This window comes from Triticum aestivum, chromosome 2D (genome assembly GCF_018294505.1).
Source record: "Triticum aestivum cultivar Chinese Spring chromosome 2D, IWGSC CS RefSeq v2.1, whole genome shotgun sequence".
In the NCBI taxonomy this organism is placed as follows: Eukaryota; Viridiplantae; Streptophyta; class Magnoliopsida; order Poales; family Poaceae; genus Triticum; species Triticum aestivum.
This window is the reverse complement of record NC_057799.1, coordinates 541,228,894-541,300,982: the sequence shown is the minus strand read 5'-3', so window position 1 is coordinate 541,300,982 and position 72,089 is coordinate 541,228,894. Positions and strand designations below refer to the sequence as shown.

At 43.3% G+C, this 72,089-nt stretch overlaps 1 protein-coding gene across 3 annotated transcripts; it reads right to left on the bottom strand.

Annotated features, from left to right (window-relative positions):
- Positions 1–37,210: 37,210 nt before the first annotated feature.
- On the bottom strand, positions 37,211–55,185 carry LOC123054352 (protein FORGETTER 1). 3 transcript variants are annotated; one of them, XR_006426135.1, is made up of 32 exons: positions 54,473–55,148; positions 54,149–54,214; positions 53,852–54,025; positions 53,639–53,769; positions 53,446–53,522; positions 51,633–51,814; positions 51,363–51,440; positions 50,536–50,668; positions 49,922–49,982; positions 49,637–49,718; positions 49,219–49,347; positions 48,853–48,996; positions 48,625–48,727; positions 48,105–48,233; positions 46,181–46,254; positions 45,432–45,601; positions 45,250–45,343; positions 44,431–44,528; positions 44,216–44,351; positions 44,020–44,126; positions 43,123–43,218; positions 42,965–43,052; positions 42,759–42,876; positions 41,685–41,796; positions 41,495–41,618; positions 41,338–41,415; positions 41,064–41,182; positions 40,155–40,208; positions 39,919–39,986; positions 38,951–39,079; positions 37,961–38,072; positions 37,211–37,562 (listed from the first exon to the last, which is right to left on the bottom strand). XR_006426135.1 is itself a non-coding variant. In XM_044478114.1 (32 exons), exons 1-32 carry the CDS (start codon positions 55,043–55,045, stop codon positions 37,531–37,533), a joined length of 3,906 nt encoding a protein of 1,301 aa, XP_044334049.1. In that variant the 5' UTR covers positions 55,046–55,185; the 3' UTR covers positions 37,211–37,530. The 3 variants fall into 3 exon arrangements, 2 of the variants coding, with proteins under 2 accessions (XP_044334049.1, XP_044334050.1); XM_044478114.1 differs by having other exon boundaries at positions 39,884–39,986; positions 54,473–55,185; XM_044478115.1 differs by lacking the exons at positions 37,211–37,562; positions 37,961–38,072 and having other exon boundaries at positions 38,946–39,079; positions 54,473–55,149.
- Positions 55,186–72,089: the final 16,904 nt, after the last annotated feature.

The window sequence follows — 72,089 nt, the reverse complement described above, 5'->3', positions numbered from 1 at the left end:
TTGTAACACAGGAAAGAACCCTTTCTTTGACTGATCCATTTTGAACTTCTTCAAAATCTTATCAAGGTATGTGCTTTGTGAAAGTCCAATTAAGCGTCTTGATCTATCTCTATAGATCTTGATGCCCAATATCTAAGGAGCTTCACCGAGGTCTTTCATAGAAAAACTCTTGGTCAAGTATCCTTTTATGCTATCCAGAAATTCTATATCATTTCCAATCAACAATATGCCATCCACATATAATATTAGAAATGCTACAGAGCTCCCACTCACTTTCTTGTAAATACAGGCTTCTCCAAAAGTCTGTATAAAAGCATATGCTTTGATCACACTATCAAAATGTTTATTCCAACTCCGAGAGGCTTGCACCAGTTCATAAATGGATCGCTGGAGCTTGCACACTTTGTTAGCACTCTTTGGATCGATAAAACCTTCTGCTTGCATCATATACAACTCTTCTTCCAGAAATCCATTCAGGAATGCAGTCTTTACATCCATTTGCCAAATTTCATAATCATAAAATGCGGCAATTGCTAACATGATTCTGACAGACTTAAGCATCGCTACGGGTGAGAAAGTCTCATCATAGTCAACTCCTTGAACTTGTCAAAAACCTTTCGCAACAAGTCGAGGTTTGTAGACAGTAACATTACCATCAGCGTCACTCTTCTTCTTGAAGATCCATTTATTCTCTATGGCTTGCCGATCATCGGGCAAGTCAACCAAAGTCCACACTTTGTTCTCATACATGGATCCCATCTCAAATTTCATGGCCTCAAGCTATTTCGCGGAATCTGGGCTCATCATCGCTTCCTCATAGTTTGTAGGTTCGTCATGGTCAAGTAACATGACGTCCGAAACCGGATTACCGTACCACTCTGGTGCGGATCTTACTCTAGTTGACCTACGAGGTTTGGTACTAACTTGATCAGAAGCTTCATGATCATCATCATTAGCTTCCTCACTAATTGGTGTAGGAATCACTGGAACTGATTTCTGTGATAAACTACTTTCCAATGAGGGAGCAGGTACAATTACCTCAGCAAGTTCTACTTTCCTCCCACTCACTTATTTCGAGAGAAACTCCTTCTCTAGAAAGGATCCATTCTTAGCAACGAAAATCTTGCCTTCGGATCTGTGATAGAAGGTGTACCCAACAGTTTCCTTTGGGTATCCTATGAAGACACATTTCTCCGATTTGGGTTCGAGCTTATCAGGTTGAAGCTTTTTCACATAAGCATCGCAGCCCCAAACTTTAAGAAACGACAACTTGGGTTTCTGGCCAAACCACGGTTCATATGGTGTCGTCAACGGATATAGATGGTGCCCTATTTAACGTGAATGCGGCTGTCTCTAAAGCATAACCCCAAAACGATAGCGGTAAATCAGTAAGAGACATCATAGATCGCACCATATCTAATAAAGTGCGGTTACGACGTTCGGACACACCATTACGCTGTGGTGTTCCGGGTGGCGTGAGTTGCGTAACTATTTCGCATTGTTTCAAATGAAGACCAAACTCGTAACTCAAATATTCACCTCCACGATCAGATCGTAGAAACTTTATTTTCTCGTTACAATGATTTTCCACTTCACTCTGAAATTCTTTGAACTTTTCAAATGTTTCAGACTTATGTTTCATCAAGTAGATATACCCATATCTGCTCAAATCATCTGTGAAGGTCAGAAAATAACGATACCCACTGTGAGCCTCAACACTCATTGGACCGCATACATCAGTATGTATTATTTCCAATAAGTCTGTAGCTCGCTCCATTGTTCCGGAAAACGGAGTCTTAGTCATCTTGCCCATGAGGCACGGTTCGCAAGTATCAAGTGATTCCAAAAGCCCATCAACATGGAGTTTCTTCATGCGCTTTACACCAATATGACCTAAACGGCAGTGCCACAAATAAGTTGCACTATCATTATTAAACTTATATCTTTTGGCTTCAGCACTATGAATATGTGTATCACTACTATCGAGATTCAATAAAAATAGACCACTCATCAAGGGTGCATGACCATAAAAGATATTACTCATATAAATAAAACAAGCATTATTCTCTGATTTTAAATGAATAACCGTCTTGCATCAAACAAGACCCAGATATAATGTTCATGCTTAACTCTGGCACCAAATAACAATTATTCAGGTCTAAAACTAACCCCAAGGGTAGATGTAGAGGTAGCGTGCTGACGGCGATCACATCGACTTTGGAACCATTTCCCACGCGCATCGTCACCTCGTCCTTAGCCAATCTTCGCTTAATTCGTAGCCCATGTTTCGAGGCAAATATGAGCAAAAGAACCAGTATCAAATACCCAGGCACTACTGCGAGCATTAGTAAGGTACACATCAATAACATGTATATCAAATATACCTTTCACTTTGCCATCCTTCTTATCCGCCAAATACTTGGGGCAGCTCCACTTCCAGTGACTAGTCCCTCTGCAGTAGAAGCACTCAGTCTCAGGCTTAGGTCCAAACTTGGGTTTCTTCACTTTAGCAGCAACCTGCTTGCCGTTCTTCTTGAAGTTCCCCTTCTTCCCTTTACCCATTTTCTTGAAACTAGTGGTCTTGTTGACCATCAACACTTGATGCTCCTTCATGATTTCTACCTCCGCAGCCTTTAGCATTGCGAAGAGCTCGGGAATTGTCTTATACATCCCTTGCATATTATAGTTCATCACGAAGCTTTTGTAGCTTGGTGGCAGTGATTGAAGAACTCTGTCAATGACACTATCAATCGGAAGATTAACTCCCAGTTGAGTCAAGTGATTATGATACCCAGACAGTTTGCGTATATCTTCACCGATAGAACTATTCTCCTCCATTTTGCAGCTGTAGAACTTATTGGAGACTTCATATCTCTCAATCCGGGCATTTGCTTGAAATATTAACTTCAACTCCTGGAACATCTCATATGCTCCATGACGTTCAAAACGTCGTTGAAGTCCCGGTTCTAAGCCGTAAATCATGGCACACTGAACTATCGAGTAGTCATCAGCTTTGCTCTGCCAGGTGTTCACAACGTCCGGCGTTGCTCCTGCAGCGGGTCTTGCACCTAGCGGTGCTTCCAGGACGTAATTCTTCTGTGCAACAATGAGGATAATCCTCAAGTTACGGACCCAGTCCGTGAAGTTGCTACCATCATCTTTCAACTTAGCTTTCTCTAGGAACGCATTAAAATTCAACGGAACAGTAGCACGGGCCATTTATCTACAACAACATAGACATGCAAAATACTATCACGTACTAAGTTCATGATAAATTAAAGTTCAATTAATCATATTACTTAAGAACTCCCACTTAGGTAGACATCCCTCTAATTATCTAAGTGATCACGTGATCCATATCAACTAAACCATGTCCGATCATCACGTGAGATGGAGTAGTTTTCAATGGTGAACATCACTATGTTGATCATATCTACTATATGATTCATGCTCGACCTTTCGGTCTCAGTGTTTCCGAGGCCATATATGCATATGCTAGGCTCGTTAAGTTTAACCCGAGTATTCTGCGTGTGCAAAACTGGCTTGCACCCGTTGTATGTGAACATAGAGCTTATCACACCCGATCATCACGTGGTGTCTCGGCACGACGAACTGTCGCAACGGTGCATACTCAGGGAGAACACTTATACCTTGAAATTTAGTGAGAGATCATCTTATAATGCTACCACCGAACTAAGCAAAATAAGATGCATAAAGGATAAACATCACATGCAATCAATATAAGTGATATGATATGGCCATCATCATCTTGTGCCTTTGATCTCCATCTCCAAACCACCATCATGATCACCATCGTCACCGGCTTGACACCTTGATCTCCATCGAAGCATCGCTGTCGTCTCGCCAACTATTGCTTCTACGACTATCGCTACCGCTTAGTGATAAAGTAAAGCAATTACATGGCGATTGCATTTCATACAATAAACCGACAACCATAAGGCTCCTGCCAGTTGCCGATAACTTTTACAAAACATGATCATCTCATACAACAATTTATATATCATCATGTCTTGACCATATCACATCACAGCAAGCCCTGCAAAAACAAGTTAGTGAAGGAAATATGCCCTAGAGGCAATAATAAAGTCGTTATTTAAATTTCCTTATATCATGATAAATGTTTATTATTCATGCTAGAATTGTATTAACCGGAAACTTAGTACATGTGTGAATACATAGACAAAATAGAGTGTCACTAGTATGCCTCTACTTGACTAGCCCGTTAATCAAAGATGCTTAAGTTTGCTAGCCATAGACATGAGTTGTCATTTGATGAACGGGATCACATCATTGGAGAATGATGTGATTGACAAGACCCATCCGTTAGCTTAGCACTATGATCGTTTAGTTTGTTGCTATTGCTTTCTTCATGACTTATACATGTTCCTATGACTATGAGATTATGCAACTCCCAAATACCGGAGGAACACTTAGTGTGCTATCAAACGTCACAACGTAACTGGGTGATTATAAAGATGCTCTACAGGTGTCTCCGATGGTGTTTCTTGAGCTGGCATAGATCGAGATCAGGATTTGTCACCCTGATTGTCGGAGAGGTATCTCTGGGCCCTCTCGGTAATGCACATCACTATAAGCCTTGCAAGCAATGTAACTAATGAGTTAGTTGCGGGATGTTGCATTACAGAACCAGTAAAGAGACTTGCCGGTAACGAGATTGAACTAGGTATGATGATACCGACGATCGAATCTCGGGCAAGTAACATACCGATGACAAAGGGAACAACCTATGTTCTTGTGCGATTTGACCGATAAAGATCTTCGTAGAATATGTAGGAACCAATATGAGCATCCAGGTTCCAATATTGGTTATTGACCGGAGATGAGTCTCGGTCATGTCTACATAGTTCTCGAACCCGTAGGGTCCGCACGCTTAACGTTCGATGACGATATGTATTATGAGTTATGTGATTTGATGTACCGAAGGTTGTTCGGAGTCCCGGATGTGATCACGAACATGACAAGGAGTCTCGAAATGGTCGAGACATGAAGATTGATATATTGGAAGGTTATGTTTGGACACCGGAAAGGTTTCGGATAGGTTCGGGCATTTTTCGGAGTACCGGGGGGTTACCGGAACCCCCCGGGGGGTTAATGGGCCTTCATGGGCCATAGTGGAAGAGAGGAGGAGGCGGCCAGGTGTGGCGCGTGCCCCCTAGGCCCAATCCGAATTGGGGAGCGTTCGGGGGGTGCGTCCCCCCTTTCCTTCTCTCCCTCTTCCTCTTCCTTCTTCTCCTACTCCGACTAGGAAAGGGGGAAACCTACTCCTACTGGGAGTAGGAATCCCCCCTTAGGGCGCGCCCCTTGAGGCCGGCCCTCCTCCTCCTCCCCTCCTTTATATAACGGGGAGGGGCACCCCATAGACACACAAGTTGATTTCTTAGCCGTGTGCGGTGCCCCCCTCCACAGATTTCCACCTCGGTCGTATTGTCGTAGTGCTTAGGCGAAGCCCTGCGTTGGTAACTTCATCATCACCGTCACCACGCCGTCGTGCTGACGAAACTCTCCCTCGGCCTCAGCTGGATCTAGAGTTCGAGGGACGTCACCGAGATGAACGTGTGTAGATCACGGAGGTGCCGTGCGTTCGATACTTGATCGGTTGGATCGCGAAGACGTTCGACTGCATCAACCGCGTTACTTAACGCTTCCGCTTTCGGTCTACGAGGGTACGTGGACACACTCTCCCTGCTCGTTGCTATGCATTTCCTAGATAGATCTTGCGTGATCGTAGGAAATTTTTTGAAATACTGCGTTTCCCTACAGTGGCATCAGAGCCAGGTCTATGCGTAGATGTTATATGCACGAGTAGAACACAAAGAGTTGTGGGTGATAATAGTCATACTGCTTACCAACATGTCATACTTTGATTCGGCGGTATTGTTCAATGAAGCGGCCCAGACCGACATTACATGACCGCGTTCATGAGACTGGTTCTACCGCCTTGCTTCGCACACAAGTGGCTAGTGGGTGTCTGTTTCTCCAACTTTAGTTGAATCGAGTGTGACTACGCCCGGTCCTTGTTGAAGGTTAAAACATCACACTTGATGAAAAATCGTTGTGGTTTTGATGCGTAGGTAAGAACGGTTCTTGCTAAGCCCGTAGCAGCCACGTAAAATCTGCAACAACAAAGTAGAGGACGTCTAACTTGTTTTTGCAGGGCATGCTGTGATGTGATATGGTCAAAACGTGATGATATATAAATTGTATGAGATGATCATGTTTTGTAAAAGTTATCGGCAACTGGCAGGAGCCTTATGGTTGTCGCTTTATTGTATGAAATGTAATCGACATGCAATTGCTTTACTTTATCACTAAGCGGTAGCGATAGTCGTAGAAGCAATAGTTGGCGAGACGACAACGATGCTTCGATGGAGATCAAGGTGTCAAGCCGGTGACGATGGTGATCATGACGGTGCTTTGGAGATGGAGAACAAAGGCACAAGATGATGATGGCCATATCATATCACTTATATTGATTGCATGTGATGTTTATCCTTTATGCATCTTATTTTTGCTTAGTTTGGCGGTAGCATTGTAAGATGATCTCTCACTAAATTTCAAGGTATAAGTGTTCTCCCTGAGTATGCACCGTTGCGACAGTTCGTCGTGCCGAGACACCACGTGATGATCGGATGTGATAAGCTCTACGTTCACATACAACGGGTGCAAGCCCATTTTACACACGCAGAATACTCGGGTTAAACTTGAAGAGCCTAGCATATGCAGATATGGCCTTGGAGCACTGAGACCGAAAGGTCGAGCGTGAATCATATAGTAGATACGATCAACATAGTGATGTTCACCATTGAAAGCTACTCCATCTCACGTGATGATCGGACATGGTTTAGTTGATTTGGATCACGTGATCACTTAGATGATTAGAGGGATGTCTATATAAGTGGGAGTTCGTAAGTAATATGATTAATTGAACTTTAATTTATCATGAACTTAGTACCTGATAGTATTTTGCATGTCTATGTTGTTATAGATCAATGGCCCGTGCTACCGTTCCTTTGAATTTTAATGCATTCCTAGAGAAAGCTAAGTTGAAAGATGATGGTAGCAACTACATGGACTGGGTCCATAACTTGAGGATTATCCTCATTGCTGCACAGAAGAATTACGTCCTGGAAGCACCGCTTGGTGCCAAGCCTGCTGCAGATGCTGCTGATGACGTTAAGAACATCTGGCAGAGCAAAGCTGATGACTACTCGATAGTTCAGTGTGCCATGCTTTATGGCTTAGAACCGGGACTTCAACGACGTTTTGGTCATGGAGCATATGAGATGTTCCAGGAGTTGAAGTTAATATTTCAAGCAAATGCCCGGATTGAGAGATATGAAGTCTCCAATAAGTTCTACAGCTGCAAAATGGAGGAGAATAGTTCTGTCAGTGAACATATACTCAGAATGTCTGGGTACCACAACCACTTGACTCAACTGGGAGTTAATCTTCCTGATGATAGTGTCATTGACAGAGTTCTTCAATCACTGCCACCAAGCTACAAAAGCTTTGTGATGAACTATAATATTCAAGGGATGGATAAGACAATTTCCGAGCTCTTCGTGATGCTAAAGGCTGCGGAGGTAATCAAGAAGGAGCATCAAGTGTTGATGGTCAACAAGACCACCAGTTTCAAGAAGAACGGCAAGCAAGTTGCTGCTCAAGTGAAGAAGCCCAAGTTTGGACCTAAGCCTGAGACTGAGTGATTCTACTACAAAGGGACTAGTCACTAGAAGCGGAACTGCCCCAAGTATTGGGCGGATAAGAAGGATGGCAAAGTGAAAGGTATATTTGATATACATGTGATGTGTACTTAACTAATGCTCGCAGTAGCGCCTGGGTATTTGATACTAGTTCTGTTGCTCATATTTGCAACTCAAAACAGGGGCTACGGATTAAGCGAAGATTGGCTAAGGACGAGGTGACGATGCGCGTGGGAAATGGTTCCAAAGTCGATGTGATCGCCGTCGGCACGCTACCTCTACATCTACCTTCGGGATTAGTTTTAGACCTGAATAATTGTTATTTGGTGCCAGCGTTAAGCATGAACATTATATCTGGATCTTGTTTGATGCGAGATGGTTATTCATTTAAATCGGAGAATAATGGTTGTTCTATTTATATGAGTAATATCTTTTATGGTCATGCACCCTTGATGAGTGGTCTATTTTTACTAAATCTTGATAGTAGTGATACACATATTCATAGTATTGAAGCCAAAACATATAAGTTTAATAATGATAGTGCAACTTATTTGTGGCACTGCCGTTTAGGTCATATTGGTGTAAAACGCATGAAGAAACTCCATGCTGATGGACTTTTGGAATCACTTGATTATGAATCACTTGATGCTTGCGAACCATGCCTCATGGGCAAGATGACTAAGACCCCGTTCTCCGGAACAATGGAGCGAGCAACAGACTTGTTCGAAATAATACATACTGATGTATGCGGTCCGATGAGTGTTGATGCTCATGGCGGGTATCGTTATTTTCTGACCTTCATAGATGATTTGAGCAGATATGGGTATATCTACTTGATGAAACATAAGTCTAAAACATTTGAAAAGTTCAAAGAATTTCAGAGAGAACTGGAAAATCATTGTAACAAGAAAATAAAGTTTTTACGATCTGATCGTGGAGGTGAATATTTGAGTTACGAGTTTGGTCTTCATTTGAAACAATGCGGAATAGTTTCGCAACTCACGCCACCCGGAACACCACAGCATAATGGTGTGTCCGAACGTCGTAACCGCACTTTATTAGATATGGTGCAATCTATGATGTCTCTTACTGATTTACCGCTATTGTTTTGGGGTTATGCTTTAGAGACGGCTGCATTCACGTTAAATAGGGCACCATCTAAATCCGTTGAGACGGCACCTGAAAGGATCGGTATAGTTGACTAGAGGGGGGGTGAATAGGCAACTGACAATTTTTTAGCTTTCTTTACCAATTTAAACTTTGCATCAAAGTAGGTTGTCTAGATATGCAACTAGGTGAGCAACCTATATGATGCAACAACTACCAGCACACAAGCAAGGAAGGGATATAACACAAATAAGCTTGCACAAGTAAAGGCACGAGATAACCAAGAGTGGAGCCGGTGAAGACGAGGATGTGTTACCGAAGTTCCTTCCTTTTGAGGGGAAGTACATCTCTGTTGGAGCGGTGTGGAGGCACAATGCTCCCCAAGAAGCATAGGGCCACCGTATTCTCCTCACGCCCTCACACAATGCGAGATGCCGTGATTCCACTATTGGAGCCCTTGAAGGCGGCAACCGGACCTTTACAAACAAGGTTGGGGCTCTCTCCACAACTTAATTGGAGGCTCCCAACGAAACCCCGGAGCTTCACCACAATGGAATGTGGCTCCGAAGTGACCTCTTCCGTCTAGGGAGCCCAAGCACCCAAGAGTAACAAAAACCACACAAGAAAGTATGGGGGAATCAAATATCCTTTGGTGGAAGTGTAGATCTAGGTCTCCTCCTTCAATCCCTAGCAAATCAACGAGTTTGAGTGGCTAGAGAGAGAGATCGGGCAAGAGAGCTTTAATGGCAGTAATGGAGGAGAGAGAGAGGCAAGAGGTAGGTGGGAGGTAGGAGAAGCACCTCCTTAAATAGGCCCCCCACAGATCCATCCGTTATGTGCAGAAACACATAGGAGCGGTACTTCTGCAATAGACACTGGCACAACCGGTGAATGCGGGAAACCCCTGCTAGGGCACCAGGGCGGTACTTCCGGTGGCGCACCTGGTAGTACCGGTCTATCGGAATAAACCGGAACTATCGCCCCACCACTGCTCGACTACCGGGCCACATACAGAAAGTAAACCCCTCAGGCCGGTAGTTGGAGCGGAGGTTGGTCCGGAACTATCGCTGGGCCAGCAGTCCCTGGGTGGTGGAGTCCGAGGCGGTACAACCGCCCTGAGCACCGGTAGTACCAGTTTGTCAAGACAAACCGGAACTACCGTTCCACCACCGGTCTACTGTTGGGGAACGTAGTAATTTCAAAAAATTTCCTACTCACACGCAAGATCATGGTGATGCATAGCAATGAGAGGGGAGAGTGTTGTCCACGTACCCTCGTAGACCGAAAGTGGAAGCGTTATCACAACGCGGTTGATGTAGTCGTACGTCTTCACGATCCGACCGATCAAGTACCGAACGTACGGCACCTCCGAGTTATACACACGTTCAGCTCGATGGCGTCCCTCGAACTCCGATCCAGCCGAGTGTTGAGGGAGAGTTTCGTCAGCACGACGGCGTGGTGACGATGATGATGTTCCACCGACGCAGGGCTTCGCCTAAGCTCCGCAACGGTATTATCGAGGTGTAATATGGTGGAGGGGGGCACCGCACACGGTTAAGAGATCTCAAGGATCAATTGTTGTGTCTTTGGGGTGCCCCCTGCCCCCGTATATAAAGGAGCAAGGGGGAGGCAGCCGGCCAAGGGGAGAGGCGCGCCATAGGGGGGGAGTCCTACTCCCACCGGGAGTAGGACTCCTCCTTTCCTTGTGGGAGTAGGAGAAGGGAAGGGGGAAGGAGAAAGAAGGAAGGGTGCGCCCCCCTTCCCTAGTCCAATTCGGACCAGACCATGGGGAGGGTTGCGGCCACCTTTTGAGGCCTTTCTCTCCTTTCCCGTATGGCCCATTAAGGCCCAATACGAATTCCCGTAACTCTCCGGTACTCCGAAAAATACCCGAATCACTCGGAACCTTTCCGAAGTCCGAATATAGTCGTCCAATATATCGATTTTTACGTCTCGACCATTTCGAGACTCCTCGTCATATCCCCGATCTCATCCGGGACTCCGAACTCCTTCGGTACATCAAAACTCAATAAAACTGTCATCGTAACGTTAAGCGTGCGGACCCTACGGGTTCGAGAACTATGTAGACATGACCGAGACACGTCTCCGGTCAATAACCAATAGCGGGACCTGGATGCCCATATTGGCTCCCACATATTCTACGAAGATCTTTATCGGTCAGACCGCATAACAACATACGTTGTTCCCTTTGTCACCGGTATGTTACTTGCCCGAGATTTGATCGTCGGTATCTCGATACCTAGTTCAGTCTCGTTACCGGCAAGTCTCTTTACTCGTTCCATAACACATCATCCCGCAACTAACTCATTAGTCACAATGCTTGCAAGGCTTATAGTGATGTGCATTACCGAGTGGGCCCAGAGATACCTCTCCGACAATTGGAGTGACAAATCCTAATCTCGAAATACGCCAACCCAACAAGTACCTTTGGAGACACCTGTAGAGCACCTTTATAATCACCCATTTACGTTGTGACGTTTGGTAGCACACAAAGTGTTCCTCCGGTAAACGGGAGTTGCATAATCTCATAGTCATAGGAACATGTATAAGTCATGAAGAAGGCAATAGCAACATACTAAACGATCGAGTGCGAAGCTAACGGAATGGGTCAAGTCAATCACGTCATTCTCCTAATGAGGTGATCTCGTTAATCAAATGACAACTTATGTCCATGGCTAGGAAACATAACCATCTTTGATTAACGAGCTAGTCAAGTAGAGGCATACTAGTGACACTCTGTTTGTCTATATATTCACACATGTATTATGTTTCCAGTTAATACAATTCTAGCATGAATAATAAACATTTATCATGATACAAGGAAATAAATAATACTTTATTATTGGCTCTAGGGCATATTTCCTTCATCTACCACCGTACCCGGTACAGAAGGGAGTCACCCCTGAGCGGTACTAGGAGCGGTGGTGATACCGGAACTACTGGCCAGCGGTGCAACCGCTCAAGGGAGCGGTACTACCGCCAAGGACAGAACTGCACAAGACAGAGGATGGGGAACCTCTCTCTCCTCGAACTGAGGGTATATGATGGGTGCAGAGAATGTGTACGTGAAAAGATTCACCCAATACCTTCCGATGTGGATTCCCTCTTGATTGTACGGATATCCTACGACCAAAGGAATAAAAACGTCAGAAACTTCGTCTTTGATCTTTTCCGCATAGAGGGAAAACCTAACCGACTTGCGCCACACAATGTGTACCTGAGAAAACTATGGCGCACGATTAGACCACACGTGTGTTGTCATCATCACCAAAACCCTAAGGAATAAGATGCCCTTACAATCTCCCCCTTTTTGGTGGATGATGACAACCACACGAGAAGCCCGGGAGTTCTAGAAAATAAAGAAGGGGCTCCCCTGAGTGTGAGCACTATTTAGAGTTTGCTTTTGGAATGCAAAGTGTGCACACTAGGATCATTGCTCCCCTTGGATTTTATAGACCAACCGGAGACAACAAAGCAATCACAACAAAACATAAAGCAGTAGAGACAAGGATACGGGCACCAACAACACATAAACTCTACAGATAGATGAGTGCATAGATAAATAGATAAGGGACGCATGTCTTACACCATGCACGACATCACAACACAGGATGAGTCCACAAGACACTAGAAAGAGCAACTGCAAATAAAATCACAAGACCAACTGCAAATAAACCCCCATGCAACTCCCGTGACCTAATGGAGCTCTCTCCCCCTTTGGCATCAAGACACCAAAAAGGAAAAGAGCGAAGCTAGCGCCCCAGGGCTCAGTAGACCTCCTCTCCAGTTGCCGCAGAGCTGTCAGAAGCATCATCATCAACATCATCGTCAGGCTCCTCAGCCTCCTCAGACTCCTCAGACATCGCATTAGCCTCCTCAGGAACATGGACAGAGGAGGTAGCAGGCGCTTCATCAGACCACCGACAGTTCTCCAAGCACCATGTATCCTCAGGAGTGATGGTCTTCTCGGAGCCACTCTTCACATCTGGCACATTGAGGTGCCTCATCAACTGAATCTGCCTGCGGCGCGTCATCTTCTCAGCAACATGGGCCTTGTAGAGCTTCTTCTGAATGTGAGTCTGCAGGCAAAAGGTCTTCTTGATCTTGGAAGTCAGCTTCTCAACCCATGAGGGCTGGGCCCCATGCTCTAGCTCAAAGTCCTCGTCGTCCGAGGTAGCAAACACATCCTCCTGATTGCCTGAAGCAAAGCGAGGAGTCTTATGCTTCTTCTTCCTCAGCTCCTTAACCTCATGCTCCGTGAGGTTGGCAGGGGTGGTGAGAGGCTCTCCTGGCCTACGGACTGCCCAAACGGTGTTCAGAAACTGCATCACAAAAGGAGTATAGATCGGTACCTTGCGGTACAACACCATATTGTACATCTCCTCCCACAACCACTTGGAGACATCAAACGTGGCACCGGATCCCCTCTTGGTCTTCATGGCCACAAGCAAATCCACCAGATAACCATAGATATCATCTTGATTCCCAACCTTGGGAAGCAGCACACAGCAGAACACACGATGCATAATGTCATAGACTGGCATAAGATCATTGGACTTGCCCACAATACCATGTCCAGGGATGTACAGAGGGGCAAGCTTCACCTTGTCCATGGGGTGAGCTCGGTCATGAGGACAGATGCCACCTTGACCCTCCACCCCGGTATCCTCATAGCCAAGAGCATTGCAGAAAGCTCTCCACAGAACATGAAAGAACTCATCACGACACATAAAGGATAGGTGGCGCTCCTCATCAGAGCCGAAGTGGACTGTAGCATAGAACTGATGGATGAGCTGCACAGCGAAGTCACAATTCACGGTCATGAGCTTGATCAAATCAAACTCCCCACAGATTGCCAGAGCTTCTCCAAAGTAATCAAGGTTGTTCCTCCAATGATCGATGTCAATGGACCACATCCGGGTGAACTTGTTCTTGTGATGCTCGAAGATTTCTGACACAATCCTCATCTGCAACTCATTCCGGAACTGAGGGTTGTTCCAACGAGGATTCGGTGCTGCAGTGTAGGGATCCTGGAAGCGAAACCTTTGCCAGTCCGGCATCTTCCATTTGTGCATTGGCACCGCAACACGTTGCTTGGCAGCAGCAGACTTCTCCCGACGAGTGGCCTTGGTAGGAATCACCACCTCATGAGAATCCTCATTGTCATCCGAAGGTTTGCCCCTACGGGCCCTCTTCTTGGTGTTCTGAGGCCTCCGAGCAGCACGAGAACTAGAGCCACCTGCAGACGCACACAGAGACAGAAACCCCAGCAAAGATGAGAAGAATGTACACAAGATCAGAGGAATATATCTCATGTATGTGAGTAGAAGAAAAATAGTGAATATAGGTTCAAAGAAGCCGGTTGTTCCGGTTGTTCCACCGGTAGAACCGCTCGAGCGGTAGTACTGCTCGCAAGGAGCGGTAGTACCGCTGAGAGCGGATCTGCCGAGTGGAAGAACGGGAACCGCCCTATCTCGAATCTAGATGCAATATTCCTACTTCTACTTATGCACAGGAAACAGGAGGAGGCTATACGGATCAATCCCACCAAACATTTGGCCAAAAATGTGGGAGTACAAGCAATGCCCTAGGGAGAGGATTCAACAAGAGGAACCCTAAGAACGAGAAGAAACAGGGCATTACCGGTATCCATGGGAGTAGATCGAAGAGGAGGCGACCTCAACGGAGCGGATCCGATGAAGGGCCGACCGATCCGGAGGGCCTGAGGGCGTTCCGGGGCGATGGATAGAGCAACCGGCGGCTAGGGACTAGAGGAGGGACGAGCGCGAAGGGGGAAAAGAAAACCCCTTTAGCCCGCGCCCCTTATATAAGCCCCAGATGTCAGCCGGTAGTACCGCTCCGAGGAGCGGTAGTACCGGTCTTGTAACTATCCGGTGTTTGAGAGAGGTACTTCCGCTACAGAAGCAGCGGTAGTACCGCTTCCAAATACCGGTAGTACCGGCCAGAGGTACTGGGACTGGCAGGAGCGGTAGAACCGCTCGTGCAGGACCTGAAGTACCGCTGGGACTACACAACATAGTGGAAGACCGGTAGAACCGCTCTGACCACCGGTTGTACCACCAAGTTGCAACAGCCCAAGCACAAAAAGGAGGTCAAACTTGTGTACATTTGGAAAAGATGGCTTGGGAAGAGAAGGCTTAGGATGGAAGAAAGTCACTGTAATATGATGAAGAAGACTCTCAAGAGTGCAAGAAGCAAACAAGAAAAACCACTCTTTAGAGAATTCAAACATCTAGGAGAACCAAAGGAGCCAGGCAAAAGGAAACACACAATAAGGAAAAACACCAAAACACAAGGGCGGTGCCCGCAGCCATCTATGTTTGAGTTAAAATGGTATGGCGCCATGAAGAATTATCCTTGGGCCCATGACCAAAACTCGTCTTTGAAGCACAGGTACCATCAACAATGGCTAATGTGAAAGAATTGATCAATTTATGCATAATGGGGGAGGAAGAGTTCATTGAGAGAACAATACTCCCCCTATGTCCATGCCTACACCTAGAGCAAGACATCATGATGAGTATGGTGGGTGTGAAAAGGTTCAAGCCACATTGCTCGAATCAATGATATTTAGCTCATGCCTTAACTCGCGAAATCTTGCTTCATCCAAGGGCTTCGTGAAAATATCTGCAAGGTTATCATGAGTGTTGACAGAGTTGAGCTCGATCTCCCCTCGCCGAATATGATCCTGGATAAAGTGATACCGAATCTCAATATGCTTTGTCTTGAAATGTTGAATAGGGTTGAGAGAAATCTTGATGGCACTTTCATTGTCACACCAAAGAGGCACTTTGTCACAAATGACACCGTTATCCTTTAAAGTTTGCCTCATCCAAAGAAGTTGTGCACAACAACTGCCGGCCGCCACATACTCTGCTTCGGTGGACGAGAGAGACACACAACTTTGCTTCTTAGAATACCAACTCACCAAAGAGCAACCAAGGAATTGGCACCCTCCGGAAGTGGACTTCCTATCCACTTTGTCTCCCGCCCAATCAGAGTCCGAATAGCTCACAAGGTTGAAGTTAGATCCTCTTGGATACCATAAGCCAAAGTTTGGGGTATGAGCCAAATATCGAAAGATTCGCTTGACCGCCACAAAGTGGCTTTCCTTGGGTGCGGCTTGAAACCGTGCACAAATTCACACACTCAACATGATATCCGGTCTAGATGCACAAAGGTAAAGCAAGGAGCCAATCATGGAGCGATATACCTTTTGATCCACCGCTTTACCATTGGGATCTATGTCAAGTTAGCATTTGACGGGCATTGGTGTGGAAGCCAGCTTGACATCACTTAGCTTGAATCCCTTGAGCATGTCTTGAGTGTATTTGGCTTGGTTGATGAAGGTTCCTTCTCTTTGTTGCTTGACTTCGAACCCGAGAAAGAACTTCAACTCTCCCATCATGGAAATCTTGAACTTGGAGGTCATGAGTGCGGCAAATTCCTCATTGAAAGCTTTGTTAGGGGAACCAAAGATAATATCATCAACATATAGTTGGCACACAAACAACTCCCCTTTTACCTTCTTAGTAAAAAGAGTGGGGTCGATTTTCCCAATTTCAAAACCGCGATCTTGCAACAACTCGGTAAGGTGGTCATACCACGCACGTGGGGCTTGCTTAAGGCCATAGAGTGCCTTATCGAGTTGGTACACATGATCGGGAAAATAGGGATCCTCGAACCCGGGGGGTTGCTTGACATAAACCAACTCATTAATAGGACCATTAAGAAAAGCACACTTCACATCCATTTTTTGCAACTTAAAGTTATGATGAGAAGCATAAGCAATCAACATGTGAATGGATTCAAGGCGAGCAACGGGAGCAAAGGTTTCACCGTAGTCGATACCCTCGACTTGGGAGTAGCCTTGTGCTACCAAACGAGCCTTGTTGCGAATAATAATTCCATGAGCATCTTGCTTGTTCTTGAATATCCACTTGGTTCCAATGACATTATGGTTCCCCGTTGGCCTTGGCACCAATCTCCACACCTTGTTGTGCTCGAAGTTGTTGAGTTCTTCATGCACGCCTCATAGACCTTTTGGGGTTCAACACAAGAGACAAACGTGTGATGTTCACAATAGTTTACTAATTGTCTACGAGTGTTTACCCCCTTTCTTAAGCTTCCAAGCACATTTTTCATGAGATGATCTTTGGTGGATAGCTTGGATGCAATCTTAGCGGCACGACGCTTCAATTCCTCCTCAGGAGTGAGTTGAGGAGCGGAAACTTGATCATCTTGAGCGTCGTCTAGAGCTTGTTCTTGATCTTGAACTAGCTCGGAGGAGAGAACTTGATCTTGAGCATCACTTGGTGATTCATCACCATCTTGAGGTTGATCTTGTTCATTTGGTGTAGCGACCCGACCCGAAATCGGTCAAGTCTCTGTGTAGCTGTACCATCCCAAGATCATGCTGGCACACACAGTACATTGATGAAAAGATTCAAAGTTCAATCACACCTGAATTTATTACACAATTCTCATATCGAGTCTTTATTACATCATAATAAATTCGGCCGAAGGCCAACTCATGAGAAATAAACTAAATAAAACTGCGGAAGCGTAGACGAATAGCGAGTCCATCCGACTCCATAGGGCAATCGCCAAGCGTGGATCGTAGCCTCACTCCTGATCGGAAAACTCCTCTGCAACATAAGACATTGCAGCCGTGTAGGTCAGCATTTTGAATATGCCGGCAAGTCATGAAGAGAGAGCAACAATAAAATTACTAACACTATATGCAATTTGGCTGTGGGGCTCTAAGTTTCAATGTTTTGCGAAAAAGCCGGTTTTTCCCTACAACAAGGACTTGTTTGCAATTACTACAAAATGTTGGTAGTTATTGAGATGGTTCCGCCAACCAATGTCTCATTCCCAATTATTAAATAACCCCCTCAATTAATTTATTAAGTTCAGTGTTGAGATATCTGAAATACTCCATGTTCCATAGGCTCAAATTGTCCGTAACCGAGGACACGGCTAATCGATTAGGTCTTCACTCTGCAGAGGTTTGTGCACTTTACCCGCAAGAATTGTTCCCTCCTTTTTAAGTCTTTGCACTGCCTGGTGTTTGAAGATGGGACGAACGAAACAGGGTCTTCCGAAGAGTTCCTCTAGGCCACTGCCGGTGCCCATCCAATCTTACCGTTCTTCTACATCTCGTAGCACCGTCTGGATAGAGTCACGCCTAGGGTCGACCAAGCCAGAGCCCATAATGGCTTGCGGCTGCACAGGTAAGCTTCCGGTCAATGGGGTATCCATCCGTCTCTTCGTGGCTGGGTGAAGCTTTCCGCAAGATGTCATGGTGCTTCTCCATGCATCCCGGCCATCCGCTGGTTTCTCCAGGGTGCCCGTCAACCGTCCTCCACCCAGTAGTGAATTTTGAAGTCCATCTTGAGCTTGACGTCATGGGGTTGTCATCATCTTGACTCTCGCATCTCCCTTATGAATCACTCAACCAACCCCGTCTACTAAAGCATAGCAATCAACTACATCGTCCCGGGCATCGGTAACAAGGGAGAAGGGTTCATCCTACCTCATGATACTACTCAAGAACATAACTTAACAAAATTCTCCTACTGCATGCATGGTGGGGAGGTATAATTCTAATGCAATAAAATCATAGGTATTGTAAAAACATGATCAAATGACTTGCCTGGCTGACGGTCTTCGAAACCTAGCGACTCGTAATAGCAGGCTTCGCACTCCGGGAATTCTACCAAGTCAAACAATAGCACAAATAAGTATAGCACAATATAACATAACAGCAAGCTAACACAAATCACACAAAAGCAATCAAACCAAAACCAAAGAAAACTCGAAGAACTCCAAGCCAACAACTAGCGAGAAAATAAAATAAACATTTTCTTTTCTGTAAATAAAAGTTCACCCTCTGTAACTACAGAAACTAATCTAAAATAAATTATAACAGAGGTAAAATAAAATCTTAAATTAACTAGAACAACAGAAAATAGCAGCAAGCAAAAAAACTAGAAAAGCTTATTTTCGAGTAAAACTATTTTAAATAAAGACTAAAAAAATACCCAAATAAAATCCTACTGCTAGGCAAGGTCAAAACAAAGCAGTTACAAAAAGAATCACTAAAAAATAATCCTAGCTCAATTTATAGCAGACATACTATTCTGACTAAAACTAATATAAGACTATTTTATAAACTTAAACATAGCCGAATCTATTTCCTACAGAAACTATATTAAATTTTTAAACTAACAAAAAAAGAATCAACTAAAAATAATAAATAACCTAAAAGATATCGATTTTACAAAATTGGAACTATTCTATTAAAAACAGAAACGAAAATTAAACAAAAAAACAACTAAGGCGCTAACGGGCCGAAACAGTGAGCGCTCTAATACTATCTAACGCGCGAGCAATCTTTAACTGAAACGTATACGGGCTCAGCAGAATAAACCGATCAGACCGGTCTGTCTAAACCAGGAACTAAACCGGAAATAAACCGTAATCTAAACCGATCTATTGAAAATAACCTAACCCTTCGCGGATCTAATCTAAGCCGTACACGAGAGATCCAACAATGGAGGGGGGCTCGGGCTTACAGCGGACGGCGGCGACGAACGGAGACGGCGGCGACGACTCGGGCGTCGGTGGCGGAGGGGCTCCGGTGGTCCGGGGCGACGGTGGTGACGTCCGGGCGATGCGGCGGGGCGATGCGGAGACAGTGGTGGAGTCGCTGGAGCTCGGAGGTGACTGAGACGATGAGGGCGAGGTGAAGCAGAGCCCGGTGCTCTGCAGCTCCGGTGGGTGGCGGTCGAGCTCGAGGCGGTGGCTTCAGGGGTTCCTGAGCAGAAGAAAGATGTCAGGTGGGTGCGGATCGACGAGTGGGTTCGGCTGGCAGAAGTTGGAGGCAGGATAAAGCTCACCGGCGATGGTGGAGGTGATGAACTGCGGCGGCAGAGGCTAGATGCGATCGGCGAGGGCGCGAGCTGTGGTGGGAGTTGGGGCAGGGTTTTTTGGGGGGTTCGGAAGAGGAGGGGCTTGGCCTTTTATAGGGCGTAGTCTTGGGCGAGGGGCGACGCGGGATTGCGATCCCGAGAAGATCGCGGTGACGGGCGGCGGCGGTCGCGCTCTAGTGCGGCGAGACGTGGGCGAGGGGAAACGAGAAGGGGTGGGGCCGGCGCGTCAGCGAGAGAGAGAGGGGTGGAGGCGAGCGGGCGACCGAGGGGGAGGGGATTTGGGCGTGGCGCGCTGGGCTGCGGCGGCTCGGGCGCTGGCGAGCTGGCGCCTGCCCCGCTGGCTGGGCCGGTTGGCCTGGCTGGCGCCTGGGGGTTTGCCTCTTTTTTTTGAATTAGAGAGAAGAGAAAACATAGAAAAATATATATTATTTTTATATAGGACATATATATATATCAAAATTCTCAGGGGAAATTATCCTACAACGTGGACATTTTTCCAGGGGCAAAACTCAAACTAAGAAAAACATTTTCTGGAAATCCCAAATAAAATTCAAATTTGAATTCAAACTTTTTGGCAATATTTTTCTTCTGACATTTTTGGAGTGTCATGTTTACTCCTCTCATACTTTTGCTCAAGTATTTGTGAGGCATTGTTTGAAATAAATTTCGAATGCCAAGTTGAATTCAAATTCAAATAAAACTCAAATGCCTCTGAAAATTTCCAAATGCCACACAATTCAAACAAAATGCATAGATGCTTAACTAATAATTGTAAAACATTCCAAATTGAAAATTTGGGATGTTACAAACCTACCCACCTTAAGATGAATCTCGCCCTCGAGATTCGGGTTGGCTAGCAAATAGGTGCGGGTGGTCTCGGCGGAGATCTTCTTCTCGCTCCCAGGTGGCTTCCTCCTCGGAATGATGACTCCACAGAACCTTGCAAAACTTGATGATCTTGCTGCGGGTGACTCTATTCGCAGTCTCGAGAATTCGGACGGGTTTCTCCTCATAAGTCAGATCACTGTCGAGCTGTATGGCCTCTAGGGGCACTGTATCTCTCAATGGAATATCGGCCATCTCGGCATGGCATTTCTTCAGCTGAAAAACATGGAAGACATCATGAACTCCTGACAATCCTTCTGGCAATTCCAGCTTGTATGCAACTTCTCCTCTGCGTTCGAGGATTTTGTAGGGGCCTATAAACAGGGGTGCTAACTTTCCTTTAACACCGAACCTCTTGATTCCTCGAAGTGGGGACACACGGAGATATGCTCGGTCTCCAACTTCATACGTTATCTCCTTGCGTTTACTGTCGGCATAACTCTTCTGTCTCGACTGGGCTATCTTGAGTCTATCTCGAATCAGCTTGACCTTCTCTTCGGAGTCTCTGATAAGATCGGGACCAAAAAAATTTCGGTCTCCAACACCATCCCACAACAATGGTGTTCTGCACCTCCTTCCGTATAGAGCTTCGAAAGGGGCCATCTTCAGACTGGTCTGATAGCTGTTGTTGTACGAGAACTCTGCATATGGCAAGTTGTCATCCCAGCTAGATCCATAGTCTAGCGCGCAAGCTCTCAACATGTCCTCCAGAATCTGGTTTACTCTCTCGGTCTGTCCATCTGTCTGCGGATGAAAAGCTGTACTGAACTCCAGCCTCGTACCCAAAGTTTCATGCAACTGATTCCAAAACTTTGAGGTAAATTGCGTTCCTCTATCTGACACGATACTCCTGGAAACTCCATGCAGACATACGATCCTGGTCATGTATATCCTAGCTAACTTAGCGCTGGTATATGTGGTCTTCACGGGAATGAAATGAGCTACCTTGGTCAAGAGATCAACCACTACCCAGATAGAATCATAACCTAAACGGGTCCTCGGTAATCCTGTGATAAAATCCATTCCAAGTTTTTCCCATTTCCACTCGGGTATCGGCAAAGGTTGAAGTAACCCTGCCGGCTTCTGATGTTCCGCCTTTACTCGCTGACAAACATCGCATACTGCTACGTACTCGGCAATATCCTTCTTCATACCTGTGCACCAGAAACTTTCCTTCAAATCCAGATACATCTTGGTGTTGCCTGGGTGAATCGAGTACGGTGAATCATGGGCCTCCTGAAGAATTAACTTCCTGACCTCTGGGTCATTAGGCACATAGATGCGATCCTCAAACCATAAAGTTCCGTACTCATCTTCACGAAAACCTTTAGCCTTTCCGTTACTCATCTTTTCCTTTATCTCTGCAATTTCCTTGTCTGGCTTCTGGGCTTCACGGATTCTTTCGCTCATAGTGGACTGTATATCCAAGGTGGCGACAAATCCTCTCGGTACTATCTCCAGTCGGAGCTCTCTGAGATCGTCGGCTAATTCCTGAGGTAATCCTCCAGCTATGAGGGTGTTCACATAACTTTTACGGCTCAAGGCATCTGCTACAACATTTGCCTTCCCTGGGTGATAATGCAATCTCATGTCATAGTCCTTGATCAATTCAAGCCATCTCCTCTGCCTGAGGTTCAACTCCTTCTGCGTGAAAATATACTTCAGGCTCTTATGATCCGTGTAAACATCACAACTGTTTCCGGCAAGGAAATGTCTCCAGGTCTTGAGTGCATGCACTACGGCTGCTAACTCCAAATCGTGTGTGGCATAATTCATCTCGTGAGGTCGTAGCTGTCTGGAGGTATAAGCTACAACTTTTCCTTCCTGCATGAGCACTCCTCCGAGTCCTTGACGAGAAGCATCACAATATACCTGGTAATCCTTATGTATGTCCGGCAAAATGAGCACTGGGGTGGTAACCAGACGTTTCTTCAGCTCCTGAAAACTGGCTTCACAATCCTCGGTCCAAATGTACTTGGCTTCCTTTTTCAACAGCTCAGTCATGGGCTTGGCAATCTTGGAGAAATTCTCAATAAACCTCCGATAATATCCTGCGAGTCCGAGAAAACTGCGGATCTCCTTGACTGAGGTGGGGGACTGCCAGTTGGTGACCGATTAGACCTTGGTGGGGTCGACTGCTATTCCTTCTCCTGAAATAACATGTCCGAGGAATCCGACTTCCTTCAGCCAAAATTCACATTTGCTGAACTTGGCATATAACTGATGTTCTCGGAGTTTCTCCAGAACTAGACACAGATGTTCCTTATGCTCTTCCTCACTCTTGGAGAAAACCAATATGTCATCGATGAACACCACGACAAACTTGTCCAGATATTCCATAAATACCTTGTTCATAATGCTCATGAAATACGCAGGGGCATTAGTCAATCCGAATGACATGACGGTATACTCATATAAACCATACCTGGTGGTGAAAGCTGTTTTGGGTATATCCTGTTCACGAATCTTCAACTGATGATACCCTGATCGAAGATCGATCTTGGAGAATACCTTGGCTCCAACTAGCTGATCAAATAAATCATTAATCATCGGCAGAGGGTACTTGTTCTTGATGGTCACGTCGTTCAATGAACGATAATCCACAACCATTCTCAGGGTTCCATCCTTCTTCTCTACCAAAAGAACTGGGGCTCCATCAATGTTGATGCATGACAAGCGGTGGTGATGGCTTCGGCCCAAAAGTTGTAAGGAGACTTGAACTCTGCCATCATGGTCCTTGCCGCATCCATCAATGTCCGATTCTTCCTCTCCGCTACACCATTTTGTTGAGGGGTGTATGGTGCGGAATATTGATGCTTGATCCCCTCATCACTAAGAAACTCATCCAAGGTGTAGTTCTTGAACTCGGTGCCGTTGTCACTTCTTATTGTCAAGATCTTTGCATTGTGTTGACGTTGGGCTTCATTTGCAAAGTCAACGACGGTTTGTTGGGTCTCGCTCTTCCTCTTGAAGAAATATACCCAAGTGTATCTTGAATAATCATCCACAATCACCAAGCAATACTTTCTACCCCCAAGACTATCAAAGGATGGAGGCCCAAAAGATCCAAGTGAAGGAGCTCCAAAGGCCTCTTCGAGTAAATGACAGTCGTGGGAGGGTGAGCCTTTTCATGTAGCTTTCCTTCGATACAAGCACTGCAAGCACGATCTTTAGCAAAGCTAACATTTGTTAGTCCACAGACATGGTCCCCCTTGGAAATACTTTGCAAAGATCTCATATTGACATGGGCTAAACGGCGATGCCAAAGCCATCCCATGTCAACTTTAGCCATTAGGCATGTCGCGGTCTTAGTGGGTCGCTCTGAAAAGTTAATCACATAGAGACCGTTCTCGACATGCCCAACAAAGGCTACTTTAAGAGTCTTGCTCCACAAGAGGGCCACGGTATCAATATCAAAGAAAGCGGCAAAGCCCATGAGTGCAAGTTGATGAACGGAAAGTAAATTGTATGCAAGAGGGACTCAACAAGCATGACCTTCTCGATCGTGAGATCATGAGAAATGACAACCTTGCCGAGTCCCAATACCTTAGAAGACGAGGCATCACCCCACTCGACATTGGTGGGCATAGATGAAATCTTGTGCACGTCCACCACCAAGTACTTGCTCCCGGTCATATGATTTGTGGCTCCACTATCGAGCAACCATGATCCTCCACCGGAAGCAAACCCCTACAAGAGATCAATGCTTGGTTTTAGGTACCCATTTTGTAATGGGTCCTTTGATGTTAGTAACAAGGGTCTTAGGAACCCAAATAGACCATTCAATGTACTCATAAGGAGAACCAACAAATTTGGCATAAACATGTCCATCACTAGCACGGCATAACACATAAGAAGGGTTAAAGTCGCCGGCTTTGTTGGGAGGGGTAGCATTGCCCTTCTTGGCATCACCACCCTTCACATTGTTCTTCTTCTTCTCCTTAGAAGCATTCTCTCCCTCCTTCACAAAGGTTTGCTTGAGAGGAGGAGGTCGTTTGGCCTTGTCATTCTTCTTCTTGTTCTTGGATTTGGGTGTGAACCCAATCCCTTCCTTGGCCACAACTTCCTTTTGATTGCTCAAAAGGTCGTTGAGGTTCTTCTCACCTTGTATGCACGACACAAGGCCTTTCTCAAGTTGCTCCTTCAACTTTGCATTCTCCTCAACAAGATGCGCATGCTCACAACACGGGTTAGTAGCATTTGCATTATCAATTAAGACCATATGAGGAAAAGTGGCTTTCTCCTTGGTTAGCTTTACTTGGAGTTGATCATGAGACTCTTTGAGGCTAGCATGAGCACCCTACAAGACCTTGTGAGCCTTGTCAAGTAAGTCAAACTCCTCTTTGAGTCTAGCAAGATCAACCCCAAGCTTGGCCTTCTCGGAGTTTAGCATACGAGATACAACAAGAGCATGATCAAGATCTTTCTTTAATTTAGCGTGGTCATCGTTGTATGACTCCTCAAGAGCCAAATGAAGACCTCGCTCTTCCTCAAGAGCATTGGAAAGATCCGAAATCTCATCGGCATAGTCATGACTATGCCCCTCCATCTTAAAGATGGTATCTTCGTGAGCCTCGATCATGTCATTGGCTTCACCAAGTTGTTCCAAGAGTGCAACGAAGTGCTTCTTGGATTTACCCTTGAGTTTACTCATAAAAGACTCAAATTCATTCTCCTCCACATTAGACCCCTCATGTTCATCAATGCAATCCGTCAAACAAGGATTATTAATGATGGTAGTTTTGATGTTGGGGGTTACCTTGTTGGTGGCTTTAGCCATGAGGCACTTGGCGGTGATGTTCTCATTGGGTGAGTCGAAGAGAGACACCTGTGGAGTTGTCGCAATGGCAACCGACTCACCGTCTTCATCGTCATCATCATCCTCATTGTACTCTTCTTGTGCCACCAACCCCTTGGGAGGAGTCTTCTTGGTGAAGTTGCTCTTGTTGGGGAAGGACTTGTCCTTGTCTTTTCGGATAAGCTTGCCACCATTGTCTTTCCTCTTCTCATAAGGGCATTCCGCAACAAAGTGGCTCACATTGCCACAATTATAGAAAGTTCTCACTCGTTGCTTGCCCGTCGCGCCACTTGAGTTGTTCTTGTTGAAGTTGGGCCTTGTGTTCTTCTCGCTCCAAAATTGCCTTGAAGCAAGAGCCATGTGTTCATGATAAGCACACTTTGTATCTTCGGGATTGCTTTCCTCTTCGTCCTCTTCTTCCACACTAACCTTGGCCTTCAAGGCAAGGTTGGGCTTCTTTGCTCTTTGAGAATGTAACACCGCATTGTCGGCGGTCTTGTCCAAGATACTCATAGCCACAAACTCATCCAACACCTCACTTGAGGACAAGGTGTGGAAATCCGGCCTTTGACGAATGACGGAGGACATGGCCTTGTGGTAAGCCATCATGGCCTTGAGGAATTTGCGCTTGATCCAATTGTCATCCATATCCTTGCTCCCATGATCTCGGAGTGAGACCGCGAGAGTAGTTAATCTCCGATAAAGCTCACGAGGTTCTTCATCTTCTTTCATTGCAAACTCATCGGCTTCATCTTGCACCACTTCATAGTTGGAGCGTTGAATGCTTGCGCTTCCCTTGTAGAGGGAAACAACATGGCGCCATGCATCCTTGGCCACGGTGAAGGGCCGGAGATGAGCAAGATCTTCGGGTGGAATTGCATCTTGGATGATGAAGAGAGCATTCTCATTGATATGATTATCCACGGCTTCTCTAGGGGTGAAGTTGCTTCGGTCATGCGGATAAAAGCCTTCTTCAATGATTCTCCCAAGATTAGTATTAACATGGTTTAAATGACGCTTAAAGCGATAAACCCAAGAATCAAAGTCCTCATTTTTCACAATCTTAGGGGGAGGACCGGCATGATTCAAATGAGTGGAAGGAATCGGTCCACCATAAGTAAGCAGAGGTTCCACATGGGCAAAGATGCTGTTGCCATTTTTACCACTAGATGAAGGAGCCTTTTCACTAGTAGCTTCCCCCTTGTCGGAGTTAGCATCCATCACCTTGTTAGTGGGATCACCCACTTTCATCGGTGCGGTGGATAATTTAAGCCCTTCTAAGAATTTGTTAAACATGCTTTCAACCTCGGTCGTCATGGAGGTTTTCAATGTGTCCAAAGCCACATTGAATTCCTCACGAGAGACCGCGGTACCCCCATCGGCCGTAGACGAGACCGGATTCACACCGGAGTGCTCCTCCCCACCGTCTACGGTGTCAATCATACTCTTCGGACGGCAAAGTCCTTAATAAAGAGACAAGGCTCTGATACCAATTGAAAGGATCGATATAGTTGACTAGAGGGGGGGTGAATAGGCAACTATCAATTTTTCTTAGCTTTTCTTTACCAATTTAAACTTTGCATCAAAGTAGGTTGTCAAGATATGCAACTAGGCGAGCAACCTATATGATGTAATAACAACAAGCACACAAGCAAGCAAAGGATATAACACAAATAAGCTTGCACAAGTAAAGGCACGAGATAACCAAGAGTGGAGCCGGTGAAGACGAGGATGTGTTACCAAAGTTCCTTTATTTTGAGGGGAAGTGCGTCTTCGTTGGAGCAGTGTGGAGGCACAATGCTCCCCAAGAAGTCACTAGGGCCACCGTATTCTCCTCACGCCCTCACACAATGCGAGATGCCGTGATTCCACTATTGGTGCCCTTGAAGGCGGCAACCGGACCTTTACAAACAAGGTTGGGGCTCTCTCCATAACTTAATTGGAGGCTCCCAACGAAACCCCGGAGCTTCACCACAATGGAATGTGGCTCCGCAGTGACCTCTTCCTTCTAGGGTGCTCAAGCACCCAAGAGTAACAAAAACCACAAAAGAAAGGATGGGGGAATCAAATATCCTTTGGTGGAAGTCTAGATCTAGGTCTCCTCCTTCAATCCCTAGCAAATCAACGAGTTTGAGTGGCTAGAGAGAGAGATCGGGCAAGAGAGCTTTAATGGAAGTAATGGAGGAGAGAGAGGGGGAAGAGGTAGGTGGGAGGTAGGAGAAGCACCTCCTTAAATAGGCCCCCCATAGATCCAACCGTTATGTGCAGAAACGCATAGGAGCGGTACTTCCGCAATAGACACCGGTACAACCAGTGAATGCGGGAAACCCCTGCTAGGGCACCAGGGCGGTACTTCCGGTGGCGCACCCGGTAGTACCGGTCTATCGGAATAAACCGGAACTACCGCACCACCACCGCTCGACTACCGGGCCACATACAGAAAGTAAACCCCTCAGGCCGGTAGTCGTAGCGGAGGTTGGGCCGGAACTACCGCTGGGCCAGCAGTCCCTGGGTGGTGGAGTCCGAGGCGGTACAACCGCCCCGAGCACCGGTAGTACCGGTTTGTCAAGACAAACCGGAACTACCATTCCACCACCGGTCTTCCACCGTACCCGGTATAGAAGGGAGTCACCCCTAAGCGGTACTAGGAGCGGTGGTGAGACCGGAACTACCGGCCAGCGGTACAACTGCTCAAGGGAGCGGTACTACCGCCAAGGGCAGAACTGCACAAGACAAAGATGGGGAACCTCTCTCTCCTCGAACTGAGGGTATATGGTGGGTGCAGAGAATGTGTACGTGAAAATATTCACCCAATACCTTCCGATGTGGATTCCCTCTTGATAGTACGGATATCCTACGACCAAAGGAATAAAAACGTCGGAAACTCCGTCTTCGATCTTTTCCGCATAGAGGGAAAACCTAACCGACTTGCGCCACACAATGTGTACCTGAGAAAACTATGGTGCACGATTAGACCACACGTGTGTTGTCATCGTCACCAAAACCCTAAGGCATAAGATGCCCTTACAACACCATATGAACTGTGGTTTGGCAAGAAACCCAAGTTGTCGTTTCTATAGTTTGGGGTTGTGATGCTTATGTGAAAAAGCTTCAACCTGATAAGCTCGAACCCAAATCAGAGAAATGTGTCTTCATAGGATACCCAAAGGAAACTGTTGGGTACACCTTCTATCACAGATCCGAAGGCAAAATATTTGTTGCTAAGAATGGGTCCTTTCTAGAGAAGGAGTTTCTCTCGAAAGAACTGAGTGGGAGGAAAGTAGAACTTGATGAGGTAATTGTACCTTCTCCCGAATTGGAAAGTAGTACATCACATAAGTCAGTTCCAGTGATTCCTACACCAATTAGTGAGGAATCTAATGATGATGATCATGAAACTTCTGATCAAGTTACTACCAAACCTCATAGGTCAACCAGAGTAAGATCCGCACCAGAGTGGTACGGTAATCCTGTTCTGGAGGTCATGTTACTTGACCATGACGAACCTACGAACTATGAGGAAGCGATGATGAGCCCAGATTCCACGAAATGGCTTGAGGCCATGAAATCTTAGATGGGATCCATGTATGAGAACAAAGTATGGACTTTGGTTGACTTGCCCGATGATCGGCAAGCCATAGAGAATAAATGGATCTTCAAGAAGAAGACTGACGCTGACGGTAATGTTATTGTCTACAAAGCTCGACTTATTGCGAAAGGTTTTCGACAAGTTCAAGGAGTTGACTACGATGAGACCTTCTCACCCGTAGCGATGCTTAAGTCCATCCGAATCATGTTAGCAATTGCCACATTTTATGATTATGAAATTTGGCAAATGGATGTCAAAATTGCATTCCTGAATGGATTTCTGGAAGAAGAGTTGTATATGATGCAACCCGAAGGTTTTGTCGATCCAAAGGATGCTAACAAAGTGTGCAAGCTCCAGCGATCCATTTATGGACTGGTGCAAGCATCTCGGAGTTGGAGTAAACGTTTTGATAGTGTGATCAAAGCACATGGTTTTATATAGACTTTTGGAGAAGCCTGTATTTACAAGAAAGTGAGTGGGAGCTCTGTAGCATTTCTAATATTATATGTGGATGACATATTGTTGATTGGAAATGATATAGAATTTCTGGATAGCATACAAGGATACTTGAATAAAAGTTTTTCTATGAAAGACCTCGATGAAGCTGCTTATATATTGGGCATCAAGATCTATAGAGATAGATCAAGACGCTTAATTGGACTTTCACAAAGCACATACCTTGATAAAGTTTTGAAGAAGTTCAAAATGGATCAAGAAAAGAAAGGGTTCTTGCCTGTGTTACAAGGTGTGAAGTTGTGTCAGACTCAATGCCCGACCACTGCAGAAGATAGAGAGAAAATGAAAGTCATTCCCTATGCTTCAGCCATAGGTTCTATCATGTATGCAATGCTATGTACCAGACCTGATGTGTGCCTTCCTATCAGTATAGCAGGGAGGTACCAAAGTAATCCAGGAGTGGATCACTGGACAGCGGTCAAGAACATCCTGAAATACCTGAAAAGGACTAAGGATATGTTTCTCGCTTATGGAGGTGACAAAGAGCTCGTCGTAAATGGTTACGTCAATGCAATCTTTGACACTGATCCGGATGACTCTAAGTCATAAACCGGATACGTAGTTATATTGAACGGTGGAGCTGTAAGTTGGTGCAGTTCTAAGAAAAGCGTCGTGGCGGGATCTACGTGTGAAGCGGAGTACATAGCTGCTTCGTAAGCAGCAAATGAAGGAGTCTGGATGAAGGAGTTCATGTCCGATCTAGGTGTCATACCTAGTGCATCGGGTCCAACAAAAATCTTTTGTGACAATACTGGTGTAATTGCCTTGGCAAAGGAATCCAGATTTCACAAGAGAACCAAGCACATCAAGAGACGCTTCAATTCCATCCGCGATCAAGTCAAGGAGGGAGACATAGAGATTTGCAAAATATTACAGACCTGAATGTTGCAGACCCGTTGACTAAGCCTCTCTCATGAGCAAAACATAATCAGCACCAAGACTCCATGGGTGTTAGAATCATTACTATGTAATCTAGATTATTGACTCTAGTGCAAGTGGGAGACTGAAGGAAATATGCCCTAGAGGCAACAATAAAGTTGTTATTTATATTTCCTTATATCATGATAAATGTTTATTATTCATGCTAGAATTGTATTAACCGGAAACTTAGTACATGTGTGAATACATAGACAAAACAGAGTGTCACTAGCATGCCTCTACTTGACTAGCCCGTTAATCAAAGATGGTTAAGTTTCCTAGCCATAGACATGAGTTGTCATTTGATGAACGGGATCACATCATTAGATAATGATGTGATTGACAAGACCCATCCGTTAGCTTAGCACTATGATCGTTTAGTTTGTTGCTATTGCTATCTTCATGACTTATACATGTTCCTATGACTATGAGATTGTGCAACTCCCGAATACCGGAGGAACACTTAGTGTGCTATCAAACGTCACAACATAACTGGGTGATTATAAAGATGCTCTACAGGTGTCTCCGATGGTGTTTCTTGAGTTGGCATAGACCGAGATTAGGATTTGTCACTCCGATTGTCGGAGAGGTATCTCTGGGCCCTCTCGGTAATGCACATCACTATAAGCCTCGCAAGCAATGTAACTAATGAGTTAGTTGCGGGATGATGCATTAGGAACGAGTAAAGAAACTTGCTGGTAACGAGATTGAACTAGGTATGATGATACCGACGATCGAATCTCGGGCAAGTAACATACCGATGACAAAGGGAACAACGTATGTTGTTGTGCGGTTTGACTGATAAAGATCTTCATAGAATATGTAGGAACCAATATGAGCATCCAGGTTCCGCTATTGGTTATTGACCGGAGATGAGTCTCGGTCATGTCTATATAGTTCTCGAACCCGTAGGGTCCACACGCTTAACGTTCGATGACGATATGTATTATGAGTTATGTGATTTGATGTACCGAAGGTTGTTCGGAGTCCCGGATGTGATCACGGACATGACGAGGAGTCTCGAAATGGTTGAGACATGAATATTGATATATTGGAAGGTTATGTTTGGACACCGGAAAGGTTTCAGATAGGTTCGGGCATTTTCCAGAGTACTGGGGGGTTACCGGAACCCCCCCGGGGGGTTAATGGGCCTTCATGGGCCATAGTGGAAGAGAGGAGGAGGCGGCCAGGTGTGGCGCGTGCCCCCTAGGCCCAATCCGAATTGGGGTAGGGTTTGGGGGGCGGCCCCCTTTCCTTCCCTCCCTCTTCCTCTTCCTTCTTCTCCTACTCCGACTAGGAAAGGGGGAAACCTACTCCTACTGGGAGTAGGAATCCCCCCTTAGGGCGCGCCCCTTGAGGCCGTCCCTCCTCCTCCTCCCCTCCTTTATATACGGGGGAGGGGGGCACCCCATAGACACACAAGTTGATTTCTTAGCCGTGTGCGGTGCCCCCCTCCACAGATTTCCACCTCGGTCATATTGTCATAGTGCTTAGGTGTAGCCCTGCGTTGGTAACTTCATCGTCACCGTCACCATGCCGTCATGCTGACGAAACTCTCCCTCGGCCTCAGCTGGATCTAGAGTTCGAGGTACGTCACTGAGCTGAATGTGTGCAGATCGCGGAGGTGCCGTGCATTCGGTACTTGATCGGTTGGATCGCGAAGACGTTCGACTACATCAACCGCGTTACTTAACGCTTCCGCTTTCGATCTACGAGGGTACGTGGACACACTCTCCCCACTCATTGCTATGCATCTCCTAGATAGATCTTGCGTGATCGTAGGAATTTTTTTGAAATACTGTGTTTCCCAACAGTTAGACGTCCTCTACTTTGTTGTTGCAAGTTTTACGTGGTTGCTACGGGCTTAGCAAGAACCGTTCTTACCTACGCATCAAAACCACAATGATTTTTCGTCAAGTGTACTGTTTTAACCTTCAACAAGGACCGGGCGCATTCACACTCGATTCAACTAAAGTTGGAGAAACAGACACCCACTAGCCACCTGTGTGCAAAGCACGGCGGTAGAACCAGTCTCATGAACGCGGTCATGTAATGTCGGTCTGGGCCGCTTCATCCAACAATACACCGAATCAAAGTATGACATGCTGGTAAGCAGTAAGACTATTATCGCCCACAACTCTTTGTGTTCTACTCGTGCATATAGCATCTACGCATAGACTTGGCTTGGATGCCACTGTTGGGGAACGTAGTATTTCAAAAAGAATCCTACGATCACACAAGATCTATCTAGGAGAAGCATAGCAACGAGCGGGGAGAGTGTGTCCACGTACCCTCGTAGACCGAAAGCGGAAGCATTTAGTAACGCGGTTGATGTAGTCGAACGTCTTCGCGATCCAATCGATCAAGTACCGAACGCACTGCACCTCCGCGATCTGCACACGTTCAGCTCGGTGACGTCCCTCGAACTCTAGATCCAGCTGAGGGTGAGGGAGAGTTTCGTCGGCACGACGGCGTGGTGACGGTGATGATGAAGTTATCGACGCAGGGCTTCGCCTAAGCACTACGACAATATGCACGAGGTGGAAAACTGTGGTGGGGGGCACCGCACACGGCTAAAGATCAACTTGTGTATCTATGGGGTGCCCCCTCCCCCGTATATAAAGGAGGGGAGGAGGAGGCTGGCCGGCCACAAGGGGCGCACCCAAGGGGGGGGGGAACCCTACTCCAAGTAGGAATAGGTTCTCCCCTTTCCTAGTCCAACTAGGAGAAGAAGGAAGGAGAGGGAGAGGGAGAGGGAAAGAGGGGCCGCGCCACCCTCCCCTAGTCCTATTCGGACTCCCTTTGGGGGGTCCGCGCGCCACCTCTTGGCTGCGGCCCTCTCTCTCCCCTAAGGCCCACTAAGGCCCATAACTTCCCGGGGGGGGGGGGTTCCGGTAACCCTCCGGCACTCCGGTTTTATCCGAAACTCTCTAGAACACCCGGTGTCCGAACAACATGGTCCAATATATCAGTCTTTATGTCTCGACCATTTCGAGACTCCTCGTCATGTCCATGATCACATCCGGGACTCCGAACAACCTTCGGTACATCAAATCACATAAACTCATAATACCAATCGTCATCGAACGTTAAGCGTGCGGACCCTACGGGTTCGAGAACTATGTAGACATGACCGAGACACCTCTCCGGTAAATAACCAATAGCGGAACCTGGATGCTCATATTGGCTCCTACATATTCTACGAAGATCTTTATCGGTCAAACCGCACAACAACATACGTTGTTTCCTTTGTCATCGGTATGTTACTTGCCCGAGATTCGATCATCGGTATCATCATACCTAGTTCAATCTCGTTACCGGCAAGTCTCTTTACTGGTTCCGTAATGCAACATCCCGCAACTAACTCATTAGTTACATTGCTTGCAAGGCTTATAGTGATGTGCATTACCGAGAGGGCCCAGAGATACCTCTCCGACAATCAGAGTGACAAATCCTGATCTCGATCTATGCCAACTCAACAAACACCTTCGGAGGCACCTGTAGAGCATCTTTATAATCACCCAGTTATGTTGTGACGTTTGATAGCACACTAAGTGTTCCTCCGGTATTCGGGAGTTGCATAATCTCATAGTCAGAGGAACATCTATAAGTCATGATGAAAGCAATAGCAACAAACTAAACGATCATAGTGCTAAGCTAATGGATGGGTCTTGTCCATCACATCATTCTCTAATGATGTGATCCCGTTCATCAAATGACAACACATGTCTATGGCTAGGAAACATAACCATCTTTGATAAACAAGCTAGTCAAGTAGAGGCATACTAATGACACGCTGTTTTGTCTATGTATTCACACATGTACTAAGTTTCCGGTTAATACAATTCTAGCATGAATAATAAACATTTATCATGATATAAGGAAATGTAAATAACAACTTTATTATTGCCTTTAGGGCACATTTCCTTCACAAACACACCGGAGTTTTGATGCTTCCAAAGATTCTAGACGATGAGGATGCCGAGGGAAGCGACTCCTCTTCGTAGGGTGGACGGTGACGTAGCCATGGAGTGGTCCGACCAGCTAAAGAAGCTCTCATCACCAGAAGGGATGGTCATGGTGAGCCTAGAGGTGACAAGCACTCTATGCCAGACCACGCGAGAAGGAGTTGACAACTTGAAGGTGTTGCATGGTTTCGGAGCCTCATCACATAGGACGCAAGTAGGGTCATGCGGTAGCCCATGGCGAGCACGTCGCTCTGCAGTCCATCATCGGTCTTGGATCGCGAGCCAGATGAAGATTTTGATACGAAGGGGTGCCAAAGTTTTCCACGTAAGCCTAGTAAATGGGGATGCGATGAAGCTGAGGAAGAGGGCGGTGTAGCAAGAACTTGCAGAATAGCATCCATTGGTCGTCCAGTGCCATCGAATAGTGTTGGTAGAGGTTGACACAGCGATATGCTGGATGCGCCGCCAAAGGTCGATGTATTGGAAGGTCACAAGGGGTTCAACATCGCCTTGGATGTCTTGCATTGAGGAACCATAATGGGGACCATCAGCCACACAGTTCAGCTTTTTGGCGCCGCTTGTGAACCATGGCGAGGACTGCTGGCGCGATCTCCACAACACACTGTCCTTAGATCTAGTGGTCAGAACAAAACCGATCTGTGGCCATGCCCAAGCTCCCAAGCGATGGAGGCATAGAACATCACGCGAATGTCGGTGTTATGGTGGATTTGAAGGTGACTCCAGGGGAGAGATGGATCAGTCGTCTGCAAAACCAAAGTCATCGAGCGCGAAGCACCATACTAGCTCGCTGGAGGTCGCGGAGCTCAATGGTCATGCACACCCTACACCAGTTGACCGGACCGGCTACGACGTCCTTGCGGCCTTGCCAGAGAAAATCTTTGATCACACGAGTAGCCTTCTTTCATGATTGTGGCATTGTGGGCTATAGCAGAGAGCGGGTGCACGGGCATATAGTAGAGAGCACATGGCACCAGTGCAAGACGTTCGCCGCGAGAGAGCAAGGAGGCCCTCCAGGTAGATAGCTTCTTGCGAAGACGAACAATAAGGGGCTCGAGGGCAGAGGTTTGGATTCTTCTGGTCAAGGGGGCAATTCCAGATAAGTAATAGGGAACGATGCCACGGAGGTGGAGGGCTCTTAGGCAACCAACTAGAGGGAGGAAGAGGAGGACGCTGGCCCAAAAGATGCGGGACAACTAGGTCCATCCACATTGGAGGAAGAGGAGCACAAGGGCGCGCAGAGAGGAAGCGTGCGGCCGCTTTGCTGCGGGAGTGCCACCTGAGGAGCCGAGGCGTGGCGTTGTGCAGTTACGGGCGATGTGGCCAAAAAACCTACACCTCTTGCAGCGCACATCACGCAGGCACTCAACAGAAGGGTGGCCTTTGTCAAGGTAGTGGGGACAAACGTCCTTCACGGGCTGGGGGTGGCACAGGCGAGGAACAGTGACGTGGCGGAGGACGACGACGAGGGCGAGGACACCACTTTCGACCGAAGGCATTTTGCCATACCTCCTTGACTGGGGCCTTTGCCAGCTCCGGGATGGGTTGAGTCGATGGATTTCCGACCTCAGGCTGCGCCGAGCCACAGGCGAGACAGGATATGAGGGGCAAGGAGCGCCTGGCTACAGGCGGGGGCAAACGTCGGGGGGAGGCACAGGCGAGGATGCCACTTTCAACCGGAGGCGATCTCCTTCCTCGACCGACGCCTCCACCGGCTCCGGGATGGGTTGACGCGATGGATTTCCGACCTCAGGCCGTGCCGAGCCACGGGCGAGATAGAGGACGAGGGGCAAGGGGCTCCTAGTTATAGGCGGGGGCAAACGTCCTTCGTGGGCGGGGGGGAGGGGGCGGGCGGGGGGGGGGGGGGAGAGGCGAGGGAGGGGAGGCACGGGCGAGGAACGGTGACACGACGAGGACAAGGATGACACTTTCAACCAAGGTGACCTGCCATCCCTCCTCGACCGGCGCCTCCGCCGGCTCCAAGATTGGTTGACGCAATGGATTTTCGACCTCAGGTCACGCCGAGCCGTGTGCGAGATAAGGGAAGGAGGGAGACGAGGCAAACTCGGAGCACACAGGTTCCTAACCCTCGCCGCACAACAATAGGACAGGGAAGATCCCGCCTCACTAGAGCACGCAGAGGATGGACTCGACTCCAGCCAGCGCAATGCGTCAGGCAAACACGCAAAGGGAAGGTGAGGAGGCGATGAGGCCAGGCAAACACGCAAAGGGGGGGAGGGGGGGGGGTTTGAGGAGGCCATGAGGCCAGGCAGGGAAGCCCGGGAGCCTCAGACGGTAGCTGGGGCCACCGGCGGCAGACTAGTAACATCATGGTGCGTAGCAATCCTACAAATCAAATGACCTGTATTAGGAAAAAGATCTAAGGATTCTTATTCCGCAAAATTTCTATTAAAAATCTTTTAATCCAAGAAGTCCTGAATTGTACATCTACATGTCACCTTCTGTTCTTTTTTACCTAGCCTGGATCATTCCTTTCTCCGTTTCTCACTCTCTTGGCAGGAAGGCTTTCATGAAGTTTCATCCGGCCTCCCCCTTTGTTGAAAGCGTGATACATAGCTACACTGAGAGATAAACTAGCGAAACAAAATGGAAGATCTAACAGTTTTCATGAGCTTCTGGGTTGCTGCATATCCATCATACCCTGGGACATGAACACTATGACACCATATTGGTGAGGTGCTTTTTTCTTTCCTCTTTTGAGATTACCTGAGCTTTTGGTTGCTTTACATAGCAATATACAAGATATAAACCAAGTGCAAATAAGAGACCACCACTGATGGTACACTGCATATGTTACACACAGATGTTGCTAGTATTTACTCGCCTAATTACTAAGCTAAGAACTCCCATAAATTAAACAGATTGGCTAGGCAGCTCCCTAGGAACAAAATTAAATGCGCCAAGTCTCTGAAACCTGCTGCTTCTTAACATCAGTCATGTGATCAACACCACCAATATGAATGTCAGAAATAAAAATATTTCCTTGTCAATCATTAATATCTTGGACCCATTGCAAGCCTGCAAAAGACAGTATAAGAATCATATGTAACTGATTTTGACTTAAGAGAGCTACTCTACGTCGCAAAAGGAAGAATGGAATTGATTAAGAGTACATATCAAACTTTCAGCATCTAATAAAAATAAAGTGGAGATGTTGTACTACAGAAAAACAATCGGATTCCTAGTATTTTAAGAAAAAATTGCTAAAGGGTTGAGTTTGTCCCATTGACTGTCCACCACCATGTCATGTTCCGTTTTTAAAACCTTATAGCAGAGATTCAGAACTACCCAGTGAAATTTCTATGGCCTTTAGAACAATTTCTACAGTTTAGTGACTTTGCTTTTATTTACACTTGTAACAAATGATTATCCCCATTGAACTACACGACAAAAGTTCCATGAAATGAAAAACAAACCTGTTAGTACTGACTCCACTGCTGCATTCGGAATGAACAGTCCAACAATCCGCTGATTGTCATTCGTTGTCACTAGACGGACAACACGTATTCTTTTGTGATTTTGATAAACCTGTTCAATTTCAGAAAAAAAGCACAAGTGCATTAAGCAACCACTTCAATGGCACAGCTATCCAGTTCAAGCATAAAATGCAGACAGAAAATCAATCTGCAACTTCATTTCGTTGTGACATACTGAGCTTCTACTATTACCCTTAGACAAGATCTAGTTGAATTCTGGAGGGCCGACGATTGACGTTTATCCATAAAAGCTGTCTTTTCGGATGAAGATATCAAATGATTCCCTATATGGTTCCCTAATGTTGTTTATCACCCAGTTACTTGGTGTGGCGAACTGGGCTTCTACCATTACCCTTTGACAAGATTTAGCTGAATTCTTGAGGGCCGATGATTGACGTCCATCCATAAACGTTTGTCTTTTCGGACAAAAGATATCCAATGGTTCACTATATGTTCTCTAATGTTGTTTATCACCCAGATACCTGTCAAACTAAGAAAGATATCTTTATGTGTCATCTCTGCTCTAAATAAGGTTACTGGTACTGAGTGGATATACTAATAGTTAACATGAAACTTGCCACCTTAGCCAGGTTAACCGTAACTTCGTCTAAAATGCTTCAAGTAGCCCGCTGCTATAGTTCTTGTCATCATAAATGCACTTATATTGTTGGCTGCTTGGAAGCAAAGTTTCTACTTAGCTTTGTTCCTTCGACGCCATCATTTTCTTTCTTCTGTATGGCTTCACTGAGTTATTTACCTTAACCTAAAGGGTGCAGTTCTACAAATATTGTCTAGGTCAACCAGAAAACCGTCGGAGGCAAGATCCCAAGACCCACGATCACAAGCGCACTGAATTAGAGGAGCCCTACCACTCAGCGCTGAGGAATAAGTAGCAAGACAAAATGCATGTGAATAAGTGACAGAGTAAACCTGTTTAGCTAGGGCCTTCTCAATTGTGCCCCACACTGGAAGTATCAGACCACCCAAAATGTTAAACTCCTGCAGCCTTCTTCCTACTGTACAGTAGCTCCCAACTTTGCATTTGGATCCATGCATACACTGAAATGAGGTAAAAAGGTGCTTGGTAAGTAATATGCATAGAAGAGGGTAAATGTACACAAGCGTCTGCAATATATGCTCATCCTTCAATTGAACAAGTCATAAGTGGAATATGGAAAACAAACTTAACCCAGAACTAAGAAAATAATTACAACACAATGGATCCATAGACACAAAGTAACACAATATTATTCACTATACACAGCACCTCCAGAGATTCATGTGCTGTGTCAGTCATGGAGCTTGAATATCCTTTGGAGGGTTTTGCTCAAATAAATGACAAGAAAAAAAAATACATGCCCTCCGTTCACAAATATAAGATGTTTTGGATATTCCAATACGGACTACATACGGACTGAAATGAGTGAACACACTCAAATGTGTCTATATACATCCTATTCAGAAAAAAGTCAGAACATCTTATATTTGTGAATACTCCCTCTGATCCATAATTATTCAAAGCACAATTGTATACCGATTCGTAAGTCAAATACTTCCTCTGTTCCATAATTCTTGTCGTGGTTTTAGTAATTTGAACTAAAAACACGACAAGAATCATGAAACGGAGGGAGTAATATATATCAAGACCCATGCCAACTTGCACTTCTCTCCGACGTCTCTAAGTCATTATTTCCCTACCTGAGTGGAATGGTTACATAATATTACACCAGATGAATGGCAGGTGAATCAAGTGCAAAGCTGCATGACTGAGGTCATAGGTTTAATCCTCGTCCACACCAGAGTTTTTAGGAAAATGTCATCATGTTAAACTGTTTATAAATCAAAAAGAAAAAATCATCTTACCTGTTTCGATGAAACATCATATTCATCCTGCCAACCTTTGCTAACTTTGTCTATTGATGACACCTTCCTGTACTTGCCCTTCAGTTCACTTAAAGGCATCTCCCTGCAATGGAGCGGCAATAATAAATATGAATTGACGCCATTTACACAAGACAATGTCTTTCTAGGTTGCTACATGGTGGCTATAGATAGTGATCGTGAAGCAGTATGCGTCTCAAAAAAATCACATAAAAAATGCGCGAGAAAAAAAGTTATGATGAACAGAAAATACCTTAATGCTTCACCAATAGCAGGTCGAATTATCTTGTATATTCCTTCAGTTGAGCTGTGTGTGAACAATATAAACTCGAGTCATCAATCAGATCAAACAGATTTCACATGAAAGGAGAACAAGTAAACACCGCATATATATTTACATGAATCACTCGTACACCAAACCGCATTCCAATCTCACATTGTTGCCAATAAATAAATTGACCTTCTAATCACATTTCTTTTCTTAAAGAGTATGTTCTCAAAGCTTAGCTTTCTTGTGGAAGTATCAACGGATCACACTAAGAACTTGCAAAAAAATGGTACTTTTGAGGGTGCTATAGAACTGGCAAATTTGGCCCCACCAGACAGCGATAACCTGACGCAGTTGTGGCGTGGACTGGGCTGCGAGCTAGCCAATCGACAGGACAGGATCGCCGGATGGCATGCTGGTTGAAGCATCAAGAGAAGGAGCCGTGTGATGCCACCAAGGCAGCTTGTCAAATGAGATCATGCAAGCACTGGTAATCATTTGTCTCCCGTCATAGCATTTCAATCCAGCAAGGCAAAACAGGTAAGGAAGTAACATGTCCCTATGTAGTGGACACATATTGTCACACTTAAGGTAATATATAGAAGAATGTTTTTTTGTGTTCCGCCAAGGCTACACCAGCGTAGTTCTCTTATAATTTCTCAAAATATGTGTGCCCCCTAGGTCCTACAAGTAATTCTCACCAAAGATGGTATTTTCAAATTTATACCTCTTGCAAAGATTCCAACTTTTCTAATTCCCTCCCGCCATCAATGGAAGGGGGATACTTCTTAAACAATGCAAATATATAGCTCATTAAAATAGCCAAATAATTCAAAGTCTTTGCGTTTTCTCGAAGAAGAAAAATATATATCTTCATCATTCAACACAACATACCCTTCAAGAGCTAGAGTGAAGTGTCTTCTCCCCATCCATTCCCTTTTGGACTCATAAAACCCATCATTAGAAGAACCAGCACCATCATTCTCTCTTCCATCAAGCATTGCCTTTGCCGACTTCACACGTTAACATGTTCATGAAAGAATTCATGCACAAATGATAAATATTACAGTATAGAACAGGTGTTTCTTGCACTTAAGTATAACTAGCAATCATGCCCACAATGTTATCAATGAAAGAACAAATGATTGAGCCAAATGTTTCTTCTTACCTCCCAGGTAACTCCCCTATCAATGGTGAAAGTAAATAGTATTGTTGAAGCACCAGACAAGCTATCAACATGAACGGTCTGCAGCAAAACTCGCATTGTGACTTTATGGTTAACAGAAGTAAAAGCTCCCAAGAAAAGGATAAAAAAGAAGCATTACCTTTGGTGGCTCTTTCAATTCAATATTCTTACCCTTAATATCAACAATTCCAGAATCCAGCTGCCCTTCTCTTCGTGCATTGTGAAGGACAACATCAAGTATGCTTATAAAGAGATCAAACAACCTGCTCGTAGAAAGTGTTAGCATGCATGGCCAACCAATTATTCAGAAGTCATGCATGAAAACTCACCTATTCTGGATGTCAGGAGCCAATCCCAGAAGGCGGTTAAGGAAGCGAGCAACGTCATGCATATCTGCATCAACAATACGACCAGAAAGCTTCCCTGCAACTTTACCATTGCCTGAAGAAATCATTTAGTGAGACCTTTTTCTATTGACAAGAGATAGAATAGGACATACAAATTGTAAATCATACTGACAGGTGCAACTTCAGTTTATGATCAATCTGAAGACTGACATTTAACATCAAACTCAAATAACTATGCAAGATTACCAAGAAGGACAAAAGACCAAACCTTGTTCTCCCTCCGGTCTTTTTTTTGTTTGCGTTTAACTTCCAGCCCACATACCAAGGAGAGGAGCGTTCAGCAAAAAAAGGACTATTTTGCCCCTGGATTGCTACGGAGGAGACGCTGCGTAGTTACTCTGCGCATGCGAACGATTGGCTCAGCCTGCAGCCTCCAATTCTCGCACCCACGTACTCCTCACTCTCTCTCCTCTCCATCTCTCTGCACACGGCTCTCTATGAAAAATCTTCTCTGCATCCGCACCAATCTCTCACCCTGTTGCATGTCCTATGAGCAGGAAGGGACGAGGGATATGGGGGAGAGAGAGAGAGAGAGAGATGGGAATTAGTGCGGCTTCGCGTGCGTTCGAAACGGAAGGGATCAGAGGGGTACTATTGGAAAGAGCAGCACAAATATGCTATGGCGCAGAGCATTGTGGGAAAAACGGGATTTTCTTAGATGCAAACAAAAAAGGACCGGAGGGAGTATTAACAACTTATGCCAGGAAAAAAAACAGATGAAAGATACTCCCTGCGTCCCATATTAATTGACGCTGAAATGAATGTATCCAGTGCTAGATACATCCATTTGGGCGTCAATTAATATGGGACGGAGGGAGTAGCAAATAGGTGACAAAAATAGGCGGAAATGTAAGCACATTAAGCTTTAAAAATGCACACATATACAGAATTCATTTAGCAATGAAACCATAAAAACAGAAAGGAACCAGGTCTTTAGATAAACATACATATGAAGGCATAAAAACAGAAAGGAACCGGGTCTTTAGATAAACTTACATACTGTGGCATCCCTTATAATTCCAACTGATACTAGAGCAACCTTTGCCTCAGTAATGAATTCTTCGATGCTGGCCTGGTTGTCAGAACACCTCGGAGGAACAACTGGAAAAGAATCCTGGTCACCTTGAAACCAACTCTTAGAATGGTGTATAAGGCATGAAAAAGAGGGGAAATTGCTGAAAAATAACTGAAAGTATACAAACCTGCTCCATTATTCCCCTATACACCATGGTTAGCGCCTTTTTCCCATAAGTGCTATCGTAGTTGAAAGCACTTAGAGAAGGTCCAGCCCTGCAGATGTTGAAATCTAGGGTCAGAAATGTTGATGCTTATTACAAAGTTGGTTGAGACCAGCAAAAACCTGCGATCGCCTTGTGTTAAAGCTCCAAGAGACTCGAGTCTTTTTGCCACAATTGATGCAAATCGCTTTTCACCACCAAGATTTGTAAAAAGAAGCCTACATTTGGATTTCCAGATTTGTTATTAGGATATGTAACTCATTCTACTGTCTAGATCACAAAAATAGTGTGAAAAAGAAATAAATTCAACATGAACTGTGCCAGGACGACCAATATATATAGCAAAGGGCAACCCTCACACACTGAACAATAACTTTTGCTTGATTATCTCAGCATTTGAGTACTGTGTGATTTCTGTTGCGTGCATAGCAATTACTAACCCTGTGAGACCAACAAGTCCAGTGAAATTGTTGTTGACTAGATTTCTCTATAAGGCTTCTGGAATCACATTGAAACCATTACAAGACATAATTGATGGTAGACAGGAAACATAGCCTGTCATGCAGAACCTATAACCTGCTAATTTCAACAATTACAAGAAATTATCTGTAGCCTGCATAAGCCTTTTAGAAGGCAACATATTGCGTAGAAAACAAGTGCATACTCATTGTTATGCAGATTTGGAAAATATATACATTAATACTGTTTCTACACATATGCATTAGCAAATCATCAATCGTTCCAGATTCCAGGTGATAAACATCTGCAGTTACATATAATACATCGACAAGTTAATAATTGTTCTACCTATCCTTGATAGTTGCTTCTATCGCTAAGTGGGAAAAAAATCCAATCTAGATCTAACTTTTCATGCAGAAGCAGACAATACCATACAATCTTGATTCTAGTCATAGTTTAAAACTTCGTACCGGAATAGAGGATTATAACTTCAGAAACAAAAGTGCAAATTTACAAATTAGATCTACAAGAAAGCCTTGACATATGAATAAACAGCAGACCTATATTGCGGTGCAGATGTTTGATTAGAGCGATGTGTTCTCCCAAACTGCTGTATTGCACGGTCTGCACTCCAGGGGAGTTCTAGTGTTACATGTACTCTCCTTCTCTGCAAATTTTGTTTAAGCATTTTTAGCATCATTACAAATAGATGATTGGTGTAGTTGCAACAGATGGGAAAAATGGAGATACAAAAACCTGGTTTTTTGCCCTTCTGTCAGCATGTAGGGAAACACCAGCTGATCCCGCTTCAGATATAATTGCAATTAGTTTTTTGTCATCCATGAACTGCTGCTTTTCATGCATATTGATCATCTCCATTGAGACTTCTTTCCTACAAGCAAAAAAATATACACGTATGGTATAGCTGACAAGAAAAATGTAAAACAAATAACATAAGTAAGCTATCTTACGCATTCCGCGCCTGATAAATAACGCCTTTTCCATCTGAAGTTCTTATTAGCATACCACGTCGTCCAGTTATTTCTGCGACCTTGTCAGGCCCCCCTAGCTACAAAATTCAAATAAAATGGAATGTTCTTAATATGTTATAGCCTAAAGCAGAGAATGGGTTTAATTAAAATCTACACAACATATCCCTTTACACATAAATTTCAAGTTCTAGATATAAGATTTCATCTTCAGGCAAAAACAGATGCCAACAAGGAAGCTCTTCCAGCAATGCTTACTCAAGCAGTACACAAATGGTTTTACATCTCGACATCCCTTTCTTCTGCTCTGAAATGCAATATTGTAATACCATCCATTACCCTAGCACTCACCATTTATAATAGTTATATACCAAAATATCCAGAAAGCAAGAAAGAAATAGAGAATCATCATACAATCCTATCAGTTCATACTAGAAGAAACCTAGGTAGGTGTATGAGAATATTTGTAATGCTCCAAGGTCTGAAATCTCTAAAAAAAAAGGCCAGTCCCCTGCATGGGAACTCGTTGGACCTCAGGATATTGGGCCTCACTTCACCCCAAAGAGTGAGTCCGGAAATACTATGTTAGGATCCAAAGGCATTACATATTGTGGTATGAATTAAATCGTTACTTTATTAGGGCCACATTGGCCACCACTAATTGGGTTGGGAATGACAATCTTTGCAAACATTAGTTGATTCTGAACTTCAATATACAGAAAAGTCCAATACAAGCTCAGAAATTAGAGAGAACCAGGATTATGATAATCAACATTCCTACGAGAAGTAAGCTAAAATTACCTGATCAATGATATCATCCAGAGGATTATTAGGGAGATCCAAGGAACGTATGACATCCAAAATCTTCAACTTTCTCTCTACTGCGGAGTCATACCTGACAATAAGACACAACACAGCATTTATAAATCGTGCAGATGATCATAAGCTGATGAGCATTGTGGTTCATCAAATACACGAAATACCTCTTTGAAAAATCAGCTACATTAGCATCATGCTCCATTTCCTGGCCTTCTATCTTCTTACATGAGTAGCATGACCAATCATCAGTCAACATACCAGTCCAAGGTGGTGTCAGACAGCTAGGATGAACACGTAGAGAACAACCAGAGCAATTGAGCAATAGACTCTTCTCCTGAAAATAAAGATATTGTTATATCCCTCCGCTTTTATTTACACCCAAGTAAACTTTATAAGGTTTGATGAAGTTTATATAAAATAATATGAACTTTCACAATAACAAATATATATGATCCAAAAATACATTCAATGTTAATTCTAATGGTATTGATTTGGTATTGCGGATGTTAATTTTTTTTGTACAAACTTGATCAAAGTCTACTTAAGACAAAGCTGATAAGCAGAGTAAATAAAAACGGAGGGAGTACAAAAGAACTTTACAAGAAAAAACTCAAATGAATTTTCACTTCCACAGATATCATATTCTCCTGCCAACATTCTACAGTGGTTTTGGCATGGTTATCAGTTATAACTAATCACAATATTAAACAGCAAATGGTACTGACAAATATGGAAGAAAGAAGTACGAAAGCAGCCACGGTCATGAGGTTAAGTTGCAAAAAGAATGGCACTCCGTATAACTTAAGAGCATTGATGTCAAAGAATCTGACAGACCTGAATTTGTATTCAACAATATAGATCCGTATGATCCTATTTAACACAAAAGAACCAAATAATAAACAATAAAAGTCACCTCCTCTGAGTTGCAGATTTGACACATGTGGAACTCCTCATCCGATTCTGATGATTCATGGTCTGATGACTCAGCTGAAACATTATAAGTAGATTAACAATTATCAAAAGAATATAAATTAATAAGTTCAGCATATCTAATCAGAAGTACTCAAGTAGCAATAGCTCTGTCTCAAAATATCACACTATAATAAAGCATTGTTGTGGCTGCTAAAAGCAGCTGTCTCAGCAAGTATAGTTGCAACCTACACAGACATAGCGGACACGTAATCGATAGCATGTAATGAGCATTAAAGAGATGTTTCTGCTTTCTTGAGTAATCAATTGTTGCATATTTGAATTTTCAAAGGGAACCTTCTTGCACATTTATTATGCATCTTATTGCTAAATACTGCAAGGAACATTTTGTAGTTATTTCCTTTTGTATCAGGGGCTTTCCCATCCAGTTATTGTTTTCTTTTTGGGGGGAACTCATTCCCATCTAATCATCTTGATTGTTCCATGTGTGCCTGTAAAGCAATAATTGGTTTATGGTCTACCTGATCAGTGATCAAGATTGAAGAGAAACAGCACAAAGGCAGAGGGCAAGTTCTATGCTAGCACTTTTAGACCTCATTATTCATCTTTTCATCCATTACTAGTAAAAGGTACATGCTTCGCATGTCAAAACATTTGCATCTATCTAGCCTCCAAAAGGCGATGTGTAGAGGAAACAGATTAGCAAATGACCAAATGTAATGCTGTCAGTATCATGCATCATTTATATTGCTTGCACCTGCTGTTATTCTCACTTTTTTCTTCTTCCGTTTAGCATCTTTTAGATAGTTCTTGACTTCAGATAGGCCCGGGAGATTCATTTAGGGGGTTAGGACTTAGGACTATGGAGGGAGATAGAAGGCTTTAGGAGGAACGAAAAATGTCTAGGCTATGGGAGGCTGAACTCCATGTGGCACAATCTAGTGCAACAGAGGAGCAATCCAAAGGTTAGTAGCGTAAGGATTTGCCAACTCTCCACCACTGGCTCATGTTTGAAGTTATTCCCACACTATATAGGGATATATATATTCCACTGTTATATTCATACTGCCTCACACGTTTTAGTTTTTCCGTTCATTACTTCCTTTTTCAAATGTTTATTTCAAGTTACTAAATTTAATTTCTGTAAACATTCCTGAGCATATTACACACACTAAACACCGTCATACACTACCCTGTAGACCTTGATTTCTGATCTTCAAATAGTTAGCAACAGCTGCACCTATAACTTTTACATAGCCTTTCCAGACCCTTGTGTGATAGCATTGAGGGCGAGGCGACATCATAGACACAACCTAACTTTGTGTAATAGCATTGAGCAATGAGAATAATAGGCTGCTGCCCAGAGTGTCTAACCCACTATCCACCAAGATATTTTAAGTCGGTTAGTTTCTTTCTTCTGTCTAGAGAAAGTATAATCAAGTCAGAGTCCATAATTCTTACAGATATAAGTAAGTTTTTTTTCTATGCTATAAAAAAACTATTTCCTCGTCGTCTTTGAGAATATAGATTATACAAGTATTTTTGATGATTTCAGTAACTATGTTGTTCCCAATGAGTACATTAACAGCTGTATCCGATGTCATAAATGAAAGTACTTTCACATGAACAAAACTTGAATTGCTAATTTCCAAAAGTTGCCACGATGTTCCCAGCAAGTATATTGACAGCTGTATCCAGTACAAGAATACATGTTACACGAACAGTTTACATTGAAAGGCTGGTCAAAATCATATTTGTGCTGGCATTTAAATTAATGTTTCAATACAGCTATGCTATAACAGAAAGTGACACAACCTGGAACTGCACTACTGACTAATAAGCAATAAAAGGTTTGCTACATGGCTGGCAGCTGAGACTATAATCAAGTGATCCCCAAAAAAACTTACATGGAGAATAGTCACCACTATCATCATCGCTCACATCTTCCATTTTTGCTACTTTCCTAACTCGCCCTTTAAAAGATACATCTTGTGCAGAATGCCGCTTACGCTGGATCTCCGTGACTTTTTCTTCACCTACAATAGCTTATTTAATTAAATAGTAAAGAAGCAGACAACTAGAATAACCAAAAGACCTGAAACAAGATATGACCAAATGAAAATGATTCAGGGAGGACGCAAAATGAAATAATGAAACACCCCTAAACAGGATGCTCCAGCTCCCTAGATGAAAGGGTCACATACCCATTAGTTTGTTTATGCGACTATGCGAGTGATAATGGATATAACAGAAAATGTATAGTTGACCAGTAAAAGGAAATATCACTAGAGTGAGCACTAACTTCTCGCCTTCTAGGTAACAATATTTCATGTGTCACACACAGTACTTTGCATGCAACAAGGACTAACGATGTGGAAGTCGATAAAACCTGGCTAGGGTTAACATGCTAAAACAACTAGCACAAACCTTGCTGAAAAGTATCAGGTTTTGGAGGTAAAGGGTAATTTTCTTCCACCAGCTTCAGAAGAAGCTCCCGGGGACCAGAAACAAAGTCTTCCATTTCAACACCCTGTTTCATATTTGAAATAATCAAGCAGTCACTTTGTAAGTTGCTACAAACGCTAGAGAGAGAGAGAGAGAGAGAGAGAGAGAGAGAGAGAGATTTGAGATGTTCAGCAGGAAACATGAACGCACATATTTTGTGACAGCTTCCTCTGTTCGAGCCTCTCCAGTACTCTGAAGACCAATCACCACACATTTGTTCTCAGCCAAAGCCTCCTTAGCCAACTTCACAACAGCAGGGACCTTCGCAGACATGCACATATGCCTGAAGAAACGCTGCAAAAAGTAGCCATCAATTTTATATGAGTAACAGTGTAAGTACTTTTTAGCATGTGGGGCAATTATCTAGGATATTCCTTATGCTATACTGTAAGCTGTGCCAAAATAGAAGAGCAAAAAATGACTTAACCATGCAGTCATGGAACTGTAAAAGATGCAGAATTGCAAAGGTAATAAAATTCAATAAGTTCGTTTCCAGAAAATTTAAGGATGCAACACCTGATGACTGGACCAATATAGCCGCCATATTTGATTTGAAACACCTTTCTCTTCTCCAGAGATTTCACCTGCTGACAGGAGCTCAAGGCGCAAGTCCGCCCAGAATTCGGCTGCCTTTCCGTACATATTCTGCATTGTAGATAAAAATAAAGCAACTTTATCGTAAGCTAATAGTCTTTTATGTTAAAAAGTGGATAGAGAGCCTAAAATCAATTACTTGTTGTAACACATGAATATCATTACAAATAAACATTTTCTCAAACACAAACAAACAACAAGTTGGAATACAAACTACAAAGAGTTTACTTTATGGATAAGCAAAAATTGACGGGAAGACATGAAAGTGCAAAGCGACCATACCACCAAAAATAAAGCTATAAGACAAAAAAAATATACACTGATATTTTATGGTTTTTACCGTCATTCTTTCCTCAAGAGGAGCCTCCACAGTATCAAAATCAGCCCCCTTATAACTTAGTGTACGACAAACATACATACCCCTGCAAGACATTTAATGAAAGGAGTACTCAATATATCATTCTGATTAAAAGAACATGCATCAGCTAATAGTTCAAACACATTAGAGCAGATGAATTCCAGTTGATTTCCCATTTATACACAGCACAATTGACACATGGTAATTGGTACCCATTCATATGGGCTCTTCATGTCATGGTGCATGAGATCTGGAAAGACCACTAACCTAGCTTTCATGTCCATGGCAACAAGTTCAAGGGCACCCACACCACCTTTCTCAAGAGCACCTGCATATGTTTGCATAAAGTATGAAGAACTACAACATTTGATAAATTCTACTGGGTTTTACAGCAGTTCCTTCTAAGCATAAGGCATGCAATGCTTCACTAAAATGACTCGCAGAATCCAAAGGGAACACAAAGTAACTGCCTAACATAATCCAACGCAAAACCCAAATACTCACTCACTGTCTTGCAAAGAAAACTGAAAACCACAGAGTGCACTCCAGAAATGATGATTTAGATTAATTAAAGGTGGAGCTTGAATTACTCGAAGCAGCAATAAACCAAAGATACTACCCAACAACTATATTAGCAGTCTATTTCTAAAACTTCTGGCCAACCAAGTCATTTTCTGCACAGTGAAGTCAGATGATCCTACTGTGTGATCTCAACATATTTAAGGACAGCTTGCAATTGCTATGTTGTGTTATGCAGCTTGTGCTGCAGTGCCCAATCTAGTTAGTTAGGAAAACAATTACTTATTGTGCTGTCAACTTAAGCATATGCTTTCAACTAATTGTTACATGAAAGATTCAAGTAAAAGGATAAATCAGTTAACCTAAAAATTGCGGAAAATCCTGAAATGATGTTCCGTCCCCCCAGAGTCCGAGTCGAACCATATAGCCCAAATTCCGTGGTTCTGATGCACCAGTTGCTGAGCAGTAGACAACACGGGCCTCAGGTAACTTTTCCTGTTATGTCATATAGATGATGTCATAGTATTAATTCAACATGCATATATCAAATATATATTCTTTCAAACATGACGTACCAATATCAGATGGCAGCAAAATTCAGTTAATGCCATCAGTATTGTGTGCCTTCACTATTTGTTTATTACGTAAAATTTAAGTTATTAAAATAAGACAAGGATAACCCACAGTAAATGTTGTCAGCTACTTCTGAAAGACATTAAACGTTTAGCATGATATAAATTGCAGGTGAAAACTTAACACAAACGCATCAAAAAAATTGTTCATACTGTGAAAATCAAAAACACGGCATGCAGCGACATATTAAGGTAGATTGCATACTCTTATATTGACTGAACTCTGATATGTGTTGCGCATGCACACTTAAAAATTGTAATTTTTTTTTCATACTGTGAAAACAAAAATACTTGGCATGCAGTAACAGATTAAGCTAGATTGCATACTCTTATACTGAATGAACCCCTAGAACTTGATGAAATCCATCATATCATGGCAATCAGCCCATCAGAAGGCCCTTATTTTTCTAAAAATATTACAAAAGAATACCCTAATGTTCAGATTAGATTAAAACATGTTAGTATTAAGGATATTTCTAACATTCACAAAGTTGGAAACATAGAGAACAGTGAAGACTTAATTTCCAGCTAGATTATGATTCCAGCCATAGACAAACCTGGATCTCAAGAACTGCTTTACCAGTGCGGGTGGGTTGGCTCCCTGCATCAGGAATCAGATTTTTGGCCTTGTGGCACTGCAAGGAAAATATAAATTGAGCACAAAATACACTCAGCTATACAGATATGGCTACAAAACAAACGCAGCAGAAAAAAAAAGATAAAATTCAGCTCTGCTAGTTCTTTCTTTTTACTGCAAATATAAATATCTAGAGCAAATCTGTAGTAAAAAGAAAAAAAATCTCATTTCCTACGTACAAGAAAATTACCTCATCGAACACTATGAGACCATCAAACTCATGTCCACACCATTGGACTAGTTGCTGCAAACGAGAACGGCCTCTCTCGGATGATGCTATCAAGCTGCTGTAAGTAACAAAAATTACGCCATTCTTTATCCCAATGGCCTTCGAGTCTAGCTTAGAATATGGTAGCTTATTTAAAGGATGCACTGCATAACAAATATAGCAATATCAATTGTAAATATCAGCCATAAATATGAAATGCAAACTTTTTTTGGCAAAGAATATGAAGCGTAAACTGAGTACACAAAACAATCTGCCTAGCAGTAGGAAGAAAAAAGTCAAAAACTACTTTCCGTGGAGAATTTCTCTCAAGGATGCAAATCGCAAATGACAGGAGTAGTATGATCAAATGTTATCAATACATGATGCTCCTCACAACTTCCTACAAAGTCATGTATGGACAGTGCCTGTCGAGATCCTTGGTATTCAAACACTTAATTACCTAAACAGGATAGCGCCAATATTCAGGCAGAAGTCATTGTAAAGGACTAAAGGTTATATATTCTCTTTTATCCAAGGTTATCATTATCCCTATACTGGACCTTTCTGAGACATGTCATTTTTAGGATCATAAGTTTTCCTAATCCTGATCATAAGATCCTTAGGATCGTGATCCTTCTACAATCCTGCCAATCGTTTGCAAACAAAATATTATGTTTAGGTAATTTATATGCTTCATGTAGTTTATTTCCAAGCAGGAAAACTTATACCAAATACATGCACTTCTATCATCGAGATGCTATGATTTATTGCTTAAATTTCGCTTGTAGTATTTCAATGTGCCACAGATACCCATTCGTACTGTGTGCGGTATTTTAAATTTAGAACTTAATATTTCAAATTTAGAACATAATGAATTCATGCATACTTAACAGGGATGTACATACATACCACATCCAATCACATATAGACAATTTAAAACTATGCAAAATCACCCCACACACAGCCACTGGAAAGGAATGGTGTTGCTCTTCCAGTTTGCCTTGGTGCATCTGGAAGGCACGAAATGCCTTGGCCAGCGCCCATATGCAGTCAACAGAGGCAAGATTGTGGACGCGGCCTGATGCGACAATCCAACCTTAATTTTCCGAGAATGGTAGTCGATCCATGAGTGTATTGTTTATGTACGTATGGCCTGGTGCCCTGGTCCTAGGCTTGTCATTAAGCTCTTCGGTTTTTTCAAAGCATAGAGACGCGTAGCTTTTGCATTTTCTTGAGAAGATACACAGTAATTTCCATGTAGCAAATTGTCAAGTCAAGTCGCCATAGGACCGAATTGGCAACTTCAATTAGTCATGACCAGGCAGCAGATATGGAACGGGTGACTGGGCTACGGTGCTACGGCTACTGCTACAGGGAGTAAGAAGAAGACTCAGAAGAGTTTCAGTTTCAATGACAGGCTCAGGAACAGGTTCCCAGTTCCTGCCAACTATTTGCAATGGGGTATATATATATTTAATTATTTACTATATCATTTTTGCATTAACTTTATGGATTATTTGGAGTGCGGTATAGTAAATATATGGTCCGTTATGATGCATCTATTGCTAGATTGAAACATATACCGTTTATTAAATTCTACCTAAAATAACAGTCGCACTTAATCACTCCCTGCTAGCATTTTCTAGATAAATGTTGTGTTGTTAAATCCACATGTCAATCCACATACAGTTCAAGATGCTATCATGTAGATCCGCAGGGGTCACACACACAGTTGGTGCAATGCAGATGGCATTGACTCGAGGTGAAATGTCATTCAATTTAATAGGTTCCATACCTTGCACGCATTTTGCACCAACATCATCTAAATCTCTTCGAGCATCATACTTCAAGTCAGAACCAACCGATACCCACCTGGAAATCGCAACTAAAAATTCAGCTAAAGGTGTGGTGAAGACGACATAATGGCAGAAAATCTTAACAGTTCAGCAGAGCATTGACTGGATGGGAATTATTAACAAAAGTCTTACACTGCCTTATGCCTTCCCTGTTGCCAATTTTCCCAGATTAATCCAGCAATTGTCCGGCCCTTACCAACACCAGCACCATCACCAACAAAAAAACCTGCTCTATCACCAGTAGGGAGATGATGAAGGTGCCGCTGTCATACAACAACACAAGGATTTACAAGAGGTGTGATGGTACAAATAAAATAATAGCCAAATCATAGAATGTGAACAAACCTGACAAGCATAAACTATTGTCTCGATTTGTAAGCAAGATAATGTCTTAGTTTGATCCAACTCATCCATGATGTTCAACTCATAAGTCGGTTCAGGAGGTTGTACAGCTGACAGCGAAGAAGTCTCTACTACCGGATCCGGATGAGGCAGACCAAGAGATAGTTTGGGAGGCCTCTGGATAAGTGGAAATATGGCAAATTATAAAGGAATTAGGTATAAAAATAGTAATAACTGTAAGTACTGCAAAGCATTTCCACAAAGTGCAGACTGAGCCATGAAAGTAAATGGAATTCTTACATAGTCAGTGAAAGTTTCGCCGACGGTACCACCTTCATCTTCATCGCGCTCAACATCAATTGCAACCTGTTTGAAAAAATCCCAGTAAGTGCAAGTTTGCGAGCCCGATTATACACCAATGAGGCAGACATGGAGACATTGGATACACCACCAGAGCAGCTGAATGTTTATGAGAAATGCCACGGACATTTCGCGCACACTATTTAGCAGACGCACGTGTTGAACAAATGGAGAATGCGACATGAATCAATAAATTGTGTGATGCTAAACTGCTCGACGCCTCCACGCATGATGTCATGCCATACCACCCACCAATCAACATACCTCATTGATCTCCTCGGGCGGCTCTGTGGCGGGCAGACCAATAGGGACGGTTGTCGTGACAGCAACCAGCTGTGGCGGCTGCAGCATGCCTGGCGGCAACACCGGGAGGAACGTCGGGGGCACGGGGACTGACGCTGGGGGTGCGCCGTTGCTGGCGGCGGTGAGGAAGTTCTGGAGCTTGGAGAGGTCCACGGCGAGGTCGACCCCGCACTGCGGGCAGCGGAAGTTGGCTAGGCCGTGGGGCACGTTGAGGACGGCCTGGCAGCGCACGCAGGGGAGCTGGATCTTCGTGGGGTCCACCCCATGCGCCTGCGACGTCTGTGCCGCCTGCGACGCCCGCTTCCGGTGCTGCGGCGGAGCGGGGAGGGCGGGGGCGGCGGAGGATTTGGGCGGGGAAGGCGTGGAGGAGGAGGGATTGGGCATGAGCTGCGGGGGCAGCCGCTGCGCCATCTGGCACTTGGGGCAGATGAACTCCGTCATGCCGGGGGCGACGGCGAGGACGCCGCGGCAGCCCGCGCAGCGCACCTGGATGAGCGCGGAGGCCGGCGAGGGGGAGGAGGAGCCGCCGGCCATCGGCGGCGAGGGTTTGGAGGGGACAGGGGGAACGGGGGTGTGTCTGATGGAATTCGGTCCTCGCTCTCGGGAAGAGGAAGGGGCGACGGGGAGGGGGAGGGGGCGAAACCGAAGCGGCAGCGGAGTGGGTTGGTTGGTCCGTCTGCGCCTAGCCAACAGGCTACAGGCCTAGTAGTAGAACGAACATTCGAGGGCTCGAGGTTTGAATTTTGTTTTCGTATTTGCTCGGGAAGTGCTTTGCATTTGCATTTGCTACTACTCCCTCTGTTCCTTTATATAAGATGTATCAGTTTTTGATAAAATTTCACAATATAAAATGCATTTCTTCTAATTCATCATAATCCCTTTTTTATCCCTGTAGAAAAAAGGAAAGTATCTCCCTCTTGATTTTATGTATCTCTTTTTATAGAAAAAGAAGGAAAGTATCCCTCCCCTAATTGCATGTATCTCTTTCTTTCAAAGCATAACTGGTTTACTTGTCAGTAATCATCAAATATGACAGGGATAATTTTGTACTAACGTATCTATAATTTGTTGCCTTGGTCATCGTGCCTAAAAATATACACCTTTGATAAAGGAACGAAGGAAGTAGGTTTTGTAGATTGGGGATTTGGAGTATGTAAATTGTATTATTAATTATTAAAGGAAGTTCATACATCGTTCGTTCTCCTTCCGGCTCCACTAAAGTAATATTTTCTTTTGGACCGCAACCCCACTCAGTTTGGGAAGCGTTGATTCAATCATATCTCTTTTCTTTCTTTGTTAGGATGCACTTACGTGTCTCCCAGCAGATCCATTGCCTAATAACAAAATCAATCATCAATAAAAAATTGCCCCAATAATTTTAGTCAAAACGGTTTCCAACATTCCCAGACGATTCACTACCATACACGCCAAATCAATTTATCTTCTATCTACATCTATATATATACTACCTAAAAAAGACATAACGTTTCGCTCAACCTTCGTCCGCCTCCATTCCATGCTTGGCACATCGAGAAAACCAAGGGAAAACCTGACCGCTATAACCCACTCATGCACGTTCATCCTCTTTACTCCCTCTATTAGCTAATTGGTCATGCGTTGCAACGGGGCATACATACTCTACATGGATTATCCACTGAGAGGGAGGAAGAAGATGGCAGTACCTTGCTTGCCGGTGATGCCATGGAGGAAGAGATGGGAAGCAGCCGCCAGGAGGGGATGCTGAGTAGCCAACGAGTCATGTAATCGGGAGCAACTATCGGGAGGGGATGGGGACTAGGCAGGCGACCAGCAGCGGAGGTGCTGGAGCAGTGTAGCTCGGTGGCTAGTGTCGATGAGGACTTGGCCAGCCGCCAGCCAGGTCGGGAAGGGATGGGAGGAGCGGGACGGGGCTGGAGGAGGGTCGAACCCTAGCTATTGAGGAGCGGGAGGGGTTACGGGCCTAAATTTGGGGCTTTCTTTGCCCATCAGTTAATGGGCCAGTAACGATTAATCGGTATGGCAACCGATTATATCAGTCTGATGGGCCAATTATTCGGCCTGACGAGTTATTGCGGCGAATAGGTGCTATTTTGGTCGACCACTCTTCATCTGCGGCGGTTGCTGTTCTGGTGCATTGGTTCCATGGGGCCTTAGCACGACGACTTCCCGACTGTCTATTACAACAATGTTTGCCCGGCTCTGGCGAGGGAGGGGCGATGACAGCGGCGCGCCTTCGGCTCGCTTCAGTGCTTGTAGTCGTCGCTAGGTGGTCTACGGTTCTGGATGTAATTCTTATTATTTCTAGTGTCTGTTGTACTACCATGATTGAAGATAAATAGATTGAAAGTCTTTCCGCAAAAAAACTGATTATTGGAAGAATTCTTCGGGTTCAACATCAATCGCGTCTCATATATACCTTCACCCACTGTCACCACCTACACAATCCAATCTCACCACATATGTTAATGCCCATACTTGGTAGCGCTTGTAAGAAGATTTAGTACTATCAAATTGTATACATTGATGGATTAGGCAAGACACTTGGTCAGATAATTTATTTCCTTTTTAATATGGGGAATCTGAAGCCAGGAGTACTATGTTTAAATTTGCCAAACGAAAAAAGGATTAGTTTCCATATCACTGTGAGATCCTACGAATTTGGGATATGCACGGGTGAGAAAACAACAAGTGTTTTTTTAGCATGTTACACACATGAGCCCTCATACATACGCGCATACATTCACCCCTATGAATGCACACACGCACACCCTACCCCTATGAGCACCTTTGAGAGACTGAGTCGACATATTATATTGCGATTTACGAAGTCACCGTAGGCGCCTCGTCATTGATGGAAACGTCTCATCCCACTGAAAGCGCATTGTTAGAAACTTGGTGGGTTGAGATACCACTGTCCCTCTAACCATCCAACCACAGGTTGGGAACAAGTGAATTGAGGGAGGGAATAAGTAGGACAAGGAAAGTAAAGTACTATTTGGTTTAGATTATTTCAACTTACTTTATTTTTATTTTTTATGTAGCATTGCTTGAGATTACAAAAAAAATCTACAAGAAAGAAGAGGGTGTGGAGAGGGGAAAATCCAACGTAGGGAGCCGGGGGAAGAGGTGAGGTGAACGTACCAACTCCTGACTATATATACAATTGCCCGTGCATTGCAACGGGGCATACACATTCTAGTGTTTCAACACCAATCATGTCCGACATATATGTTACACCCACCATATTTTGTGTAAGATTTGATTTGAGCATGGTTAGGGGAAGCTAAGGACACGTTTGATTTAGTTGAGGTTTTGGTGGAATGCAAGAAAAGTTTTGATTCGGTTGAGATTTTGGTAATATTTCTTGATTTGATTGAACGCTTGATATGATTTCGGTAGGATTTGATTGAGTTAATGCATAGTAGGACAAGGAAACACTACTGCAGAATGCTACACGTGACACTACAATCAGAGACCCTTCGATGAAACTGTGTGTGATACATTAATCGCAAACGGTGTTGTGAGAAAACCGTCAAAAATGATACGAACTGTTTGCGATGTGATAACCTACAAGTATAGGGAATCGCAACAGTTTTTAATGGTAGGGTATTCAACCCAAATTTATTGATTCGACATAAGGGAAGCCAAAAATATTTGCATTTATTAACAGTTGAGTTGTCAATTCAACCACACCTGGAGAACTAAATATGCGTATGTCTCCAACGTATCTATAATTTATGAAGTATTCATGCCGTTATATTATCATTCTTGGATGTTTTACAATCATTTTGTAGCAACTTTATATCATTTTTTAGGACTAACCTATTGACATAGTGCCCAGTGCAAGTTGTTGTTTTTTGCTTGTTTTTTACTTCGCAGAAAATCAATACCAAGCGGAATCCAAATGCAGCAAAACTTTTTGGAGAATTTTTATGGACTAGAAGACACAAATTGGGTCAAAGAAGTACCAGAGGGGTGCCCCGAGGGGGGGCACAACCCACCTGCGCGCCTGCGGGGCCAGGCGCGCCCTGGTGGGTTGTGCCCACCTTGATGGCCTCCCGCACCGCCTCTTCATCCTATAAATTCCCAAATATTCCAAAACCCCTAGGGGAGTCGATAGATCAGAAGTTCCGCCGCCGCAAGCCTCTGTAGCCATGAAAAACCAATCTAGACCCCGTTCCGGCACCCTGTCGGAGGGGAAAATCATCACCGGTGGCCATCTTCATCATCCCAGCGGCCACCATGATGAGAAGGGAGTGGTCCACCCTCGGGGCTGAGGGTTTGTACCGGTAGCTATGTGTTTAATCTCTCTCTCTCTCTCTCGTGTTCTTGTGATGTCACGATCTTGATGTATCGTGGGCTTTGTTAATATAGTTGGATCACATGGTGTTTCCCCTCTCTATCTTGTTGTGAATTGAGTTTTCCCTTTGAGATTTCGTTTTATCGGATTGAATACTTTTATGTTTGAGAGCACTTGATGTATGTCTTGCTATGAATACCCGTGGTGACAATGGGGTATCATATTGATTCACTTGATATGTGTTTTGGCACTCAACTCGTGGATTCCCAAGGTGACATTGGGGTAATCTATGCATAGGGGTTGGTGCACGTTCTCGTCTTTGTTTCTCCGGTAGAAATCTTGGGGCACTCTTTGAGGTTTCTTGTGTTGGATTGAGTATTATGAATCTGAAATTGTTTGATGCATATCGTATAATCAACTCACGGATACTCGCGGTGACATTGGAGTATCTAGGTGACATTAGAGTTGGTTGATGTGTATCATATGGTGTTATTTTAGTACGAACTCTTGGTTAGATTGATCAGAAAGAATAGCTTGGCGTTATTTTAGTACGAACTCTAGGATAGATTGATTGGAATGAAGGAAATATGCCCTAGAGGCAATAATAAAGTTGTTATTTATATTTCCTTATATCATGATAAATGTTTATTATTCATGCTAGAATTGTATTAACCGGAAACTTGATACATGTGTGAATACATAGACAAAACAGAGTGTCCCTAGTAGGCATCTACTTGACTAGCTCGTTAATCAAAGATGGTTAAGTTTCCTAGCCATAGACATGTGTTGTCATTTGATGAACGGGATCACATCATTAGAGAATGATGTGATGGACAAGACCCATCCTTTAGCTTAGCATAATGATCGTTTAGTTTTATTGCTATTGCTTTCTTCATGACTTATACATGTTCCTCTGACTATGAGATTATGCAACTCCCGAATACCGGAAGAACACCTTGTGTGCTATCAAACGTCACAACGTAACTGGGTGACTATAAAGATGCCTACAGGTGTCTCCGATGGTGTTTGTTGACTTGGCATAGATCGAGATTAGGATTTGTCACTCCGAGTATCGGAGAGGTATCTCTGGGCCCTCTCGGTAATGCACATCACTATAAGCCTTGCAAGCAATGTGACTAATGAGTTAGTTACAGGATGATGCATTACGGAACGAGTAAAGAGACTAGCCGGTAACGAGATTGAACTAGGTATGAGGATACCGACGATCGAATCTCGGGCAAGTAACATACCGATGACAAAGGGAACAACGCATGTTGTTATGCGGTTTGACCAATAAAGATCTTCGTAGAATATGTAGGAGCCAATATGAGCATCCAGGTTCCGCTATTGGTTATTGACCGGAGATGTGTCTCGGTCATATCTGCATAGTTCTCGAACCTGTAGGGTCTGCACGCTTAACATTTGATGACGATTTGTATTATGAGTTATGTGATTTGATGACCGAAGTTTGTTCGAAGTCCCGGATGAGATCACGAACATGACGAGGAGTCTCGAAATGGTTGAGAGGTAAAGATTCATATATAGGACGATGGTATTTGGACACCGGAAGTGTTCCAAGTAATACCAGGTCACCGGAAGTGGTTCCGGGCAACCCCCGGCAAAGATATGGGCTTAATGGGCCAAGTAAGGGAACACACCAGCCCACAAGGGGCTGGTGCGCCCCCTATAGGGCCAGCCACGTGGGGAGAAAGGGAAAGGAGAGGAGGAAAAGGAAAGTATGAAGTAGGACTCCTACTTCCTTCCCCTCCCCCCTCCTTCCTTTCCCCTTGTCCAAATATGGTAAGGGGGGCGAATTGGACTAGGGCCCAAGTAGGATTTCTCCTACTTCGGCGCGCCCTAGGCTGCCTTCCTCCCTCTCCCTCCTTTATATACATGGGGAGGGCACTCCTAGAACACACATCAATTGTTCCTAGCCGTGTGCGATGCCCCCCAAGAGCAATTCTAACAAATCATAGCATCATCATGGCTCTCTCAAATAGGTGTGTCCAGCAAGGATGATTGTGACAAACTAAAAAGCAAAACAAGCAAAGACTCATATAATACAAGCCGCTCCAAGCAAAACTCATGATATGTGACGAATAAAAATATAGCTCCAAGTAAAATTACTGATGGTCGTTACAAGAAAGAGGGGATGCCTTCCGGGGCATCCCCAAGCTTAGTTGCTTGGTTCTCCATGAATATTACCTTGGGGTGCCATGGGCATCCCCAAGCTTAGGCTCTTTTCACTCCTTATTCTTTCATCCATCGTGATCTCACCCAAAACTTGAAAACTTCAATCACACAAAACTTAACAAAAACCTTCGTGAGATCCGTTAGTATAATAAAGCAAATCACCACTCTAAGTACTATTGCAAACCCATTCATATTTTATTATTACATTATACCTACTATATTCTAACTTTACCATGGCTTATAACCCCCGATACAATCCATAGATTCATCAAAATAAGCACACAACGCAACAAAAACATAATCTGTCAAAAACAAAACAGTCTGTAGTAATCTGAACTTTAACCATACTTCTGTAACGCCAAAAAATCTGAAAATTAAGACAACGTAGGCAATTTGTATATCAATCTTGTGTAAAAAAATCAGAGTTTTTTGTCGCTTCAGTGATCTTTAACAATTCTGCTACTGGACGCAAAAGTTTTTGTTTTCTAACAAGATCAAATCAACTATCACCCAAAACATCCTAAAGGCTCTATTTGGCACAAACACTAATTAAAACATGGAAAACACAATCATTATAGAAGTATAATTGTGTATTTATTGAAGAATAGAAAGAAAATAAAAAATCAAAGATAACTATTGGGTTACCTCCCAACAAGCGCTATCGTTTTACGCCCCTGGCTAGGCATAATGCATAGATTCAAGTATTATCATCTTTAGTTTTTGCTCCATAGGTTGCCCTCATGATTGATTCATATGGTGGCTTAATTCTAGTCCTAGGGGAGTGTTCCATACCCTTTCTCAATGGAAACTGAAATTTAATATTCCCTTCTCTAATATCAATCACGGCACCTATAGCTCATAAAAATGGTCTACCAAGTATTATGGGACAAGACGAATTGCAATCAATGTCAAGAACGATAAAATCTATGGGCACATAGTTCCTATTTGCAAGAATAATAACATCATTAATTATTCCCAAAGGCTTTTTAATAGTAGAATCCGCCAAGTGCAAATTAAGAGAACACTCTTCAATATTGGTAAAACCAAGCACATCTCATAAAGATTTCAGAATTGTGGAAACACTATCACCCAAATCACATAAAGCAGTGCACTCATAATTTTTAATCTTGACTTTAATGATGGTTTCCCATTCATCATCGCTTCCAATTTTTCTTCTAAAGCTTCCATCATCGCTTCCACAATATGTTTAGTAAAAGCATTATTTTGTTCATAGGCATTGGGTGAATTTATCATGGATTGTAACAAAGAAATACATTCAATCAAATAGAAACTATCATAATTAAAGTCTTTGTAATCCAACAGAGTGGGCACATCAGTAATTAAAGTTTTTACCTCTCCAAACCCACTTTTATCAATTTTTTCAACAAGATTTTCCCCCTCCAAATTATGAGGACACCTTCGAGCTAAAGGTCACTCTTATTCAGTCCTCTTATTATCAATTTCAACATTACTAAACAAGGAATCAATACATGAAACACCAATCATCTTAACATCTTCATCATTACTATGAAAGCAATCGGGCGAAAACGCTCTTTCTAAAAATTCTCTTTTAGCTCTAAGCATAGCGGTTCTTTTCTTACTTTCACCTATAGAAACATATAAAGCTTTAATTTATTCATTACTATCAACCTTATGTGGAAATTTTTTAATCTTGATATTTTCCACATCATGTGTAATTCTATCAATGTTCCTAGACATATCATCAAGTTTACTCAATGTTTCTTCTATCATAGTATTGAAAACTTTTTGAGCATTGATAAATTCTTTAATATAACTTTCAAGATAATAGGGCATCCTATTGTTATTATTAGAAGAATTACGATAGGAATTGCCATAATTATTAGAGGAATTTCCAGGAAAAGGCCTAGGATTAAAATTACCTCTATAAGCATTGTTATTAAAATTGTTTCGCGAGACAAAATTCACATCTACGGGATCAATATTTTTATCAATCAAAGTAGACAAAGGAACATCATTAATATCAATAGGAGCATTTTTACTAGCAACCAATTTCATAAGAGCGTCAACCTTTTCACTCAAAGTACTAATTTCTTCAAGAGAATTGATCTTTTTACTAGTAAGAGCTCTTTCGGTATGCCATTGTGAATAATTAGCCATAATATTATCAAGCAATTTAGTGGCTTCACCCAAATTAATTTCCATAAAATTACCACCCGCGGCGGATTCTAAAAGATTTCTAGAAACAAAATTCAATCCCGCATAAAAAATTTTGTATGATCATCCACATATTTAAACCATGAGTAGGGCAATTTCTTATCATCAACTTCATCATTTCCCAAGATTGGGAAACATGTTCATGCTCAAGTTGCTTAAAATTCATGACTTGATTGCTAAGGGGAATAATTTCTGCGGGAGGAAAATACTTAGTGATGAAAGCATCTTTGCACTTGTCCCAAGAAACAATACTATTTTGTGGCAAAGATGAAAACCAATTTTTTGCACGATCCCGCAAAGAAAAGGGAAACAATTTAATTTCACAATATCATTGTCCACATCTTTTTTGTTTTGCATATCACACAATTCTACAAAAGTGTTTAGATGGGACACGACATCCTCATTAGGATTACCGGAAAATTGCTCTTTTGTAACAAGATTCAATAAAGCGACATTAATATCATAAGACTCCGCACTAGCGGTGGGAGGAGCAATCGGAGTACTAATAAAATCATTCTTATTAGTATTGGAAAAATCACACGATTTGGTATTTTCTTGAGACATTGTGACTACGCAAACAAGAACACAAGCAAACAAAGGATCAAACGACAAAAAGCAAACGAAAAATATTTTTGTATTTGTGCAAAAACGTTTTAGAAGTGGGGGAGATGAAAACGAGAGGAAAATGACAAATAAAGTAATTGCAAGGAGATGAAAGTTTGTGCGTAGGAACTTGATAGATGTTGATGATGTCTCCCCGGCAATGGCGCCAGAAATTCTTCCTGATTGCTTGTATTTGCGTTGGTAATTCCCCGAAGAGGAGGGGATGATACAGCACAACAATGGTAAGTATTTCCCTTAGTTATGAAACCAAGGTTATCAATCTAGTAGGAGAACCAAGCAACACTATGTAAATAGCACCTGCACACAAACAACAAAAAACTTGCAACCCAACGCGTAAGAGGGGTTGTCTCCTTGATATTGAGATTGATTAAATTGTATGAGATTTGATAAATAGATCTAACAAAAACACACACAAAAAGTGCAGCAAGGTATTTTGGTTTTAATATGATAGGAAATAGACCTGGTGCCCGTAGATTTCACTAGAGGCTTCTCTCGAGAAAATAGCATACGGTGGGTAGACAAATTACTATTGGGCAATTGATAGAAAAACAAATAATTATGACGATATCCAAGGCAATGATCATGTATATAGCATCACGTCCAAGATTAGTAGACCAACTCCTGCCTGCATCTACTACTATTACTCCACACATCGACCGCTATCCAACATGCATCTAGTGTGTCAAGTTCATGGAAAAACGGAGTAATGCAAGAAGAACGATGACATGATGTAGACAAGATCTATTCATGTAGGAATAGACCCCATCTTGTTATCCTTAATAGCAACGATACATGCGTGTCATGTCTCTTTCTGTCACTGAGATTGAACACCGCAAGATCGAACCCATCCCAAAGCACCTCTTCCCATTGCAAGAAAAATCAATCTAGTTGGCCAAACCAAACCAAAGTTTCGGAGAAGAAATACGTGGCTATAAAGATCATGCATAAAAGAGTTCAGCAAAGACTCAAATAATATTCATGGATAGATCTGATCATAAACTCACAATTCATTGGATCCCAACAAACACACCGCAAAAAGTCATTACATCAAATGGATCTCCAAGAACATCGAGAAGAACAGTGTATTGAAGGTCAAGAAGAGAGAAGAAGCCATCTAGCTACTACGTACAGACCAGTAGGTCGGAGGGGCAACAAGAATGATGAAGAACCCCTCCGCGATTGTTGCCGCCTCTGGCAGAATGCCGGAAAAAGCCTCTAGATTGGATCTCGTGGTTCTGGAACTTGTGGCGGCTGGAAAAGTATTTCGTCAATCCTCCTAGGGTTTTTGGGATTTTAGAGTATATATAGAGGTGGATGGGGGTGGAGAAGCTTCCCGTGGTGCCCACTACCCACTAGGGCGCGCCTGGGCCTTCTGGCGCGCCCTGGTGCCTAGTGGGCCCCACGGGCCTCCTCCTGTGCACTTCTTTGTCTCCATGGGTGTCCTCTGTCCAGAAAAAAATCTCCAAAAAGTTTCGTGGCATTTGGAGTTCGTTTAGTATTGATATTCTGCAAAGTAAAAAACAAGCAGAAAATAGCAACTGGCAGTGGCACTATGTCAATAGGTTAGTCCCAAAAACTGATATAAAGTTGCTACTAATGAGTATAAAACATCCAAGATTGATACATTAATAGCATGGAACAGTAACAAATTATAGATACGTTGGAGACGTATCAGGCCCCAGTTGTCATTGGGATCAACCGTTATTTTTCACTTAATAAGGAGGCACTTCATTTCGTGCGAAGATATAGCTGGTGGGTCCCAGCTGTCATGGGGAGGATTCATTTTTTGGGCGTAATAAGGGGTACCTGCTTGCATGCGGCCATGGACCATGTGGGTCCCTACTGTCAGCCTCCACACGTACATCCCTCTTTCGATGTTGTCGTTTGTTGACATCGTTGACCACGCCATGCCGATGCTACCTCTTGAGCATGCGTTGGTTTTTCCCTTGAAGAGGAAAGGGTGATGCAGCAAAGTAGCGTAAGTATTTCCCTCAGTTTTTGAGAACCAAGGTATCAATCTAGTAGGAGGCCACACGCAAGTCCCTCGTACCTACACAAACAAATAAGAACATTGCAACCAACGCGATAAAGGGGTTGTCAATCCCTTCACAGCCACTTGCAAAAGTGAGATCTGATAGATATGATAATATTTTTGGTATTTTTATGATAAAGATTGAAAGTAAAGATTGCAAAGTAAAAATAGATTGGAAACTTATATGATGGAAAATAGACCCGGGGGCCATAGGTTTCACCAGTGGCTTCTCTCAAGATAGCATAAGTATTACGGTGGGTCAACAAATTACTGTCGAGCAATTGATAGAAAAGTGCATAATTATGAGAATATCTAGGCATGATCATGTATATAGGCATCACGTCCGTGACAAGTAGACCGACTCCTGCCTGCATCTACTACTATTACTCCACACATTGATACGTCTCTGTCGTATCTACTTTTCCAAACACTTTTGCCCTTGTTTTGGACTCTAACTTGCATGATTTGAATGGAACTAACCCGGACTGACGCTGTTTTCAGCAGAATTGCCATGGTGTTATATTTGTGCAGAAATAAAAGTTCTCGGAATGACCTGAAACTTCACAGAGATTATTTTTAGAAATAATAAAAAATACTGGCGAAAGAATCAAGGCCAGGGGGCCACACCCTGTCCACGAGGGTGGGGCGCGCCTACCCCCTGGGCGCGCCCCCTGCCTCGTGGGCCCCCTGGTGCTCCACCGACCTCAACTCCAACTCTATATATTCGTGTTCGGGGAGAAAAAAATAAGAGATAAGGATTCATCACGTTTTACGATACAGAGCCGCCACCAAGCCCTAATCTCTCTCGGGAGGGCTGATCTGGAGTCCGTTCGGGGCTCCGGAGAGGGGAATCCGTCGCCATCGTCATCATCAACCATCCTCCATCACCAATTTCATGATGCTCACCGCCGTGCGTGAGTAATACCATCGTAGGCTTGCTGGACGGTGATGGGTTGGATGAGATTTATCATGTAATCGAGTTAGTTTTGTTAGGGTTTGATCCCTAGTATCCACTATGTTCTGAGATTGATGTTGCTACGACTTTGCTATGCTTAATGCTTGTCACTAGGGCCTGAGTGCCATGATTTTAGATCTGAACCTGTTATGTTTTCATGAATATATGTGAGTTCTTGATCCTATCTTGCAAGTCATTAGTCACCTACTATGTGTTATGATCCGGCAACCCCGAAGTGACAATAATCGGGACCACCCCCGGTGATGACCGTAGTTTGAGGAGTTCATGTATTCACTATGTGTTAATGCTTTGGTCCGGTACTCTATTAAAAGGAGGCCTTAATATCCCTTAGTTTCCATTAGGACCCTGCTGCCACGGGAGGGTAGGACAAAAGATGTCATGCAAGTTCTTTTCCATAAGCACGTATGACTATATTCGTAATACATGCCTACATTACATTGATGAATTGGAGCTAGTTCTGTGTCACCCTATGTTATAACTGTTGCATGAATAATCGCATCCGGCATAATTCTCCATCACCGATCCAATGCCTACGAGCTTTTCACATATTGTTCTTTGCTTATTTACTTTTCCGTTGCTACTGTTATAATCACTACAAAACTATCACTGTTACTTTTGCCACCGTTACCGTTACTTCCATACTACTTTGCTACTAAATACTTATCTGCAGATACTAAGTTATCCAGGTGTGGTTGAATTGACAACTCAACTGCCAATACTTGAGAATATTCTTTGGCTCCCCTTGTGTCGAATCAATAAATTTGGGTTGAATACTCTACCCTCGAAAACTGTTGCGATCCCCTATACTTGTGGGTTATCAAGACTATTTTCTGGCGCCGTTGCCAGGGAGCATAGCTCTATTCTTTGAGTCACTTGGGATTTATATCTACTGGTCACTATGAGGAACTTGAAAGCCGAGAAAACCAAAATTTATCCCTCAACTACGAGGGGAGGTAAGGAACTGCCATCTAGCTCTGCACTTGATTCACCTTGTGTTTTGAGTAAGCTTGCGACACCTAAACCTGCTTCTGCTATTAATTCTGATATGTCGCATGTTATTGATGATGCCACTTCTGCTATGCATGATACTTCTGATGAAACTACTTCTATGCTTGATACTACTGTGCCACTTGGTGAATTTCTTGATGAACAACTTGCTAGGGCTAGAGAGAATGAAATTATTGAAACTGATAATATTGATGAAAGTGATGATGAAGATTCTCCCCCTAGATATGAATTGCCTGTTGTGCCTGAGGGTTATGTTATGGATGAAGAAACTGCTAGAGACTTGCTTGCTTGCAATGATAGGAGTGATCTTAAGAAATTATTAGCTAAGCTGAAAGAAAAATCTTTGAATGCTAGAATGAAATATGATCCTGCTTATGCTACTTCACCTATTTTTGTTACTGATAAGGATTATGATTTCTCTGTTGATCCTGAGATAATTACTCTGGTTGAATCTGATCCTTTCTATGGCTATGAATATGAAACTGTTGTGGCACATCTTACTAAATTAAATGATATAGCTACCCTGTTCACTAATGACGAGAAAACTCGCTACTATTATATCCTTAAATTATTCCCGTTCTCATTAAAGGGTGATGCTAAGATATGGTTTAATTCTATTGATCCTGGTTGTGTGCGTAGTCCCCAGGATATGATTTATTACTTCTCTGCTAAATATTTCCCCGCTCATAAGAAACAAGCTGCTTTAAGGGAAATATATAATTTTGTGCAAATTGAAGAAGAGAGTCTCCCACAAGCTTGGGGGAGGCATCTCCAATTACTTAATGCTTTGCCTGATCATCCTCTCAAGAAAAATGAAATACTTGATATCTTTTATAATGGACTAACCGATGCTTCCAGAGACCACCTGGATAGTTGTGCTGGTTGTGTTTTCAGGGAAAGAACTGTTGATGAAGCTGAAATTCTATTGAATAATATGTTGAACAATGAAAATAATTGGACACTTCCTGAACCAACTCCTAAGCCAACTCCGAAGAAAAGGGGTATTCTATTTCTCAGTCCTGAAGATATGCAAGAGGCAAATAAATCTATGAAAGAAAAAGGTATTAAAGCTGAAGATGTTAAGAAGTTACCTCTTGTTGAAGAAATACATGGTCTTAATTCATCACCTATTGAAGAAATACATGGCCTTGATAACCCGACACAGGTAGTAAAGGTAAATTCTCTCTATAGATATGATAAAGCTGAAATCCCGCCTACTAAGTTTGCTAGCCAATGCTTTGATGAGTTTGATAATTTTATGGTTAAGCAAGAAGATTTCAATGCTTATTTTGGTAGACAATTAAAACGTAATGCTTATATGATTGAACACTTGAGTGATTATATGTCTAGAGTTAAAGGTGAACTTAAACTCATTAGTAAACATGCTTCTATGGTTACCACTCAAGTAGAACAAGTGCTTAAAGCTCAGAATGATTTGCTCAATGAATTAAATGATAAGAAAAATGATAATGCTGTTAGAGTTATGACTAGAGGTGGTAAAATGACTCAGGAACCTTTGTATCCTGAGGGCCACCCTAAGAGAATTGAGCAGGATTCTCAGAGAATTAATGTCGATGCACCTAGTCCTTCTAAGAAGAAGAAAAAGAAAAATGATAGGACTTTGCATGCTTCTAGTGAACCTGTTGTTGACACACCTGAGAATCCCAATGATATTTCTATTTCTGATGCTGAAACACAATCTGGTGATGAACATGAACCTAGTGATAGTGTTAATGATAATGCTCATGTTGATGCTCAACCTAGTAATGACAATGATGTAGAGATTGAACCTGCTGTTGATCTTGATAACCCACAATCAAAGAATCAACGTTATGATAAGAGAGACTTTGTTGCTAGGAATCATGGTAAAGAAAGAGAACCATGGGTTCAGAAACCCATGCCTTTTCCTCCCAAACCATCCAAGAAGAAGGATGATGAGGATTTTGAGCGCTTTGCTGAAATGATTAGACCTATCTTTTTGCGTATGCGTTTTACTAATATGATTAAAATGAATCCTTATGGCAAGTATATGAAGGATATTGTTACACATAAGAGAAAGATGCCGGAAGCTGAAATTTCCACCATGCTTGCTAATTATACTTTTAAGGGTGGAATACCTAAGAAACTTGGAGATCCAGGAATACCAACTATACCATGCTCCATTAAAATAAACTATGTTAGAACTGCTTTATGTGATCTTGGAGCCGGTGTTAGTGTTATGCCTCTCTCTTTATATCATAGACTTGATTTGAATAAGTTGACAACTACTGAAATATCTTTGCAAATGGCTGATAAATCAACTGCTATACCTGTCGGTATTTGTGAGGATGTGCCTGTTGTGGTTGCAAACGTTACTATTTTAACGGACTTTGTTATTCTTGATATTCCCGGGGACGATAGTATGTCGATTATCCTTGGTAGACCCTTTTTGAATACTGCAGGGGTTGTTATTGATTGTAATAAAGGCAATGCCACTTTTCATGTTAATGGTAATGAGCATACGATACACTTTCCGAGGAAACAACCTCAAGTCCACAGTATCAATTCTATTGGGAAAATTCCATCAATTATTATTGGAGGTTTTGAATTTCCTCTTCCTACTGTCAAAAAGAGATACGATATTCTTATTGTTGGGGATGTGCATATCCCCGTTGAGGTAACATAGTGTTATTCGAAATTTCTCCGGTTTCATGTTATTCGAAATGAGTTTGTTAACAAGACCTAATCAACCTTGTTAGTGGATTCCTTTTGATGAGCATGAGATGGATGAAGTTAGAAGGCACAACCTTCTGTACCCTTCTTTTACTTTATGTTATTTAGATTAAATAAAGCAAAAATAGTATTTTCTGTTAGTTTTCTGAATTATCCATGCAATAAAAAATACCTCGAAAATAGAAGTTCTCCAAATGCCCTGAAAATGAAATATGATTTTTTCTGGAATATTTGAGAATATCTGGCACTGAGAACACAGTAGGGGGAGCAAGCACCTGGCCACGAGGGTCCAGGGTGTGCCCACCCCCTGGGCGCGCCCCTGCCTCGTGGGCCCATGGTGGCTCCCCTCCACTTATTCCAGCCACCACACACTCCTTCCTCCCAAAAAATCACCAACCAGCTCAAGCACGAGTTCTAGCTCATTTTGCTGCGATTTTTGATCTCCTAGCTCAAAGCTCCACTCACAAAACTGCTTTGGGGGATTGTTCTTCGGTATGTGACTCCTCCAATGGTCCAATTAGTTTTTGTTCTAGTGCTTTATTCATTGCAAATTTTTGCTGCCTAGGTGACCCTATTCTTAAGCTTGCATGTCAAATTTATATGGTCCCAAGTAGTTCTAATGCATGATATAGTCTCTAGGCACTTGTGGGAGTAGTTGCTATTAATTTTGTTGAGTTTAGTTCACTTTTATTTGAAGTTACTAAAAATTTCAGAAATTTTCAGAAAATGATGAAGAGACTTTTGAGGGGTTCTTCGAGCCGAAGCTCGAAGGATAAGCAAAGTGAATAAGACGAGAGGCCCAAATATAATCTCCCTCGCACCACGGAAGTTCGGCCTTGTGAATGGCCTTGACAATTTCTTGAGAGCAGTCGGGATTTATGATGATTTTTATGAGTTGGCTGAGAATGCAGGCCTCACCGACTTCCTCCGCGACCAACGCGAACAGTATCTCTTAATTATTTTGTGCAAAATTTTCATTTCCATGCTAGGAGGTCACCACCTTCGGTGGATTTCTATTTATATGATGAGTATAAGGAGATGTCCCTCTATGAATTTTGTGAGGTTTGCAAGTTGCCCTTTTCGTGCAGCGTAGAGGAACCACATCGTAACGATGTGGAGGGGTTTATTGACACAATTGCTGTAGGGGAAACTAGGAAGGTTTCCGATGCAAGAATTACTAGCATACATTTTCCTGTTTTACGTTACTTTGCAATATTTGCTAGTAGATGCTTAATTGGTCATGGAAACTGTGGCAACCTTAGTGCCCCTGATATTGTTATTTTGTGCCATGCCTTATTCCGTGATGACACATTTAGTATGGGTGCTATTGTTGCAAAGCGGTTAAATCTTAACCGTACTAAGGGCCCCATCTTGGGAGGTATCTTTGCCTCGCGCCTCGCTGCACATTTTAACATACCTATTAGGCATTATGAGAAAGAAGAAAACTTGTTGCCTCCTGTTTTTCTAGACTATAAGAGTATGGTAGCACATGATTTTATCGTTAAGAATAGGGAAAGGATGCTTAAGTACAAACTGA

What these genes read in the sequence shown, in the direction of transcription:
- LOC123054352 (XM_044478114.1), bottom strand. Translation starts at nt 55,045, where the DNA reads ATGGCCGGCGGCTCCTCCTCCCCCTCGCCGGCCTCCGCGCTCATCCAG. An exon ending in TGGTGCAAAATGCGTGCAAG is followed by an intron (nt 51,815 to 53,445) that starts GTATGGAACCTA and finishes TTTGTTATGCAG; the next exon opens with TGCATCCTTTAAATAAGCTA. An exon ending in GGATTTTCCGCAATTTTTAG is followed by an intron (nt 49,983 to 50,535) that starts GTTAACTGATTT and finishes AAACATATGCAG; the next exon opens with GTGCTCTTGAGAAAGGTGGT.